The following is a 72089-nucleotide window of genomic DNA, read 5'->3' as shown; positions in this document are numbered from 1 at the left end:
GTTGATAGCCCAAATATTTACCACACCCATCTTAAGGGTAAAGTGAGGTTTTTGTGTTGTTGGGAAGTATTGGAAGAAACCATTTGTTTGGTGGATGCAATCAGGCTGAATTGTGTGATCTGGAGAGCTAGAGAAGATAAGGCTTGGCGAAGTCAGTTGGTAGTAGGAGCTTGGAGGGCTCGAGTACATTGGGTAGACTAAGCTTGGAGGGTCTTTTGTTATTAGTGTACTTCAACTTATTCTCTAGTGGATCGATTTACCGCTTGGAGGGTGACGGAGAGGTTTTTTGCCAAGTACTTCGGTTTCCTCTTCGATAACACATCGGCGTGTTATCTTGTGTTTGCATTATTCTTTCCTACTCTTTTAGCTTTCATTTTACTACTGTAATTTGATGAATATAGCATAGAGTAGTTATATTGTTTATCCGCTCGCATTTACTCTATTCTACACTTAGTTTAAATTAGAGTAAAATCAACTGAGCCGTAATTTTTAATTTGGAGGTCTAAATAGCTCTTATGTTTTCACACATTTTCGAGCTTTCAAAGACTATTAAATATTGTAATGTTAATTGCAAATTGAGTTTTCATCATGCAAAGTTTTAATGTACTAAATTGCCAATGATGTTGATAACTTTTTTTTTTTTTTTTAAAGAAAATTTTGACTTATGACGTCTGTTTATGGTGATAGTTCTTTTATCATCAAACGAAAACACTAGTTAAACCTCAGATCTCTTATTCAACCATTAAAGACTTTACCGGTTGAGTTAACTAAAACCCATATGTTGATGACTTAGTGTGCCTAAATGCACATTAGAAAAAATGAGACTACCAAGGCCTACTCAAACCAAGATGCGTAAAAAAAATAATAAATAATAATAATAATAAAACAAACAAACAAACTTACCAAGATTTGGCACAAAGCATGAAGTTAATGTCAACCAATGCAAGAGTGAGATATTTTGTCAAACATATAATTAGCATGTTCTAAAGAACGAAAAAATTCTTTTGTAACATGAATCCACTCAAATATTACACCAAAGACAAACTAAGTACATTACAATTGAACAAATGATCAATGATCCCAAGTTGGCAAGAGCAAAGAAAAATGTTCAAAATGATCAAATTTCAAATTTCAACATTAAATGGGTGGCATATGAAGTACTCAAGCAAAAACCAAAACCAACAACGTATATAAGAAATGCAAAACAGAATGTTTTGTGATTTCTAAAAGCCAAATTTACGACCTGGACATTATCATTAAGCTGGAAATTTTTATTTTTATTTTTATAATTTTATTTTATAAAAGAACTCAAAAATCTCGTTAATGAGAACAAATTGAATACATCCAAAGACAGTTGATTGGTTCTATTTTGGTCTGCCTCAACCTGTTTTTGTGTTGTTTGATCTGGGAAGTAGTTATTTGGTGAATGAATCTGAGGGTTTATAGGGTTTGTTAAGAGATGGGTTAAGAAAAACAAAACATGCAATAAAAGTTAGATTCACTGATAACTCATTGAACAATAACTTTATAATCAACATCGTATAAGTGGGTGTCAGACCTAGAAATATTGAAAGTATCATAGAAAAATCCTTCAAATCTTACTATTGACAAAAATACAAACACTCTATGATTAATCCCTCGTACAAACATGTGAGTATGGCAAAGAAATATAAGACTTAAATTAACATTGAAGGAAGGAAAATAAAAACAAAAAATATTTGATAAGCAACTGATAGATAGGGGTGTCAGTGAACCGGCTTGTGCTTAGCTTGAGAAAAAAAAATGTTTAAAATAATTTATTTAGCAAATGAATCAAACACAAGCCTAATTTTAGACTTGATAATTAAACAAGTTAAACTCAAATATAATAAACTGTTTATAAATAAACTCATTAATACGAGACTCAATTTAAGCATACAAAATATTATATATTATATTTATATACGTTGAAAAAATGGTGTACACAAGTCGCAACGATATCTCATATTTTTCTCTTTTTGAACTCACAGGTTCAATATGTAGAAGCCGTGATTTTCTCTTTGAATACCTTGACCCTGTTTGGTTATCAATGGGGGTGGATTCATTTTCTGAACTAATTTTTTATTTCTCAAATCTTGTATTCAGTTTCTCCACCCAACCCATTTCATGTTTGGCATTATATTCTGGTCTAGTTTATATTTTTATTTTTTCACTTTATGTTTTTCAATTAAAAATTCAACATAGTTGAAGAGAGTATGTGTTTTTTGATGGGACAAGTCAATGTTAGTGGGACCCACATATTTGGTTTTTTATAAAAGTGCTACTTTATTCATTTTCAAGAAAATGAAAATATCAAAAAATTATATTCAGTTTTTGTATTCAAATCCTATTTTTTTGGACACTGAAAATGAAAACAGAATACAAATACGTACAAAACTAAACAAGCTTTTTTTTTTGAGAAACACTAAACAAGCTTTTTAGTGATGACTCTCACGAACAACTGAAAATAAATACATAATACACCCATTTTTAACTCAAACCAAACAAACTCTTGGGGTCCGGCTCCCCTCCCATTTGGAATCCTCACGTTTTTGTCTAGATGAGTGACACGTGGCAAATGATACATCCAAAGGTTAAAACCCACCCACATCAACTATGGTTTTTCTCTCAATTTTTTGGGTCTTTCTTTCCACTCTCTCTATCTGCCTCTTTCTAGCTATCTCTCCAACATTATCACCGCCACCTGAAAATCAAAGGCATCAAGATCAGAACTTGAGTAAAAGTGAATTCTGAATGCTAAGAGAAAACCCAAGATTTTTTTTTTTTTTTTTTTTTTTTGACAAAACCCAAGTTTGCTTTATTTGCAATCTCAATATACAACTGAACTTGAGAAAAGCAAAGCGTGGAGGAATAAAAATCAACTGAAGTATTTGACATTGAATAGATTTAGCCATTCGGTGATAACGTGTTGGGTCTTCCATAGCCCAAATCAACAAGAAATATACAATAAATTATGCGGTCAAACAATTACTCAAAACAATAGGAAAAAAAAATGATAAAACAAAATTAAAGAAAATTAAAACAAGAATGGAGATAGAAGTATAGAACAAATGATGGTTTTACAAGCAAAATGAAAATGGCTTTACAAATAGGGGACAATAATTTGCACACCCACCTTGCACAATAGAGCTTTCTTGGCTTTTGGCAGAAAGATATTTTATTCTTCTTTGATTTTCTCATCTATTGTCCTACTTTTACCTCTTTTTTTCCAAAAAGTAATGATCTTGGCACCTTTGATTCTCAGGTGAGTGTGACGATGTTTGAGAGATAGGGGCAAAAACTTAAGAGAAAGGGGCAAAGAGAGAAATAGAAAGAACGAGAGAAAGAAAGACCCAAAAAATTGAGAGAAAATCATAGTTGACGTGGGTGGTTTTTAACCTTTGGATGTGTCATTTGCCACGTGTCACTCATCTAGATAAAAACAGAGGAAACATGAGGATTCCAAACGGGAGGGGAGCCGGACCCTATTTCTTGCCTCTAAAAGTTGTGCAATAAGTAGTTTATAAAAGCACACAAAATATGGTTAAAACTTCGCAAAAATACTTTTCCCATAACAATTTGGAACCAAATCCCGTAATTTTCATGCCCTTCCAGGATACAACATTCAGGGTTAACTTTAAATTATAATTTCTCAACTATCCAATGAAACAAGTGTCGCTGAGAAATTCGTTTGGACCTAACATTCACTTAATTAATTCTTGCATGTGCTATAGTACTTAAAAATAAATGTGTCGTTTGTCACCAAAGAAGAAAACAAGATGATTTCTGTGAACAAGGACTAACGATCACAGACTTGTTTGCTTCGTTCCCTATATATAGTATCTTCTTCTGTACCCAGATCAGTGATTTCAGACTGCTATATCGGTGACATTACATTTTTTCACCAAATGTAAAATCACAAAACTTAAAAGTTATTGATTCCAGGAAGTAACTGCAAGAGGACGAAGATGTCAAGTGCGTTTCAGATCCTTAAATTCTGGAACCAAGCCTAGACAAAGCAACTAAAGCTGAAAATTGTTCTATTCCTCGTACTTTACGTAAATAAATTTTGCAGAAGACTGTTAAAGTTATTATTAGTTTTTATACAAACTCATGTAATAGTAATAATAAATGTAATCACCGCACACTTTTGGTACAATAGTTACTTCATAAATATAATTGTTTGTGAGGTATGGAGGGCAAGAGTTAAGATTCAAGTCTTTAGGAGGGAGTTTTCACATACATATACATTTAAATTAAGTCAGAATAAAATTTCTATTTTGTATAAAAAATAATAAATGTGATTAATACCTAATAAAAATTAGGAGTGATATTAGAAATTATACAAATTTTATTACATAAATTTTACAAATTAATATATTACTAATCACCAAAAAAATTAATTAAAATATTCATTTATTATATTGTTGAAATAAAAATAATCATATTTATTGCTACAATAATTTTTCAAAGTTTTTTACTATGGTAGTCTGTTTAACCATTTCAATTTTGAAAACATTGTGATAATTCTCTTAGTTGTTTTTTGTGTTACGATTTAACCAAAAAAGAAAAAAAAAAAAAGAAAAAGAAAAGAGAGAGAGAGAGAGAGGTTGAAACATGAATTTGTAAACTTGTATAGGAAGAATTTTTTTTTTTTTTTTTTAAATCTAGTGACATTAAGATTTTTTTTGGGGGGGGGGGGGGGGGGGTGCGCTTAAAAGTCTTCAACATATGGGTAGTACTTTGCAACAGTTGAAGACTCATAATCTTTTATTTTTTAAATTTTATTTTTTATTTTTTATGATTCATTTCAAGTGGGCTAAGAGGAGTCAAACTCAGAACGTAATTCTTGAAAAGTGGAAACACCGGGAAAGGTTGAACTAAGAGTCAATGGCGAGCCCATCCTATATTTAATCAAGCTTTCTAACATATGCTCCACTTTCCTCGATCTTTCACAATCGTAAACAGGACCATCAATTTAGACATAGTCCTAGTTTCTGGAAGTATGCCAAAAATAATCGTCATCTATACATGAACCACCAAACAAAATATTGTCTTGCATATGTCCATCTTATACACGAGGATAAATAAATAAAAATTCTGGCGTCGATTAATATTTTTTTTCTTCTAGTTTGTCAATTATTTTTCAAGAGTGCTGAGCGAAAAAGACCCCTTTTTTTTTTTTTTTTGAGAAGCTAGAGTGAGTAATTAATTCCTAGTTCATTTGTTATTGACAAATTTTTCTTAATTTTATAATCTACTAGTGGCTAACCTGTGTAATGCAGGGGAAAATTATTAAAAATAAATCTAAAAAAAAATTGGATTATTATTATTATTATTTAATATTGAATATATCATTCTTCATGTCAAGATCTAAGGAAATATAATTATAAAATATTTTACTGGTGTTGCATATCAGTTTGATATTTTAATCCCTTGGTTTAATGGGTCTTGAAAAACACTAAGTTTGTTGCACCTAGCCAAAATGTCAACTTTTCAAAATTTGCCTAACGTGATTGTTTGTTTTCGCTAGTGGCCACACAATTGCAGTATCATATTTTAATCACAAATAAGTTGTAGAATATGCTATATAGATAATCTCAATCATTGCAAATTTAAACTTGTATCTAATTAGTTATATACATATATTAAAAAAAATTATAACATATTTCTATTTAGGAAGACTATTAAATACTGTAATGTTGCAAATTGAGTTTTCATTATGCAAAGTTTTAATGTACTGTATTGTCAATGATGTTGATGACTTTTTTTTTTTTTTTTTTGGAGAGAATTTCAATTTATGACGTCCACTTCTAATAATAGTTTTTTTATCATCAAACCAAGACAATAGTCAATTTTTGGTGTAGCCAGTGATTAAATCTTAGATCTCTTATTCAATAATCAGAGACTTTACCAGTTGATTTAACTGGAACCCACATGTTGATGACTTAGTATGCCTAAATGCACATTAGAAAAAATGAGACTATCAAGGCCTACTCAAACCAAGAGGCATAAAAGGAAAAATAATAATAAAACAAACAAACTTGCCAAGGTTTGGCACAAACCATGAAGCTAATGTAAACTGATGCAAGAGTGGGATATTTTGTCAAACACATAATTGGCATGTTCTAAAATGGGAATGAATTTTTTTTTTTTTTTTTGGTAACATAAATCCACTCAAATGTTACATCAAAGACAAACTAAGTATATTACAATTGAACAAATGATCAATGATCCCAAGTTGGCAAGAGCTAGCAAAGAAAAATGTTCAAAATGATCAAATTTCAAATTTCAATATTAAATGGGTGGCATATATATATGAAGTACTCAAGCAAAAACCAAAACCAATAACGTATATAAGAAATGCAAAACAGAATGTTATGTGATTTCTAAAAGCAAAATTTACGACCTGGACGTTATCACTGAGCTGGAAATTTTTATTTTACTTTTTTATAATTTTATTTTATAAAAGAACTCAAAGATCTCATTAATGAGAACAAATTGAATACATCCAAAGACAGTTGATTGGTTATATTTTGGTCTGTCTCAACCTGTTTTTGTGTTGTTTGATTTTGGAAGTAGTTTTTTTGGTGAATGAATCTGAGGGTTTATAGGGTTTGTTAAGAGCTGGGTTAAGAAAAACAAAACATGGCACCAAGAGAAATCATATTGTTTCTATGAAGAAGAAAAAAGTAATTACGAAATCATAGAATTAAGCAACCTAGATTCCCAAATTTCTACTTGTCCTGAATGTTATTTAACTTTCCTTTGGTGTTTGGATCAAATTGTAGAGCATAAAGTGAAATATACAGTAAGAAATTTAAAAGACAGAGAACTATATGTATGTAGAACATAATCATATCACATGCGTAAGGAAGAAGAAGGGTAGTATTGTTTTTTAATGTTAAAAAATAAACCTTATACGTCCTTCCAGACTCTTTGACTCTCTCATCATGAACCCATCCATAGAGCAGCCAACCAAAGCCATGGGAATTGTTGTCATACACTTTGTCCCTTTGTGGATTGCCCCGCCTTGGATTTTGCATAATTTTGGATATAGTGGACCATCTCAATTGTAACAAACTGACAGTGATGAATGAGTTTCGGTGTTCTTAGAATTTATTTAAGCCAACATAGTTGGCTTCTTTAATCGCATATTTTGTTTAGACATTGAAGCTCTCTGAAGTCTGAACAGAGGTAAAGAAAAAGAAAGAGTTTATTGGGAGGAAAGAGGTAGTGATCGGGTGGGAAGTAAAAAAATTAAGCAAAATATTAATTGTATGTAATTAAAAAATAACAAAGGTGTTTAAAATTGTGAAACTTACAAAGTTTATGTGTCACAATATAAAGAAGTCAACTATGAGTAAAACGTATTCGATAATATAGTATTTATAGATGATACCTCATGCCCCATAAAGTCTTTACCGGTCTTTTATTTTGAAACTTCTCAAAACTGTGCTATTTTCCTTTTGATATTCTCATTTTACCAGGATATTCATTCACAAAGATTCTAAAATAATAAAAAAATAAAAACAAACAAACATGACCCATCAGTGTACCACTATGATGCGAGGGAGGTTAGTAAAGTAGAGCTTACGTTTTTGGTAAAGACTAGCTAAGAGAGCATTTGTAAACTAGGTTTTCTGGCAATTAAGGATATATATGCTTATTTTAACTGGGAAAAAAATGGTCAATCTATTTCCATTCAGTTTATAGCTTTATATATAGTAGTTTTGAAAGTCTCACTTTAAATCTAGTACGGCTGAAAAAAAAAAAAAAAAAAAAAAACTTTGTACAAAACTATTTTTTAAAGAAAAATAAACTAATAAAAATATAATTTTATTAACATATGCCCTAAAAGTATATATTAATAAACCATTTTAAGAAATTTTTTATAAAAAAATGTCTAGTTTTTTTACAGTTTCTTTTTTTATACAACATAAAAATTCAACTCTAATATAATCTAAATATATATGTGTGTGATACTCTCTCTTAAAATAGATGATTAATGTTCATCCATTAATAAACTCATCCAAACAATTAATATATGTTCACCCATTAAGTTTCCTGTAAAAATAAGCTCATCCAAACACTTTTTAAGAAGGGTAAAGCTGAGAGAATAGAGCTCTAGGCCCACACATATATAGTGCCAAACCCCCCCCCCCCCCCCTCCCCCCCCCAATTTTCTTTGTTTGCATGCATGCGAATAGCACACAAATAGACCCCCCCCCCCCCCCCACAAAAAAAAAAAAATTAATGACACGAGCTCTCTTGCTCCATATGTTTAAAATGAGCAAATAACCTATCAAAAGATTATCCTAAATTTGTCAAAACAAAACTCCCTATGTTAAATTTCCTACCTGTATAATTGTTTTGGTTCCAACTGGGCTGACTTGTGCTTCAACAGAGCTTTGATAATAATCACCACAAAGTGTCTTTCCTTACAATTTGATATGAATCATGCCTTGGCTTAAGTCGACGAGACAATATCGTACATCGAACTCGAGTCAAACTTGCAGCATCAACTTAGAAAAATTTCATTAATCAAACAAATGGAAATACAAAATTAAATGTAAATTTAAAATAAAAAGTAACTCATAAACCCTTTATCCAAGTATAGGGTTATGACTAATTCTTATATCGTATAAAAAGCAATAATTATTTTCTGAAACAGATTATGCTTATTTGTTTGTCATATTCATGTGAACCTATTAAATTTTTTTTTTTTTTTCATAGTTCAATATGCAACATAAACAGTATTGCATTCTTTTTTGGTAATACTAAAGGTTTATATATATATATATATATATATATGAGAGAGAGAGAGAGAGAGGGGGGGTGATTTGTATCAAAGTATGCTTTATGGATCAGTTGCTCACAAAAGGTAAAATAAAACAAACAAAGATATAAAAATGAAAAATGTGGATTTACTGACCTGCAGCCACATTCACTACAGCCAAGGAAATAGTAGCCATGAGAAGTTGAACCAACGTCCTTTCTCTTTGACGTTGGTAACTTCGCCAATTATTAGTGAATAAAAAGCAGTGTCATGACTCATGACTCATGGTGATAGGCTTTTTTGTTTATAAATATTACTACCAAATGATATGAGTGACCGTAACTTTTTTGTTTGTACATAAAGATGGCCAGTTACGATAAATCATTTGAAGTACTTTAGTTTTGACTCAGGATAGTTACAGTACTACGACGTGTCACAATTCTGTTGTGTTTTACTCATTTGTTTTTGTACGTATACTCTATACACATCATATTCAAAATTGTATGCTTGAGGTTCGTAATATTTATACAGATAATCATAATAAAATATAAACGGTCATATTGTATATCATATATGGATAATGTAAACTAATGAGTATGTGATAATTACTTCTTAAATAAAATAATTAATGTGTTTAATTAAAATGATAGGAGAAGGGAATGTTTAAAAAATGTTAAGAGTTCTGAATTGTTATAACAAATTTTCTTTTTGTAATTTTTCGATGTAGTCAGCATATGAAACATTATCCGCATTAGGCTTGCATTTTTTGGCCTTTAAGAAAAAGATTAACATATAACAATTATATAGATGGAGCTGAAAAAAGTTCGATTTTGTTGATATTGTTTGACTCACCTCAACGAGAATCCCACGGCAATTTGCATAATATAAAAAGGTCCTCTTGGTACGTAAATATTTCAAATTTAAGTCCACGCATGAGATTTGATACATAATAATTAACAAAACATCGACTCTAACCTAATCCTTAAGATAATAAGCAGCAACCAAATTATGTAAGCTTCAAAGAAAACGATGCATTCACACTTCATCGTTATAAATATATTATCTTGAGTATTGTTAAGGAAAAAAATATTTTTCACAATTTTTTGTCACAAAAGTTAACATGACTTCTTGTCCTCGTAACAATATATATAAACTAGTTTTTTTTTTTTTTTTTTTTTTGGTACTTGTAATTATTGTATTAAAAAACATATAGGAGACACAAGGAAAACAACATGCAAGAGCATGAACAAAACAAAGACAAAAAGTTTACATCTCAATTGATCTCATGGACCAGGCTGCAATATTCATCAAATGTTTGTCGCATGATGGCACAATTACTAGGGTATGGATACCACTGCATACACGGGGTATTGTACATATTGGCTATAACATATAGTTGGGTCTTTTATCTCGGCACTTTCTGCTTTCACTTCTTGCACACCCTCAATGGTGACAGAGCCAAGCTTCTTACTTAGTGAGCCGGCCAAGCTAACCGAATCAACTCCATCTCCTATCACTACCACTAGACTTTTTTCTTAGGGAGATAGGGTTTGAACCCTGAATACCAAGCACCACAGTGTTGGCATCGTTGGCTAATGCTCAAACCCTATGAGTACCTTATTATTATTCTTTTCTCTTCTACAGTAAGAAAAAAGGCTTACCTTCATGTTTGATACTATGAAACAAATGGAAAGTGTGATTAGTGTGAGTTTGGATGTTGCTGAAAATTGAAAGTTTAGTGCGTTTGGTATTTTTCTGTGGATCCTGTGTACTATTCACGGAATCTACAAGTACAGAATTCAGAAAATTTTAAATTAAAACTGAGTCTTACGGCATTATTTATACATTTAAAAATTATTTTACTATAGTATTTTCAATTTTCAGTTTTCAGGAATAAGTGATATCTAAACAGACCTTTATAATGAGAAAGCAATTAAATGATAGTGTCTATTTATATTAGTGAGCTTTGTGGTAGAAATCTGTTGACTAACTTATACACGGTCAGCCCCGTCACGAACAATTAGTTGAAAAACCCACGGTTTCCACAGACTGAGTCAATATGCGTGCATTGCAGTTTCGAAGCCATTTCCTCTCTTAATCTACTTGAATGCGTATATAGAAATGTATGTTATTCTAGAATCCTTAATTTCTAACTATGTTCAAAATTAATAAAAGTCAATCTTTGCTTGTGGATTACTTTGATTTTGCATTCAACTTGTCATCCTTCCGAAAGTATATCGTAGTAGCCGGCTTATTATCATCAAAAGATGTACATTAACTCATTAAGTAGAATGTTGATAGATTCTCTACTTTTTGGGGGTGGGGGACATGATATTGATTTCTCAATATTCTAACAGAGAAAGCCTTTAGTACAAGGCTTTAGAAAAAGTACTTCATATGTTTAAAAATAGCAAATAACCTATCAAAATATTATCCTAAATTTGTGCAAAACAGTTTCTCAAAAAAAAAAAAAAAATTGTGCAAAACAAAACTCCCTATATTAAATTAAAACTGAGTCTTACGGCATTATTTACACATTTAAAAATTATTTTACTACAGTATTTTTAATTTTCAATTTTCAGAAATAAGTGATATCTAAACATACCTTTATAATGAGAAAGCAATGAAATGATAGTGTCTATTTATATTAGTGAGCTTTGTGGTAGAAATCTGTTGACTGACTTATACACGGTCAGCCCCGTCACGAACAATTAGTTGAAAAACCCACAGTTTCCACAGACTGAGTCAATATGCGTGCATTGCAGTTTCGAAGCCATTTCCTCTCTTAATCTACTTGTATGCGTATATAGAAATGTATGTTAGTCTAGAATCCTTAATATCTAACCATGTTCAAACTTAATAAAAGTCAATCTTTGCTTGTGGATTACTTTGATTTTGCATTCAACTTGTCATCCTTCCGAAAGTATATCGTAGTAGCCGGCTTATTATCATCAAAAGATGTACATTAACTCATTAAGTAGAATGTTGATAGATTCTCTACTTTTTGGGGGTGGGGGACATGATATTGATTTCTCAATATTCTGACAGAGAAAGCCTTTAGTACAAGGCTTTAGAAAAAGTACTTCATATGTTTAAAAATAGCAAATAACCTATCTTAAATTTCCTACCTGTATAACTGTTTTGGCTCCAACTGGGCTGACTTGTGCTTCAACAGAGCTTGGATAATAATTACCACAGAGTGTTTTTCCTTAACAATTTGATAAGAATCATGCCTTGGCTTAAGTCGACGCCACATTGTACATCGACCTTTGAGTCAAACTTGCAGCATCGACCTAGAACAATTTCATTGATCAAACAAATCGTAATACAAAATTAAATCTAAATTTAAAATAAAAAGAAACTCATAAACTCTTTATTCAAATATAGGGTTATAAGTAATTCTAATACCATACAAAAAGCAACAGTTATGTTTTATAATAGATTGTGATTAGTTATCTGTCACTTTCACGTGAATTCATTTTTTATATTCACAATTCAGTCCACAACATAAACAATTGTGCCTTTTTTTTTTGTAATAAAAATTTATTTTTATTTTTATTTTTAATATAGAGTAAGGGGTGGTTTGCATCAAAGTATGCTTTATGGATCAACTGCTCACTGTTAGAGATATATTAGCCCATTAACATAAGCCCAAGCCTAATTCTACTTTGTGTGTAAGCCAAGTCTCCTACTTGTACTAGAAGTCTATTAGTTTAGGGTTTAGTCTACTATATATACACATGTTATGATTCATTGTAACAGAAAGAGGTGTACTACACTATAATATATTATTGATGTAGCCCTTTAGGGTTTCCTCCATGAATTTAGGCCGTTAGGCTGAATCACGTAACCTTTGTGTGTTATTGTGTTCTATACTTTATGCTTTTGCTTCTGCATCCATATTAGTATATTCAACATGATGTATCAATGCTAATATTTAATATGATATCAGAGTCATCTTTTTGTGGCCATGATTTTCTGTCCTTACGGTATATTTAAGAGCAATCTTTGTCTTTCTCGGTGTTTTTTTCACTGCATTCATCTTCTTTGGCTTCCTACTGTCGTCGTCAAAACTCTTCGGTATAGTCAAGCCACCGTTAGAAGTCACATCAACAGTACAAGACCATTGTCTTCCTCAAACTACCGTCATAGAGCCAAATTTCATTCAAGAGATCTTATCAACTTTATCAAATCTCAAGATTTCATCAAACTTCCATCTTGAGTTTAAGAAGGGGTGTTAGAGATATATTAGTCGATTAACATAGGCCCAAGCCTAATTATACTTTGTGTGCAAGCCAAGTCTCCTACTTGTATTAAAAGTCTATTAGTTTAGGGTTTAGTTTACTATATATACACATATTATGATTCATTGTAACACAGAGAGTTGTACTACACTATAATATATTATTGATGTAGTCCTTTAAGGTTTTCTCCGTGGATGTAGGCCGTTAGGCTAAACCACATAACCCTCGTGTGTTATTGTGTTCTATACTTTATGTTTTTTCTTCCACATCCATACTAGTATATTCAACATGGTATATCAATGCTAATATTTAACACTCACAAAAAGTAAAATAAAACAAACAAAAATATAAAAAAGAAAAATGTGGATTTTCTGACCTGCAGCCACATTTCAATACAGCCAAGGAACTAGTTGCCATGAGCAGTTGAACCAACGCCCTTTCTCTTTGACCTCGGTAACTTAGCCAATTATTGGCGAATATAAAGCAGTGTTATGATGAATGACGATAGGCCTTTCTGTTTATTAATTTACTACCAAATGATATGAGTGACCGTAACTTATTTGTTTGTACATAAAGATGGCCGGTTACGATAAATCATTTGAAGTACTTTAGTTTTGACTCATGATAGTTACTTACAGTACCGCGTGTCAGAACGTGATATGTTTCTCATTGTAATGGTACATTCTATACACATTATATTTAAAATTGCATATTTAATGTTTACAATATCCGCATAAGAGCATTAGCATTGAAGAATGCTAATGTCATATCTAGGGTCTTTTTGACATTTTATAGCTAAAAACTATTTGCATCAAAAAATGTTATACCTCACTATTGCAAAATTTTTTGCAATAGTGCTACAGTACAATTCTAAACTTAGAATTGTACTGTAGCACTATGCTAATATATATATATATATATATATATTTTATTCCACCCCTTAGTTGAAAAAAAGTGATGATGTGAAAGAAATAATAAAGAAAGATTAAAAAAATAATATTTTAATGAAAAAGTAAAATAATAGTTTTTTGATGTAGGGTGTATTGTAAAATGGTATGGTATAATTGATAAAGTAACTTTTTATGATGGTAAAATAGGATAGAGTAGCATTCTTCAATGTTGATGCTCTAAGGAGTGATATTTTGGCCACTAAGCAAAAGATTAACATATAAGAGAAATTACATCAGTCTGTGCAAAAGATTCCGTCTATTTTACACAAAAAAATTACTTTTTCTATTTTACAATATCATTTTTACAAAATACCTACATTAGTTTATCTATTATACACACTTTCTTATTAAAATAATATTTTCTCTCACTTTTTCTATTATTTCCCTCTTACCCCCACCTAACCCCCTCTTTTTTCTCTTAATAACCCCTTCTTCTTTTTCACACCCACCTTATCTCTATCTCCTCTCTATCTGCGCCTCTCTTTCTTCCTTTTTTTTTTTTTTTTTTTTTTTTTTTTTTGAGAATCTTTTTCTTCCCTCTTCTCTGTCAACCCATTACAAGCACTCCATCAATACTAATCTCCATCAACACCGATCCAACGATTTTGTTCTAGTGGTTATTTTTTTTGTTGATTTTTTTATTTTTGTGGTTGATTTTTGATTTTGTGTCTGTGGGAGTGTGTGGTATCAGAGGAAGAAAGAACATGAGAGGGAAGTTTAGTTTTGTAGATGAAGAAGAGAGAGAAAAAAAAAAGAGTAAATCAGAAATTATTAAAATATTAAATGCACATGCTACAGTAACGGTGCATATATGCACGGTTATTGTAGTAATGCACAATTTTGCACCCACTGATGTGGGTGTTTTTTTACTCAAAATGTGTAAAATCAGTTAATTTTTTCATTTTGCACAATTTTACACAGACTGATGTAATTGCTCTAACAATTATATAATGGAGTTGAAAAAAGTTCGATTTTGTTGGTATTGTTTGACTTACCTAGCTACGAGAATCCCACAGCAGTTTGCATAATATACAAAGGTCCTATTGATAGTTAAGGAAATATTTCAAATTTAAGACCATGTAAGGGATTAGGGACATAATAATTAATAAAACACCGACTCTAACCTAATCCTTAAGATAATAAGCAGCAACCTAATTACGTAAGCGCCAAAGAAAATGAAGCATTCACACTTCATCGTACAATATATATATTTTTATTTTGAGTATTCCTAAGGACAAAAATATTTTTCATAATTTTTTTCTCACAAAAGTTAACATGACTTCTTGTCCTTATAACAAAATATATCAACTAGCTAGTTTTTAAAAAAAAAATAACCAAAGCTTTATTTTTATTTTTAATTGTGTCCCTGTTATTATTGTATTAAGAAACGTATAGGAGACACAAGGAAAACAGCATGCAAGAGCATGAACAAAACAAAGAAAAAAAAAAATTACATCTCAATTGATCCCATGGATCAGCTTGCAATACTCATCACATGATGGCGCAATTGCTAGGGTATTGATCAGAAACCACTGCATACGTGGGGTATTGTGGATATTGGCTATACCATATAATTGGGTCTTTTTTCTCAGCACTTTCTGCTTTCACTTCTTGCACACTCTCAATGTTGGCAGAGCCAAGCTTCTTCCTTAGTGAGCCGGCCAAGCTAACCGAATCAACTCCGTCTCCTACCACGACCACCAGACTTTTTTCTCTTTCAATCGCCACTGAGATCACACCTGTTTGATATTCAGGAAAAAAAAAAATTGTTACATATACATAAAAAAGCCATTAGTCCCTTGTCTCTAGTTCTCAAAAGCAAAATTTGATGCACACCTTCTGCCACAGCAGCAATCTTCATGGCCTTGGTTCTGCATTTCTCGCAATTCATTTGTACCTTCATTATTATCTTTTGCTGCACCATATATATACCATATAATCATTAGTATCTTTCAACAGAATTAATAAAAAAAATTTAAAAAAAAAAAAATTGTTTATATATGTTTTTGGTGTTTGCTACTCAAAAAGTACAGCGACACATTCATTTCATGCATGTGCATTTTTTTCTTGGTAAACCAACAGTCAAAATCTCGTATGCCCTCTTATAATCTGTGGACCTCATAGGTACATGGAAGCCACAAGATCTGATCATAGTGGCCTTTATCATAAATAGGCCGAGGCTAAAAGGGAGATAGGGTTTGAACCCTAAATACCAAGCACCACAGTGTTGGTATAATTGGCTAATGCTCAAACACTACAAATACCTTTTTTTTTTCCTCTTCTATAGTAAGAAAAAGGGCTTACCTTCATGTTCGATACTATGAAGCAAATGGAGAGTGATTATTATGAGAAAGCAATGAAATGATAGTGCCTATTTATATTAGAGAGCTTTGTGGTAGAAATCTGTTGATTGACTTATACACGGTCAGCCCCGTCACTAAAAATTAGTTGGAAAACCCATGGTTTCCACAGACCGAGTCAATATGCATGCATTGCAGTTTCGAAACCATTTCCTCTCTTAATAAACGTCAATCTTTGCCTGTGTATTACTTTGATTTTGCACTCAACTTGTCATCCCTCCGAAAGTATATGACCATGGTAGTAGATGGCTTGTTATTATCAAAACAAGTACATTAACTCATTTTAAGTAGAATGATATTGATTTCTCAACATCCTAGCAGAGAATTCCTTGCACTAAAAGACTTTTAGTACAAGGTTTTAGAAAAAGTCTTCCAATCTTATTAATTTGGACTACCCCAGCCGTAAGGAAATTAGCCTGGGTGCATTTATGATGGATTGTGAATGTTCGCAAGTCTAAGTACTAAATGTTGTTTTAACACCCCCCCCCCCCCCCCAACTTTTTTATTACGATTTAATCAAATTTAAAATAATTACAATTACTGCAGAATTTACATGATTAATCAATTAATCTAGCATGCTACTATCAATTTGCATGGATAATCAATAATTGAGCAATGCACTAATGTTAGTTTGTTTAGACCCCTTAAAATAGATTATTTAACCTAATTAATTAGCCAAGTGTTGTCAAAGGCCTTGTAGCTGAATTGGCACCTCCCCATGCACAAAGTGCTTGGGGGTCTAGGAGGGAAAGGATTCGAACTGCGGGGTTAGCAGCATGTTGTAATTATTTCTCAAAAAAAAAAAAAAAAAATTAGCCAAGTGTTTGCTTAGGTTAATTATGAGATTTATGTTAAACAGTAATAGATCATATCATGTACAACAGCAGAAAAGTAAAGAACACACCAATATGATCACTCAGAAAAACCAATGAAATGAATTGTTTTAAGGTAAAACCTATGGAGGATTTGACTTAACTATTTTTAAGGTAAAAAAAAAAAAAAAAAAAATCAACTAATATAGAATTGAAGTTTTTACAAAAGATTTAACCATAAATCTATTGCTACCTCCAATAGTAACTGTAAGAACCAAGTACAAGAACTCTGGGCCTTAGATCCCTTGGGCTCACAATTTATTTGTAATGGGTTTAAGGATTTCCTACAATAGGTCGTTCTCGGCAGAGAGACTCAAAGCAACACTCAGCTGAAAAGCTCTCTCTTTGACTCCTTTCTCCCAATTTTTTCTGAACCCCTTCTTCTCCCAACTTTCCTCTATTTATAGCCAAGGTTAGTGGGGAGACCATGATTATGTTCATCGTTAGTGCTATTGAAGGTCCAGTATTATCTGGTTAAAGTGGCTGTTTTAGGTGAGAGGGCGGTGCAACATTTATGATCTTGGAACTTGGCTCCATTTTCACCGATTGTGTTCGGCGACTCACGTTCCCGTGCATATCATGACCTTCCCGAGTATTGACTCATGCGCTCTACCGGGAAATGTTAACCGGTCAACCCCGGGAGCTTAATAACCAAAACTTGTTTTTGGCCCTAAGGCAGTTTTAAGAAGGGCATAAGGTAACGGGAACTATCTGCTGGGCCTGCGCCCAAGGCTGGTATGGGCTTGGGCCCGGGGCCTAGATGGGTCTGGGCCCAAGGCCTGTATGGACTTTGGGAGCTCGGTGCCGTACAATAGCCCCCCCTTGATTCATACTCGGTTGCCGAGGAGAATCAAGGAGCTGCCTGGGCTTCTTGACCTCGGGTATCTTTTAGTCTGGGACTTCTGGCTGTCATTTCTCATTAATAGTCATCTCAAAAGACGCGCCGTTTCGCGGCGCCAGGCGCAGACGTCATTATTGCCTGACGGTTCGTGAACCGAAGCGGTGCGCAAATCGGTTACGCTTGGCATTTGCTGGGTCGCTCGTTCGCTGTGCCCATTTATTGTTTGATCAAGCGTTTCTTCTTTCCCCATTTCTTCTGGCTCTATAAATAGTTCTTCTCCAAACGTCACTCCATTTTTCCTTTGCCTCTGATTTTTAGCGCCTACTCTCTGCCGACCACATTTCTGTGTGCTTGCTTGCTCAGCGTTCTTTTCCTCCTTAGAACCCAACGTAAGTCTCTTTTTCCCTTCCTGTTCCTTCAGCTTTGTTTCTTTGATTTTATTCTTGTAGTTTTAGGCTTTATAGATGGGTTATTCTTACCTTCTAGATACCCCGGCTGCTTTGGCCAACTTTAGGAGTAAATTTAGTATCCCCAGTGACGTGGACGTGGCTTACTGCCATGAGAGTGATATGGAACTCCACCGAGGGCATGGTACGGCCTTCTTTCCTTTGATGTCCATCTTAGAAGGTGGGGTTAGGTTCCCGGTAGATCCCCTCCTGATAAGCACTCTTACCTACTATGGGCTGTGCCCCGACCAGCTTCCCCCCAATTTTTACCGGGTAGTTAGTTGTGTCGGCCAGTTGAACCATACCTTTAACTTACAACTAGATCACCATGATATTAACCAAATGTACAGCCTTTGTGGGAGCAAATCCACAAATTACTACTTAAAGACAAGGGATGCTCGGGTACGGCTGATATCGTGCCTACCCGATTCGAACAGGAACTCCGCCGGGGAGTTTGTCAGGGTGCGCGGCAATTGGTTTGCCGGGGAGATCCCTTGCCCCCTCACACGGCGTGAAGTGGGTTCGTACCTTCCCCTTCTTATAGTTGTTTGAGTAAAAGAAAATCTTTTATTGTTAAAAGCTAACGTGTTATTTGTTCTTCTGCAGACGGCAAAGTGTTTACTCAGGACCTCAGAGCCGTCCACGTCAAGGACTTAAACTTCGTCCTTCGTTCCGAGATCTACGTGCACTGGGACGGGCAACTCCGGGCCTCACACCTGATCCTCGGCGTGGAACCGGTTTACTCTACTTGGCAATCATTCAAGCAGGCGTTGATAGTTGACAGCCCCCTGCTCTCGTATATAGACGTCCGGTACGTGAACTTCTTGCCGCCGAAGCTTACAACCGGGGAAGCGAGGGAATTTGGTAGGCGGTTCACTGCCGCGGACGAACTAGTTCCCCTTCGAGACGATTCCGCGGAGCAAGTATCCCGGCGCCTTAGAGAGAGAGCCCACGAAGCTATACAACAAGGGGACCAAGCCCAAGAGCAGACCCATCCCGAGGATCCACCCGCCGAGCATCAACAGCAAGTGACAGACGCGGCTAACCTGCTAGCTGAAGCGATCCAGCCCGGTGCAAGCATGGTGGCAAGGCGAATAATGACCCTAGACAGGTTCGTGCCTGGTGCCCGGCCGACCAACCAGCCCCCGCCTACCCAGGGTCGGGGTCCAGTTTCTCAACCTCCTCCAACCTCGCAGGCCGGACGTGCCCGGAAAAAACAGAAAGTGGCCGAGCCACATTCCACGGCCCCGGGGGACGCCGCTGTCCGGACTCCTCCCCGACCAACAGGGGGGATTGTCATCCGCGAGCCGCAGACCGAAGCCGGCACGGGGGGCGCATCCTCCTCCCAAGTGGCTCCGGCGTGGGAGCCAAAGTTCCTTCTGGATGGCAAACCATTGCCATCAACGGCCTCTGTTCGGATATGGGATAAGGGCGAGGGCGGCCGCATTGCCCAAACCTTGGCCGGAGCTCTCCAACTTCCCGAGGACGTGCACGCCTTTGAGGATGGGTCCGAGGAGTCCGTGGGGCGCCGGTTAGAGTGGCACGCCATTGCGGTAATTCTTTTGTCTATTTGCTCCATGTAAATTTCCTTTTGCCACTTTGCTAACCTTCACGCTTGCTAGGCCGCTCAACTAGCTCACATTGTGGCTGCCCGGGCACGGGAGCTTGACGAGGAAAATGAGCGCGAGAAGGTGGCGCGGGAGGCAGCAGTAAAAACGGCTAAGGAAAAGGCCAAGATTGCTGAGTCTGCCGAGAATAAGGCTGCTGCCGCGGAGAAGTTCCGAGCATCTGCCGAACAGAGGTGTGCTGACCTCCTGGCCAGGCAAAATGAGACGGAACTTAAACTGGCCCAAGCCCTCAGTCTCAACACTTCTCATGCCGAGGAGATAGCTGATCTCAAGGCGGGCTTGGCGGCCGCGGAGCAGAAGTGGTACGACGTGGGCTTCGCCGACGCCGAGAACTCCGCAGAGCCGGTGGTGGCTCGGGCTCGGCATATGGGTTTCGAGGCCGGATGGTTTGCTGCTCTTCAAGCAATGGGAGTTCCTGAAGACTCGCCGCTGAGAGACCCCGGCCAGATTCCATTTCCGAGTCCTGTACCTGCCGTCCAGAATGCCCCGGCTGCTCTAGATGAGGAGGAGACGACCAGTATGAGGGAGTTGGTTGAGCAAATAGACTCTCATGCTGAGCCCGAGGAACTGGAGGCTACGAGCACACCGACCGTGCAGGAACTTCTTGACGAGGCCCAGCCTTTCTCCCTGATCGTCCAACAGGAAGTGCCACCACCGACTCAACCCCCTAGTTGATTTTATTTTAGCTTATTTTTATTTCGTTTTTATTTGCCTATGTCACCGGGATGTGGTGATTGAACCGTTGTTTTAATTTATTGGTTTTATTTGCCCATGTCACCGGGCTGTGGTGACTGAACAATTGCTTTTACTCTTTTAATTGGAAGTCCGTTTTCTTTTCCTGTTTCATTTTTGTTGAATGAAATTATATCCGTTTGTGCTCTGCTTGAATCACACCAATGCTATGGCCGCTTAATAGAATGTACCCTCGAGAACCTGTTGTGCGAAGCTGTGAGTAGTTTTGAGAGCGCTATTTGGACTTAGTTTTTGTAAAAAGGGTTAGGTTCTTATCAGGTTTTGGTTTAACCGAGAATTGAGTTTCCGTCCTTCGAGCATTTGTTTGCAAAGTTTCCGTTTGTCCGGATCTTTGATTTTAGCCGAGAATCAATTTTTTTGCCCTCATAGATTTAATTGCAGGGTTCATACATGCTCGGTGATTGTGACCGAGCCGAAAGTCAGGTTTCCGCCCTTAGGGTTCTTGTTTGTAAGGTTTTCACCTGCTCGGCGATATTGATCGAGCCAAGGGTCAGGTTTCTGTCCTTAGGATTTTGTTTGTAAGGTTTTCACCTGCTCGGCGATATTGATCGAGCCGAGGGTCAGGTTTCTATCCTTAGGATTTTGTTTGTAAGGTTTTCACCTGCTCGGCGATATTGATCGAGCCGAGGGTCAGGTTTCTGTCCTTAGGATTTTGTTTGTAAGGTTTTCACCTGCTCGGCGATATTGATCGAGCCGAGGGTCAGGTTTCTGTCCTTAGGTTTTTGTTTGTAAGGTTTTCACCTGCTCGGCGATATTGATCGAGCCGAGGGTCAGGTTTCTGTCCTTAGGTTTTTGTTTGTAAGGTTTTCACCTGCTCGGCGATATTGATCGAGCCGAGGGTCAGGTTTCTGTCCTTAGGATTTTGTTTGTAAGGTTTTCACCTGCTCGGCGATATTGATCGAGCCGAGGGTCAGGTTTCTGTCCTTAGGTTCTGCTGGCGATTCTCTTGGTGTGCGGCTACAGGGTAAAAAACAGCAAAGACAAAAAAGTTCATCATACTCTTAATCTTCATAGAATACAAGTTTCGGCTTACATCGATGGTTACGCGTAGAACTTCTTCAGGTTGTTGGCGTTCCATGGTCGGGGGAGCGGCCTCTCGTCCAGGTCCTCCAAGTAGTAAGCCCCTGCCCCTGCGACGGCTGTGACTCTGTATGGTCCCTCCCAACTCTGAGCAAGCTTCCCTGTAGCCACGTCCCGCATGTTCCCTACTACCCTTCTTAACACCAATTCCCCGGCACTGAATTCCCTGGTCCTTACATTTCGGTTGTACCTTTGCGCTAGCTTCTGCTGATACTCGGCAAGACGTACGGTCGCAGCCTCCCTGCATTCTTCTAGCCAATCCAACTGCTCCATCATAAGGTCGGCGTTTTGTACAGGGTCAAACCCAACGACCCGCGCACTGCATAAGCTCACCTCGGTCAGAATCACTGCTTCTGCTCCGTATGCCAGAGAAAATGGGGTTTCCCCCGTGGATCTCCTGGGGGTCGTGCGGTAGGCCCACAAGACACTGGATAGTTCTTCTGCCCACCTTCCTTTCGCTCCATCCAACCTTCTCTTGAGCCCGTTCAAAATAGTCTTGTTTACTGCTTCAGCTTGGCCGTTACTCTGGGGGTATGCCGGGGTTGAATACTTGTTCTTGATGCCGAGCTCGCCGCAAAAGGTCCGAAAAGCGTTGCTGTCGAACTGTAGCCCGTTGTCTGTCACTAGTGAATTCGGCACCCCAAACCTTGTAACTATGTTTTTCCACACAAACTTTTTCACGTCGATATCCCGGATATTGGCCAAGGCTTCAGCTTCAGCCCACTTTGTGAAGTAATCCACGGCCACCACTACAAAACGGCGGTTCCCCGTTGCTCGGGGGAATGGCCCGAGGATGTCAAGCCCCCATTGTGCAAATGGCCACGGGCTGCTGACAGGATTTAGATGTCCGGCAGGCTGATGGATCATTGGGGCGTGCCTTTGACATTGTTCGCAACTCCGAACGTATTCGGCGGCGTCCTTCTGCATCTGTGGCCACCAAAACCCCTGCGTCATTGCTCTGTGTGCTAGAGATCGTCCCCCGGCATGCCCGCCGCATACTCCTTCATGCAGCTCGGTTAGAAGCTCCTTAACTTTTTCAGGATGCAGGCACAAGAGGTAAGGGCCCGCGAAGGACCTTCTGTACAACTTTCGGTCCGAAGACAACCAGTACCTGGGAGCCATTCGTCGAATCTTATTGGCCTCGGCCTCATCCTCTGGAACTTTATCTTCAGAAAGAAAGTCTATGATTGGGCTCATCCAGCATGGTCCGGCCACCGCCACCTGCGCGACTTCTACTCCGGCCCGGTCAAGGGCAGTCTGCACACAGATGCTTGGTTCCCTTACAAGTTCAATCGTGATAAGCCTCGGGGTGTCCTCGGTAGCCGATGAGGCTAACGTAGCAAGAGAGTCAGCATGCTTGTTCTGCGACCGGGACACCTGGGATATCTTTACCTTTCCAAACTGACCGATAATCTGCTTTGCCGTACTCAGATAAGCTTTCATTCGAGGATCCCGAGCCTCGAAGTCCCCAGTGATCTGATAAACGACCAGCCGAGAGTCTGAGTAGATTTCTACGTCCCTGGCGCCCAGCTGCAATACTGCCCTTAGTCCGGCCAACAGGGCCTCATATTCGGCTTCATTGTTCGAGGCTTTGAACCCCAATCTGAAGGAATGTTCCAGTCGCATACCCTCAGGGGTGATTATGACAATACCAGCCCCGGCCCCCATAGCGATTGATGCGCTGTCCACAAATAACCTCCACGGGCGAATCTCCGCACTACAGATTACCTGGCCTTCATTCTTAGGTGTGAATTCCGCGATGAAATCAGCGAGAATCTGCCCTTTCACCGAGCTTCTAGGTCGGTATCTTATGTCAAACGATCCCAACCGAGTCCCCTATTTAGCAATCCGTCCTGTGAAATCGGATCTCTTCAACAGTGATTGTAATGGATACTCGGTGAGGACGAACACTGTGTGTGCCTGGAAGTAGTGTGGTAACTTCCTCGTGGCGTGTACCAAGGCCAAAACCAACTTTTCAAGAGGCAGGTACCTTGTCTCGACATCGACCAAGGTCTTGCTTACGTAATACACCGGTATTTGCACTCCCCGGTCCCTTAGTAATACAGCACTTACGACATGATTGGTCACTGCAAGGTACATAAACAGATCCTCCCCGGGCTCCGGGGCCGTCAACCTCGGCGCCTTTGCCAAATACTCCTTTAGTTCTCGAAAAGCTTCATCGCAGCTCTCGTCCCACTGAAACCCCTTCCACTTCTTCAGAAGTTGATAAAATGGCCGGCAGCGATCGGCAAACTTGGAGATGAACCGGTTCAAGGCGGCCAACATCCCGGTGAGCACCTGCACCTCCTTAGGGTTGCTCGGTGGTTTTAGGCGATTGATTGCCTTTATTTGGTCGGGGTTAGCCTCTATTCCCCGAGTGGAGATCATATAACCCAGGAACTTGCCAGCCCCCACTCCGAAAGTGCACTTTTCGGCATTGAGGCGCAGCCTGTGTCGCCGTAGTATCTCGAACACTCCCCGAAGGTCTTCAGTATGCAGCGACTCTTTTCTGCTCTTTACTACCATGTCGTCGATGTAAACCTCAACCGTGCAACCAATTTTCTCCCGGAACATCCTTGTCATCATACGCTGGTAGGTAGCTCCGGCATTCTTCAATCCAAACGGCATGACCTCGTAGTGGTAGTTTGCGTTCGGGGATATGAATGCTGTCTTCTCTCGGTCCTCGGGTGCTAAGGCAATCTGGTGGTAGCCTTGGAAGGCGTCCAGGAAACTCATTCTCGGGTGCCCGTACGTGGCATCCACCAACTGATCAATCTTGGGCATCGGGAACGGATCCTTAGGACACGCTCTGTTTAAATCGGTGAAGTCCACGCAAACTCTCCATTTACCGCTCTTCTTCTTTACTACGACAGTGTTTGCTAGCCATCTCGGGAAGAATATTTCTTTTATGGCCCCGGCCTCCTTCAGCCGCTGGACCTCCATGTTTACTGCATCGACGTGCTCCTTTGACGCTCTTCTCGGCTTCTGCTTTTTCGGAGGAAATGATGGGTCCACATTGAGTTTGTGAACAATGAACTCGGGGTCTACGCCGGGCACTTCATACGGGTTCCACGCGAAGACATCTATGTTCTGCAACAGGAACAACAACATCTCTACCCTTTCCCGGTCATTCATGCTTGTACCTATCTGGAAGTATTTGTCACTATCTGGGAGAATTCTTACCTTCAGTACCTCCTCGGCAACGTCCGCCCCCTTTTCCTGGGGTATCTGTAATTGCTATGCAGTCTCTTTCTCGGCGTGCTCAGCTTGGCCGAGCTGTTCCTTTTCCCACTGGACCGCGGCTATGAGGCATTGCTTCGCCACCTGCTGATTCCCCCTTACCTCTACAACTCCGTACTCAGTAGGAAACTTTACTTTCACGTGAAGGGTGGACGGAACAGCCCCCATGGCGTGAATCCATGGCCTCCCCAGGATTGCGGTGTAAGGTGCGAACGATCAGACTACTATGAACGTAACTACAACTTCCTTGCCCTCCATGTCCACTGGGAGTGAGATTTGCCCCTCGGGAATCACAATTCTCCCGTCAAACGAGACCAATGGCGTGTTATACTTCGCCAAATCCTGGGTTCTTAACCCGAGCCCTTCGAAGAGGTCCGGGTACATGACGTCAGCCCCACTACCCTGATCAATCATCACCCTCTTCACCAGGAATCCGCCTATCCGGGCTGTCACCACCAAAGCGTCGTCGTGGGGTTGGATGGTTCCTTCGAAATCATCTTCTCCGAACGAGATGTCTAGCCGTCCAGCCCTCTTTTGCTTCTTGGATGATTCTCCCTCCGCGCAAGCCACTGTCATCACCATTCTAGCCGCCGCTGCCCCTCTCAGTGCGGCATGAATGACGTTGATTACTCCCCGGGGTGGTGGAAGGGGATTCCTTCTCTGTGGTGCGCCCTGCTCGGTCTCCCGATCAGTGGAATCTGCTACAAACTCTTTCAGGTGCCCTGCCTTCACTAACTGCCCGAGATGATCTTTCAATACCCTACACTGCTCGGTGGTGTGCCCCTTGTCTCTGTGATAAGTGCAGTATAGGCTTTGGTTCCTCCGAGATGGGTCGCCCCCCATTTTGTTCGGCCATCTGAAGAATGGCTCGTTCCTTATTCGTTCCAGTATCTTATGCACGGGCTCTTTAAACAACACATTAACCCCTTCGATCTGCACCTCCGGTTCCTGCATTCTGAAGTCCCTTTTCGGCTTAGGCGGCAAGAAGCTTTGCCGAACTCTCCCTGAAAAAGGGGCTTTCCCCCTGCTTTGCAGCCGGTCATCCTCCAGGCGTTTGTACTCCTCTATGCATCTCATCAGTTGCCTCATGTCCTCCGGGGGTCTTCTTGTCAGCGACTCCCGTAGTTCAGAATCCTCGGGGAGCCCCATCCTGAAGGTGCTAGCCGCAATTTTCTCGTTTCCCCCACCAATCTCATTGTAGAGTTCCCAGTATCGGCTGGCATAACTCCGAAAGGTTTCCCCGACCCTCATTTTCATGGAAAGCAACGTGTCGACCGGTTGTTGCACTCGGCTGCATGTTACGAACCTGCTGCCGAACTCCTGAATCAGCTCGGCGAAGCTGTGTATAGAACCTTTCCGCAACCCATTGAACCATCTTAGTGCGGTAGAGCCGAGACTAGAGGGGAATACTTTACACATCAATGCATCGTTGTGCGCATGCAACGACATCATGTGGATGTAATGACTGACATGCTCCACGGGGTCTGTCCTCCCCTCATAGGAATTGAATGGTGGACGCGTGAATCTGCTCGGCATGGGTGCCCGTTCAATCTCATCCGAGAATGGAGACCGGGCCGCCATCCGCAAGGCCCTGCTCATGGCATCCATCGCGGCGTTGTGGTGCTGCCGCTCCTCTGGCGACTCTGATCCGTGGTTATCATATCCATGTGACCGGGAACGGTCCCGTCTACGACGAATATCCCGGGAGTGACGACGTGACTCTTGAGAATGGGATCGGTCTCGGTGTTGTTGCGTAACAGGTCGGCTGGAACCTTCCTCGCCACGGTTCCTTCTGGGTTGGGGGTTGTGGTCCCTTTCGTGGCGCCGACCCCTTGCCTCCAGCTCCAAGTCCATTACCAATCTGCGCAACCGCTCCAGCTCCCGGTCTCTATCATCAGGTTGCCGATGTGCTGAGACTTCTGAAATCGTCCGGTGCGTTTGGTCCGATCCTTCTCCCAATCCGGACCCTTCCTCTCCTCTTGAATGCTCCCTATCCTCCAGCCGCTTCTGCCTTCTCTCCCTCCACGTCGATCCCCGGGAAGATCCTACGGAATTGCTCGGAACGTGCCCTCTAGAACGCTCCTCAGACATCTTCTTTGCTTGAGTCTCACTCGAACCACAGCTTCGTAGGATGGCCCCACGGTGGGCGCCAGTTGTAAGAACCAAGTACAAGAACTCTGGGCCTTAGATCCCTTGGGCTCACAATTTATTTGTAGTGGGTTTAAGGATTTCCTACAATGGGTCGTTCTCGGCAGAGAGACTCAAAGCAACACTCAGCTGAAAAGCTCTCTCTTTGACTCCTTTCTCCCAATTTTTTCTGAACCCCTTCTTCTCCCAACTTTCCTCTATTTATAGCCAAGGTTAGTGGGGAGACCATGATTATGTTCATCGTTAGTGCTATTGAAGGTCCAGTATTATCTGGTTAAAGTGGTTGTTTTAGGTGAGAGGGCGGTGCAGCATTTATGATCTTGGAACTTGGCTCCATTTTCACCGATTGTGTTCGGCGACTCACGTTCCCGTGCATATCATGACCTTCTCGGGTATTGACTCATGCGCTCTACCGGGAAATGTTAACCGGTCAACCCCGGGAGCTTAATAACCAAAACTTGTTTTTGGCCCTAAGGCAGTTTTAAGAAGGGCATAAGGTAACGGGAACTATCTGCTGGGCCTGCGCCCAAGGCTGGTATGGGCTTGGGCCCGGGGCCTAGATGGGTCTGGGCCCAAGGCCTGTATGGGCTTTGGGAGCTCGGTGCCGTACAGTAACTTACTAACACGACCACGTGCAAGCTCTAAATTCATGGACTCTTCTCTCTTGGATTTTGAATGCACAAACTCCCACGCTTATGACTTTGAGATCCCACTCAAATATTTCAGATCACCAGTTATTGATCTTGTAGCAGCAACTTCTACAATACTAGATCTTCAATTTCTTCAAAAAATATTGTCGGTAGAAGACTAATTTAGAGAGTTTTGGGTACAAAAACATTAGATCTACAATTAGAGGCACAAGATGCACTTTTTTCTCTCTCAAAACCCCTTTTAGGGTTAGCTTATAATGTCCTTTAAATATCTGGGGGAAAAAAAAGGATCGTGATTTGGGCTTCAAACGGACAAGTTATGAGCTTTTTACATTTGCTGATTTTTGTTGATTTGCGATTTTTGATCAATCGAAAATTCTCCTGATCAATCAAACTAGTCTGATTTTGACTTTCCAAACCTGTAGCTTGTATGTTCTTTGAATTTTGACTTGTAGCACTTTGAGTATTGTCTAATATGACTTCATAGACTCTAAGATCTATATTCAGACAAGTTTGTGTTCAAGGTTTGTCAATTGTTCTAAACTTTTAGAGCCTAACAATCTCCCCTTTGGCAATCTATGACAAAACTTACATACAATATGAAATGCTCAAATATAAGAATATTCCTATTACAATAACATGCCCAATTACATCACAAATCTCAATCTAATACTTCAAACCTAAAAGTTGCTTGAAGAGGCAGAAGGCCTTGATCAGAATGTACCAGTCTTTCCTGAAACACTGAAAAGAGCACATCACCACATGTATGGAAATAAAGACAGATAAACAAAATGAACAACAAATATGCAATAATAGCAAATAACAAACATGTAAACTAACTCTCCCCTTAAATTAGATATATAAAAATTAAAAAAAAAAAAAAAAAAAACATTTACTTTCTTCCATTTTCAAAAACAATTTCAACTCCCATTAAATAAAAAGAGTTAGAAACCTTTTAACTAGGACTCCCAAATTTCATCTATTTCTCCCCCTTTTTGTCACGTATTAATAAAGGCAATCCAATTAGAAGGTAAACAGAAAACATACACAATAGAGGATAAGAGAAAATAGAGAACCAAGGAAACACAAAAAAATTCAACTCTATAGAAAATAGAGACAACTCTCCGTATGAAGAGCAACAACTCCCTTTATAAACAGCATAGGTTTTAAAAACATCTTTCTCCCCCTATAAAAAATAGGAAAAACACAACAAGTTTTGGGAAAAACAGTTTTGAGAAAAATTTAAGGGGTGCGAAAACCTTAATATATGCAAATTTGACACTATGTGACTCATAAACAGATGCATGCAAACACTCCAGGCATAATCAATTAAGATTATACAAAATAGATCTCAGTGATATAAAAATTTAGCATGCAAAGTGTTTTCATGTAACAAGGTATTTTAAAAACTCAAATCAACCTCAAGAGTAGGGAAAATATTTGCACATTTATTATCCACCATATGTCTTAAACATATTTCAATTTTCAGCACTTCACACATCAACAAAGATAGCATATACTAAAATGTATGTAACTCAAAAATTAATCAAACAATTTTTAGATCAAGTTGAATACCCAATTTAACAAAGTGTATGCATGTTGTGTGTGAAAAACAATCTATGAGAGACATGACTACAAAAAAGCAAGATGGACAAAGAAAATAATGAAATGCATGTCCTAATCTATATGTGCAATGCATGAAAAGATTGATCAGTTAAAAGCTTCAAAAACTGAAAATTTTCTAGTTTCGATTGATCAAACATCAATCAAGTAGTGATCGAGTAAGGCAGAGAGTTTTGAATGCAAAAACTCACAGTTTGATCGGTCAAGGGAGATTTTCGATTGATCGAACAATGTAAATTTTAAAACAAAAAATCTGAAAATTTTATGCAAAAAAACAACTTAAAATGTAGTTTCTAAGACTCAATGCAGATGCACATGTTCTAGAAACATGATGCCTCAAAACCTCACTTTAAAACTAGTCCAGAAGTAAAAATCACAAAATTTAAACTTCTAAAAACTTTTTTTTTTTAATGACAAAAAAAAAAAAAAAAAAAATTGTATTTGCACATCAGTTCATATGCAATTAAAGATGGCCAAATTAGTCAACAAACAGTCATATGTACAGAATTTAGAAAAGATTTGCGTGTAGTGTATGGAACTAGTAAGTGTACAAAGTACAGAAAATGTGATATGTAGATAGTAATCAAACAAATTTTCTACAACATCAATCACATTGGTTTGAAAGTGAATATCACCTAAAGAGGTATATCATATAACTTTTACATCTCCTAGAAAACATACTTGTAATCATGTAAAAGAATTTTATACTATTTTTGCCTTTCTTTTTTTTTTTTTTTTTTTTTTTTGATTTTCTTATTCTTTTGAAATCAACACCTTATTTAATCTTTTTGTGCAAGTGCTACACCTTACCAAACACGGCTTTTATAATTTGCACATAGGTATTTATGATCGGCAAGTAACAGTAGTGAGATAGTTATTTATGCCGTTCTCCTAGGATTTTTTAGTCCTTACGATCAAAATATGTGACATTAGAATCAAGATCATTTGTTTAAAAACTCTAAACAACTCACACAATTAAGTACTACATATCACAAACTAGCAAAGTGCAAAAAATAGCTCATCAAAGCTAAACAAAGTACATAGTCATGAAATGCAAATTTTATAGGCCAAACTTAATTACACACTTGGTGGTATGCAATACAAAAAAACAAAAAAAAAATTTAGATTTTCAAAATTTTTATGACTAAAAACAAAAAGAACACATTATGCTAAATGAACAAAATGCAACAACAATGCATAACAATACTCAACTAAGCTCTAGAAGATACACAAACAATAAATATCAATTTATTAATTAACCTATAAGTATGTGTACAAACCAGTACATACTAATACAAAATCAGAAATAGCTTATGCACTTAGTTATGCAACACATACTTTCTATGTTTCTTCACACTACTAAGCATGTTCTAAATCAAGAGAGAAATATTATAATTCACGAAATCCTCAAGAAGAATAAAACTAGACACAAAATAAAATATTTTAGTCTTTTTTTAATTTTTCAATGTTTTAGAATTAAAAAAAAAAAATCAAAACAACCTAAGAAAGTAAAACAACCAAAAACCAAAAGAAAACATGTCCACAAATAATTGAAAGAATTAAACCAAGGGTAAATAAACAAAAATCACCTTAGCAAATCTTTTATCACCTATATTGTACGAGTCTTTGGTTTTGTAGGTGAACAACCATGAGAAGTAGAGTGTATTTGAGGCATTACATAATTCTTATGATCAAGACAGATCGAAATCCTGCAATTTTTTTTCACAAGCCAACAAAATTAAATTTTTCAAAAACATATGAAACAGAAAGAATAATTTAGTCTAATATGACCAACAATACCACAAAGGTAATAGGTAGGCACATAAACAAATTTCTTATGTACTCTAATAGAAGGTTAAACATAGGTTTAGAAACTTTAGCATCTACATCAGAACTTTTACCTTTGTCCAACCTAGCAAAATAAGCCTTTTTTTTTTTTTATTTTTTTTTTATGATTCCTCCTTAAAGGAGGAATATAAATTTTTTCAGCTTTAGGCTTAAGAGGAACAATAACAAAAACAGATCTATTATCAATATCAAGTTTGGTATTAGACAATTTTTCCAGTTTAACTTCAGACTCAGCTAACTTTTATTCCAAATTGTTCATCTTTTCATTTTGAGAGGAAAATTGATTTCTCAAAAAGTCATTCTTTTTATTTGATTCATTCAATCTCACAATCAATTCCTCTTTTTCAAGATTAGCCAAATTTAACTCTTCCTTGAATTTCTTAGCAATTTTCATAGATTTAAATAATTCCTTACGAATAGTTTCACAGGCATCAATAGGATCAATTGAAACAATAGTGTAATTTCTATTCAAAACATCACAAATATGAGTAGATAGATACTTAAAATTATCCATGATTGCAAGGATCAAGGATCTCACTCAGGACGTTAATCCAATCAAAGTGAAGCCGCTATGATATCAATTGTTAGTTTGTTTAGACCCCTTAAAACAGATTATTTAACCTAATTAATTAGCCAAATATTTAATTAGGTTAATTATGAGATCTAGCTTAAACAGTAATAGATCATATCATGCACAACAGTAGAAAAGTAAATAACACACTGACATGATCACCTAGGAAAACCAATGAAACCAACCGTTTTAAGGTAAAAATCTTGGGAGGATTTGACCTAGCTATTCTCAAGATAAACAAATCCACTAATAGATAATTGAAGTTCTTACAAAATATTTAATTCTAAATCTATTGCTACCTCTAATAGTAACTTATTGATATGAGCATGTGCAAGCTCCAAATCCATAGACTCTTCTCTCTTAGATTTGCAGCACACAAGCTCCCACGCTTATGACTTTGAGATCCCACTCAAAGATTTCAAATCACCAGTTGTTGATCTTATAGCAACAACTCTTGCAACACAAAACCTTGAGTTTCTTCAAAAAATATTTCCGGTAGAAAACTTTAGAGAGATTTGGGTACAAAAACCCAAGATCTATAATTAGAGGCATAAGATGCACTCTTCTCTCTCTCTCAAAACTCCTCCTAGTTTTAGTTTATAATGTCCTTTAAATATTAGAAAAAACAGATTGCGATTTGGGCTTCAAACGGACAAGTTACGGGCTTTTTACGTTTTTTGATTTTTGCTTATTTGCGACTTTCGATCGATCAAAACTTCTCCTGATCGATCAAGCCTGATCAATTGAAAATTCTCTTGATCAATCGAACTAGTCTAATTTTGACTTTTTGAACCTACAATTTGTACGTTCTTTGAATTTTGACTTGCAACACTTTGAGCATTCTCTAATATGACTTCATAAACTCTAAAATCTATATTTAGACAATTTTCTTTTTTATGGTTTGCCAATTATTCTAAACTTTTAGAACCTAACAACTAATGTAAAGGGCAGTAGGTATAGAGGATGCAAACTAACACCCAATGTGTTATCAAAAAGAAAAACCGAATAATTTTAATGTAAATAAGCTAGAGTACAATAATACAAGACACTCTAAACCTATGCTACCTAATGTATTTAATCCCTCTAAACTCCAGTTATCAATGGACTTTTAGAAATCTTCTTTTCACTAGCTTCCCAAATCTCACAACATCAACTGGTTGCACCACCAATCTTTACCGGCTAAAAATTGTTAAGCACCAATACTTTCCAATGCTCCAAAACACTCATATTATGTGAAATTTGTGTTTGGGTATATCTCTTCTCAAGGTGTGACCTCAGTGGTGATTGAAGGAGCATATGAAAGTCTGGTGGTAGTGATAGAAGATGGAGTTGACTCGGTTAGCTAGCTTGACCCGCTCACTAAGGAAGAAGCTTGGCTCTGCCACCATTCAGAGTGTGCAAGAACTGAAAGCAGAAAGTGCCACTACAAAAAACGTGCTTTAAGGCTGCGTTTTGGAGCTGCGTTTATAAAAAACGCAGCTTCAAAGCAATGTTTGAGCTGCGTTTTCATAAACGCAGCTCCAAAGCAATGTTTGAGCTGCGTTACCCTTGGACATATATTATGAGTCGTTTGAATTGAGCTTATTGTTGCTAAAACTGAAAACTGAAAATACTGTAGCAAAATAATTTTTAAATATGTAAATAATACCGTGGGACTCATTTTTAATATTTTTTAATACGTGAACAGTGTCAGCACAGTACGTATATTTTTTAAAGAAACGCAGCTCTACCATTGGACATATATTATGGATCGTTTGGATTGAGCTTATTGTTGCTAAAACTGAAAACACTGTAGCAAAATAATTTTTAAATGGGTAAATAGTACCGTGGGATTCATTTTTAATATTTTTTAATACATAGATAGGGTCAGTACAGTATATGAACAGTAAAATTACTGTTCATAACAGTAACATTTGTCTCCCAAAAGTCAACAAATGCAAAAAAAAAAAAAAAAAAAAAAAAAAAAAAAAAAAAAGAAGAGAAGACGTGAACTGAAGAAACGCGGACGCACAAAACGCGGCTATAGACCAGCCCTGAAGCTGCGTTTTGTGCTGCTGAGGCTGCGTTTTGCTGGTAAGGCTGAAGCCGCATTTTTAAGAGCACGACTATAGACCAGCCCTGGAGCTGCGTTTAAAAGATGCTTAGAGCTAATCAAACGCAGCTTAAAAATTTCTGGAGCTGCGTTTAATAAACGCAGCTTGAAACCCTCAAATTAAAAATAATTAAAAAAACCCTCAAAACCCTCAGATTTATCTCTCTCTGACCCGGTGTCTCACCTTCTCTCTCACTCTCTCCCACCCCTCACCCTCTCTTTGATCTAAACAAGGCACTCCTAGCTCCGTCGTGAAGCCCAGCTGCCACCACCATGATGGTGGTTCCCAACCTCTCATCCTTTCTCTCTCTAAACCTGAGCCAAACACTTCATATTTATCCGATCTCTCTCTCTCTAAAACCTAGAACTCAACTTCTTGATCTACTACCTAGGAGAGCCCCAAATGGCGTGTGGAACGTGAGTCGGTGTTGTGGAGGTTAAAGGCCTCATGGATCTACAATCACATCCTTCCTAAAACTCAGTCCCGAAGGAGCTCCGTCACGATCTCGAATGCAATTTTTTGACAAAACCTCCACAGGTATAAATTGATCTATCTATGTTGTCCTTTGCTCCGTTTATATACTCAGTGAAGTTGAATATAAAATAATTCTAATTTTTTAAATGACACAGGCTTTGGTTTTTTTTTTTTTTTTTTGAGAGAGAGGGAAATCTATTAATATATTATTAATATATTTATTATTCAGTCAATTAATTTTATAATAATAAATCATAATATTATTCCAATTCCAATAATAGATCCTGTATACCGCTAGAGAGTTCGAGGGTTTTGTACCCATAAAAATCTGAGAGGCATTTGGAGGAGGCCCCCACTTAATCAAGTATGTCATTATCTCTCTCTCTCTCTCATTCATGGAATTTGATTGAACTCAGCAATCAGATCTCTAGAAAATAGTTTTAGGATTTTTAATTTTTAATTTCTTATTGTTTTGCTATTTGAGATCAAATCATTAATCATGGTCCTTTAGGTTTTTCATTTTTTTTTTTTTTTTTTTTTTTTTTTTGGTGGTGATTTATGTTCTGCCAAGGCTCTAATGAAATTGACATTTATAGATTGCTCATGTGAAAAATTGATAAGTGGGAGTTGATGTAATATGGAGTGAAGAAACTTTTTTTTTTGATAAGCTATGGTTGAGGATGCGTGTGGTCAATTTTTGGTACTGTTGGTGTTGTATTTAATGGTCAATTTTTTTAAAAAAATATTTTTTGGATTGCATCGAGTTGTTATTTATCTGTTTTGGAAAGAAAAATGAGAAAGGGTTTTGGAATTTTTTGGCGGAAAAGGTTTTAGGAAGAATAAGGTTGTGAAATGAGAAGAATGTTGTTGTGTTACGGCGAATGTATTTGGGTATCAAAGGGGTTAGGTTAATATGTTGGGTGAGATTCTTAATAGATGCGAATTGACTGTACTAGCTAAGAGATTTTTAATATGTTGTTCTCTTCTTACAATTCCTCTAAGAAGAGCCAGAGCCAGAGCCAGAGCCATCTCTCTTTATTTAAGCCAAATGGGTCATCTTATTTTCACTCAAACTCACAGTTCAAAAAGAGTCGGAGCCATGGTTTCTGATTCAAACACTCCCACAAGAAGACAAGTAGAAGTGTTTTCTTTCATCACTATTGTTATCATGCTTTCATTCAAGTTATTTTTTTATTTTTATTTTTATTCATTTATTAAATTGTGGGTTAGTTGCTGGGGTAATTAGGTAGTATATAATCCCAAAGAAAGGATAAATAAGTTAGCAGATGAAGTGGACAAGGAAGCACCCCTTTCAAGGCTGACTCTCTTCTCACCTTGCAAGGTAATCACCTTCCATTGTTTGAATTCAACTTTTGAGGCATTTCGGTTTCAGGAAAACTTAGCTTCAGTTCTTTAGACGTTAAAACTTAGGTGCCCAATTAAACTCAATCATGAGGTTGTGTTATCCAATACAACAAAACCAGTGTAATCTTTTTCGAAGACAATTAAGTTCAACCATGGGTTCATTGGTCTATGCAACCACATGGTTGAATATGGTGGCCTATGTATGTTCTAAGGTACAACACCTAAGAAACTGTGCTAAGTTTTGTGCTTCTCAATTTATATGTTGAATTTAGTGGTCTATGTATGTGCTTCAGGTTAATGTTTTCCTAAGAATAACCAACAAGAGGGAAGATGGCTTTCATGATTTGGCATCTCTTTTTCATGTAAGTTAATTTTAAATTAAAGCTATTAGCTGCTCAAATGCTCTACTGCAAATAATAATAAGTTTATTTTAAACTCATTTTTATTGCAAATTTATGTTGATGGGTCCTGTCCTTTAAATTTTGGAAGATTAATACCTGGAAGTCTAGCTCTTCCTTGTGTTCATTGGGTATCAAGAAATCCTCTTTTAGAGGTTCTAGGATGGGTTGCTGTATAGAAATTAAACCCATGGAATACCAATTTTAGAGGGAGCACTGGTGGTATTACCGTAGCTTTAGTCAATTTGGTACCACACATTTGCAAGGTTTTTTTTTTTTTTTTTTTTTTTTTTTTTTCTTTTAAGTTATGTAATAAACACATGTTAATATTGTTTTAGCTGTTAAAGGCAAATTTTGTGCCTCACGAAAAACCTTTATCTAAATTGAATGTTCTTGTGATCAAGGCGTGTTTTTGTTTTCTTAATAATGTTTGACAAATAAAAAAAAGATAATCATCAATTACTTTTTTTTATAAAATATGCCAACAAGAAATACATATAACAGAAACAATTATATCTATATAAAAATACACTAAGACAAAAGATGAGAAAAAATCAACTATGCTAACAAGTGGGGTTTTTGAAGGGTCGCCCTTAAAGCGAAATGTTTTACCATCTAGTTGTCAATGTTTTGATCCAGTGAAGTAGATTGTTGTTATATGTATATATACATACTTTGAAGTTTATTCTCCTTATGATAACGTTACTTGTGATGCATGTTATCCATCAATGCTTGTTACAGCATCTTTTAATGACTCAAGGCAAATTTATATCTTCTGCTTTTCATTGTCATATTTACATACATTGACTTTTATATATTGTTTTAGTACATAAACATACATATATAGGTTATAGTCATAAACTTATATTGGTGATAGTGGTTTGATAATTTAGTTTGTTGATCTCAAGTGTTTGGTGTTGGATTGAAAGAAAAGTCACTGATTAGGGGTTTAAAATCTGGTGAGGGAGGGGTTCTAGTCATAGGGCTTGGTTTTTTCTGTTTTTAGTAATTTGCTTACTTTATGATTCTAGTACCTCTTGTGGCATGTGGACACTGGGTCTTAAAGCCCACCAATGAAATCACAATCTAAACTTGTATTTGGAATTTCTGGGAAGGTTTTTTTTATAAAAAAAAAGAAAAAAAAAAAGTGTTTCTTTAGCAGTTCTAAAGTGTGGTTCATGAGTAAATCATGAATTGCCTTTCATTTCTATGCTCTATGCTATCTTAAAATAAAGGGTCAATTTAATAATTGTTTGAGAATTTCAGTCATGCGAAAATCTCTTCTCAGAGTTGTTACCACTGTTGTTTGTTGCTAGGCAAACTATTTAGCTAGTGGCTTCTAGTTCTGGGGGTCAGATTAATATCTTCAATATCAAGGCAAGCTTTGTACTTTTGCAAATATTTACTTTTTCATTTAGCTAGTGAATTTTTTTTTTTTTTTTTAATAAGTAATCTAGCTAGTGATTTTGTGTCTCAGACTTGGATTATTGTGTTTGTAGGTGGAGAGAAATCTTTACGATGACTAATAGTGAAGAGACAGGTAGTCGGGGTTGGGGTGCTTCAATGTTGTGTCACTTTTACAACAAGGTTTATTTATTTAATTTATTTTCTCTACAGCACTTATTTCATGACATGGCAACATTTATGTGTTTTAATTATCACTGTTAGAGTCAATTGACTGGAGAATCACTAGCTGGATTTTGTGATTTGATTACTTACCTGATTTAGCAATTTTCTATTGAAAAATGTGTATGTCTTGGGATGATATGCTGTTTAGGTTTAAATCATATTTATTTATTGTGTTGTGTTTAGGTTTATTACTAAATTAATTGATGTTAATATGTTGTTCTAAAGCACTTGTTTGTTCTTTTTCTTATAGACTATATATTTTTGATTGTTGTGCGAGGTGCATTCCATGTCTACCAAAATAATTGTCTATTAGTTTTATGCAATAAATTGTATCTTCATTTTACCAACCCCTCACCCCCCAGGTGGGCGGGAATTTCATTTGCAAATCCAGAACTGTGTTCATTTTCTCTACTCTTTCCTTGCTATTCAAAAAATAAAATAAAATTCTCTACTCTTTCTTGTTTTTGATCAACCATGGAATTTTGGCCCATGCAGTTTGGGAGTTGATGAGCTTGAGAAGCGGTTGGTAGCTCTTAGAAATCCATGAGCTGAAGATTGGATATTTGTGAGTTACTGAATTTCTGCAAGGTAGTTTACTGTAGATATTCTATCTCTATAGGATGCTACTCATTTCAGCATGTATCTTGAGATGCTATTTCATTGTTTTGTTCTGCGTATTTTGTGGAATGCCATGGACAGTGATTCTCCATCACATTTGCAAAAAATGTAATTGTTGAACTAGTTTTGTTTGCTAGTAATTGGTTGGGAACTTGTTGGGTTTTGGCAATTGTTGAGTGCTTACAGAATTGTAATTACTTGGGCAGGAATTGTGTTTAGCCAAAAAAAAAAAAAAAAGGACCTATTAGCCGCGTTTTTAAAAATGCGGCTATAGACCAACAAATGCAGGGGACTTTAGCGGCGTTTCTAAATGTAGTCCAAAGATGGTCTATAGCCGTGTTTTAAAAAACACAGCTACAGGTCTGAGCTTACAGCCGCGTTTGAAACGCAGCCCAAACTGGGCATATAACTGCGTTTTCTATAAAACGCAGCTATAGGTCTCAAACTTATGGGTGAAAAACGCGGCTATAGAACTATCTAGAGCTGCGTTTTTAGAAACGTAGCTCTAGGTCCCCGCAAGGGCCTATAGCCTTGTCGCATAAGCCGTGTTTGGAAACGCAGCTATATCCTATAGCTGCGTTTTTATGGGCTATAGCTGCGTTTTTCACATATAATTCGGCATGCTGAGCAAACAAACCCAACAGACCCAACTCCAAGTCAATATCCAGTACCCTTGTACCATGCAAATACAGTGGCTTATCCTAATAAGTACCCCTTGTACCATGCACATGCAGTGGTTTCTGATCAATACCCTAGCAATTATGCCATAATGTGATAGACATATTTCATGAATAATTATATATTGCAACCTGATCTATATGTAAACATTTTGTCTTTTTTTTGTTCATGCTCTTGCATGTTTTTTATGTCTCCTACATGTTTCTGCTGAGCTGATATATAAAATAATATTTGTATAAAAGCAAGGTATTGTGATACGTTAATCCTTTTTTTAATGGCGAAAATAGCATGCCGAATTATGAGGATAATGCTTCATGTGCCGAATGAAACTAAAATTTTCAATAACTAGATTTGTCATAATAATGCACAACTCTTTGACATTTTTGATGCAGTGTTGAGATTCGATCTCTTCTCCGATCATACTCATTATCTCATTCTTTTGTTTTTTTTTTTTTTTGCTGTGTTACACATTATTTTATTCACACATTAGAATTGTGTCCCGATGTGCAGTAAGTGATTATCGTGAATCAAAATCAAAGTACTTCCGACCATATAATATATTATATATAAAATTATAAATTATATCTTCAACCATATAATATATATATATATATATATAATGTTAATAATTTTTTATATTTACCATTTACTTTAAGGTGAAAATACCATTTTGGTCCCTATATTATGGGGTTACAATCAATTTGGTCCCTACATTTTGGTAGCAGTCAATTTAGTCCCTGTTATTTTCAAACTGCAGTCAATTTGGTCCCTACTGTTAATTTACTAACGGAAAATACCTACGTGACAAACAGTTTGCACTGTTGGCATATTTAAAGCTTACGTGGCATATAAAATAATATTAAAAAGTACCAAATCAGCATTTTTATAATTAATAAAAAGCCACGTAGAAAAAACAAAACCTACAATTCTAAACTGATTTTTTTTTTAACGGAAAAATTAAAAATGAATTAAAAAAAAAAAAACAAAAAAACAAAAAAACTCAATATTGAACGCATCAAGATCTGACAAAGACTCGGCAAACTTTGTTTGTGTCTGGATCTAAAGAAATGCAAAGGATCTAGATTACCAACAACCCAACAGAGAGAATTAAACCAATTTAACCTTTGATATACTTATACATCACTAAAACGTTTGGATGCAAATGGATATGGGTTCTTTACTGCAAATATGAGGAGGAGATGAAGTCTGTAGCAGATTTCGTGGAACCCAAGCCATGGCCAAGCTTTACACAGCCAAACCCCATGGCTGTCCCCAACGACCAACACAAGCCACAAACGGATGGCTAGCGCTCACTCTCTCTCCCCTCGCAGTCGCAGGGGTTTCTCTCTCCTAAGCTCGATTCTCTCTCTTTTGATTTTCCTTTGATGTGTGCACTGTTGAGATTGTTTGTGACTTTGTATGTTTGGAATGGGGTTTTGATTTAGCTTTCAACATGGGTTTGGAACTGAGGTGGTCTTTGTGGTGGCAGTTTGTTGAAGAGAGTTGGGTTTTGGAATAGATTAGTGTAAGAAAGGCGAAGACATGTTGGGTCTTTTAATTGAATTTTTTTTATAGTTGCCGAAAATGGGAAGGGGAGAAATCTCTAATTAACCGGTCAAGAAAAAGAGAATGAAGAAGGAGAATGAACAACAACAAAGATTAACACTTAATAAACCCATTTTGAAAACCTCCAAGCAAGATCAAGACTGATCAATCTCCAAATCAAAACAAATCACGCTGGGAAAATTTCTGATTCACTTTCACTTCCTGGGTCTTTTGCAAACCTTCGATGTTTGTGTGTTTGGATTGCAAGAAAATGAAAGAAAATCATAATTTATTTTTATTTCATTTTTATTTTTTCCATTAAAAAAATCAATTTAGAATTGTGGGTTTTTTTAGTTTTTTCTGACATGGCTTTTTATTAATTATAAAAATGCTGATTTGGTACTTTTTAATATTATTTTATATGCCACGTAAGCTTTAAATATGTCGACAGTGCAAACCGTTTGCCACGTAGTCATTTTCCATTAGTAAATTAACAGTAGGGACCAAATTGACTACAGTTTGAAAATAACAGGGACTAAATTGATTGTTACCAAAATGTAGGGACCAAATTGATTGTGACCCCAAAATGTAGGGACCAAAATGGTGTTTTCGCCTTACTTTAAATGTTGGTTAATTTACAATATGGGTTTAATTAGTTCTAAATCACTTGAAATCGAATAAAATATTAGGGTTTGAATTCAACTTATATAAAAAGACTAAGGATTCAAATTTGGTTTATATCAAAAATTAATTTGTGTTTGAACTTGATAAAGAACAATCATTATCAAGCATATCTATAAGTTAAAACTCTATCAAATTTATAAACATTAACTTACAATATTTTTTTTAAAGAAATTTATTATACTAACCATAAATCCATTTAGTTATACGTTTTGAAAAATTAAATTTTTTGTTCTAAAACTCAAAACTCTATATTGCGACCACTACAGTTTTTCACCAGCATCACATAAAATTCATTACAAGATATATACTCTTTGTTTCTCCCAAAAAAAAAAAAAAATAAATAAATAAAAAAGAAGAAGAAGAAGAAGGAGAAGAAGGAGAAGGAGAAGGAGAAAGACATGTACTCTTTAAATATATTTACATTGATGCTACCGCCTCCTGTACTTATGGATGGTGTTAAACTGATAGTTACTAATGCAAGTGCTAGCTGGAAAATTAACCAAAGTATTGACGAAGAAAATGGAGTGCAATACGAGCGATTGGGTTGGAGTTGATTGACAATTTCAACTTAATTGTTAGGTGGGCAGAAATTTTCCTTTGGACGGTTTTGGAGGAAAAGTTTGTCCTTGTTAAACTTTGTTTCTTTGAGAGTTGGCCTACTTTCAAAGCACACCCTCTTAAAAAGTAACACAACACATTCCTTTGATTTGAAATCTCTGAGACTCAAATACTTTAGAAAAAGAAAGGCTTTGCTGGAAAATTCTAATCAAAATTCAGCTTTCAAATGTTTTGACCAGAAGGAAAAATCTCATTCCAAAAAGAAAGTGAAGATGCTTACAAATTAACATTCCCTAATGAAATTTGACCAGGGAAAATTAAGGATGGTACATGAAAATTTTCATCAGAAGAAAGACCTTCTAGACAATTTTTTTTTTTAATAGAAAAATTACAATAAGGATGGACTATTTCACAGCCCTTTTTTTTTTTTTTTTTTTTTTTTTTTTTTTTCTATAAGCCATTTTAATTTTTAACCCCCACCTAAGCATTACGGCATAGCATTCATTTCCACAAACATCTATTCCGCAGAATACCACAGTTCAACTTTAAAACGCAAAATTCCCCAAAACCCTTGCCTTGGGGGTTTTCATTCACTATTCTCTATTGGACTGTGTAATTCCACACCTTCAAAATGCAAACTTTGAACTTAAAGAAACAAAAAGATAGCAATTTGGTGTAGGAACAACTTCTTCAAGCTCAAGCACCTTCCAATAAATCAAATTGTTCAAAGACAATAACTTGCCATACCAAGTGCTTCTTCTATCAATTCAAATGCTCCACACCACACACCAACCCATGTGTTGTAGAAAAGTCTTGCTTGGTAATTCACAGTGGACCCATTAGTTTTTGCAACAATGTCTGGTCAGGTCAGGTCAGGTCAGTAATGACTTGGATTTTGTAGTTCACTGATTATTTGGGTATTGTATCAATTTATTTATTTTTGTCTAATTGGGTATTTTGTATTTTTCTTTTCTTGGTTCGATTCAATTATTTGTGCTATGGTGTAGTTTGTGGATCACTTGGCTTTTTTTGAGAATGCCTCATTGTATTTCTTTTCTTGGAGGTGGTACTAATGGGTAGTAATTCAATTCAGGTTATAAGAGTGAAGTGGTGTTAGGTAATAGATGCAGATCTAGAGTGAATGGTAACGATATGAGGGTGTGAATTGATAGTTATCTTGGGCATAAAAAAAAATAAAAAAAAATAAAAAAAATTTGGGTTTGGGGGGGGGGGGGGGGGGGGGGGGGGGGGGATGTTATATTCAGATTTGGATGATATATATGATGAATTCTTGAAATTTCAGAAAGCAAAGGACTCAAGTGGATCACATTTGAATTGACAAATCCAAGCCCTTGTTGATATATATGCTTATGGCAGAGGAAGGTATATCACTTGGGAGTGTTTTGTAATACGTTTTTTTGGGAAAAATTTGCTAAATAGTATAATTATAGGAAAATTTTGTTAAATAACATATGACTAAAGTTATTTAGTTATATAGCGTCTTTTTGGAACTCGAGTTCCAAGCATTATGTTTGATCAAATTGCCATAATTTTTGAAACTTGAGTTTGGTAAACTCCAGTTTAACAAACTCAAGTTCCAAAAAGATGCTACATAAAAAATAATTTTGGGCCGATATTTTGTTCTTAAATTATTCTTAAAATTATGCTATTTGTCAAAAAATGCAAGGATTTTTGTATATGTCCATGTTATAACGTCTGTTGATGGTTTTGAGATTGATGTTTAGTTCAAAAAGTGTCGGCATTCTTATACTTGCCATGCATGTAAAATAAAATGGTGACTACATTGTAAAATGTAGAAAATTCAAATAGGGTGGAGATGCTTTTTATCGTCACAAGAGAAGGAATGTTAGTGTTCAGCCTACCGTGACTGTTTATTTTTTCTCAGTAGGGCAATGCAAATACAGACTACGATATCCATTATAGAAAAGGGGGAGGGGAGGGGCCGGGGGAAGAAGACAATGCTTTTACAAACTACACAATGTATCTTACTAGGAAATAATCACAAGAAGCTACCATCAGTCTCGTGACTCCGTGAATTTTAGGTGTCTACCCATTAGGAGAGATAGGTTCTAAGACTTTAAGTCATCATATAACAGATTGAATGCTATGGTGCTATTGAGCCAGGTTTACCGTTTACTGCCTTAGGTGTAGATGACCAATGTGAAAATGAAAAGGAGGACAGAAATGAGTTAAATCTAAGGTGTCGTATTTCAATGAAATATTGAGCTATATGTCACGTTTAACTAACTGATAAACTGTACTTGAGGAAGATCAGAATTCTGTGTATTTTGGGCAATCTAAGAGTATAGTAGACTTTTGTTAAAAGATGCAAGAATTAGGGGGAGTAAATTACAATTATGTACTTCATAAGATATGATATATCATATATGTATATAAGGTTGTTTATAGATGTAGCTTGAGTGACACATTTCCTAGCAACTTTGCAACTCACAGTTGTCACCTAATCGAACCTTGGTAATTCGACTATCAAGTTCGAAGTTCATAAATAATTGGGAAGATATACAAATTATTCTGGAAGTGATAAATAGTTTTTGGATGGAAATATTGATGCTTAACTTTGACTGAAAGGAGAATTCCTTTTTTATTTTCGTTTTCTTGTGCTTTTGTTCATGCATATGTATGGTTCTGGTTTTGGGGTTCATGACTTGAAAACTTGATCATAGAAATCACATGATTGTAAAGTTCCAATTTTTTTTTTGGGGGGTGGGGGTAGTAAATTTTCATTTATGAAGCAAGGAGAAAAGGAAAATAGAAAAAGTTCAATTAGATTGGACCTTGTGTACAAGATTTTCAGACCTAGACCGTTCATTGAACTGTAAAAATGAGAGGTTCAAGGTTTTTAAGGTCGAACCGAGATTGAACCGAGTTCAAACCGTGATGACATCATAATTAATTTAATAATTATTTAAATATAAATAAATATATTAAATTAGTATAAATAGAAAAATTAAATTAAATTACCCAATTAAATATAGAAATCTATCTTTCAAATATATATATATATATATATATATTTTTTATATCATAACTTTCATAGGACAAACAAGAAATATCATATCCTAAGCATACATAGATATAATATTTCTTTATTTGTTTATATGTTGATTAGTTAAACTCATAATAGTAATATCCTAATAATATAGGAATTAGAAGGACACTTTGCTAGTAATATAGTAATAATATAGGAATTGTACATAGATAGTAATTTTAAATTAAAATAATTATTTGATAATTATTATATACTTAATTGTATCCATTGACTCACTATTTTTCCTCTACCATTCAAACTTTGCTACATTATAGTTGTGATAAAAAAGTTGTGAGATATTTTGTAACACTATATTTTTTCATTTAAAAGAAAAAAAAATTGTAAATATCAACTAGAAGTACTTATAATATTTTATTTGTAACTTATCAATCCATCAATAGTCACATCACGGGCTCAAAGCTGCAAATCTAATGGCTGAAACATTTTACCAATTTCAAAAAAAGTTTTCTTCTTTCCCAATGCCAAGTCACATGAAGGGGCTTTGGAAACATAAAAAAGACTTCAAAACAAACCCAAACAAAGAGAAGGTGAGAAACCACAACAGTGGAGACGGAAAGAAGAAAGAGAAGGAGAAAAAGAAGAAAGAAGAAGAAATAGAAGCAGAAGACGAAGATGAAGGTTTTGACCAGTGATTTGTGCTAGGTTGTTAACTTGCTGTTTCAACTTTGCACAGCCCCTACTTTGTCATCTTCTTCTTCTCAATTTGTTTTTTTTCCCCCTCACAAATCTTTTGGTTCTACTTTTTTTTTTCTTTTTTTTTTTAGGTTCAGATTCAAAGGAAAGTAGGGAGTTGTGAGAAGCGGTCTGATCACGGTTCTCAGAACCGTGAGGTTCGACCACGGTTCACACAGTTCCTTGCTTTTTTCCCATAAAGCGGTTTTTGAAGCTAAAAAAACCGCAAAAATGAGTGGTTTGAGGTTTTCCCGGTCATACCGTATGGTCCGGCCTTGGTTTCAAAACCTTGTGTACTACACAATAATCAAAGAAGATTATCAACTTCTCAGCATAGTCAAGTTATTTGATTGTGTGATGCAGATAATATATATTGTCTTATATATTGTTTATGCACCAAAGCTCCTAAGGGTTAGTATTAAAACTGTATTAATTGGGAAATTATAGATTTTATTCACCAATTATATATTGATGTTGAATTTTGATTGCAAAATAGGTCGTTAATGAAAAAATTATTATTTAAAAAATGATTTTGTTTAATTTTTTTTTTAAATCAACCTATTGCAACGATATTTTCAAAATAAGTTGTTGCAATATGTGGAATTTATTGCAATGAAAATTTAATGTTGCATAAACCTATTGCCTTAAAGTTTATTACAATAGCTTACATCGACTTTTTGGTCGTTGCAATAACACCTATTACAACGACATTAGTTTTATTACAACGACTTTTTTTATTGTATTAAGTTTTTTTTTTCTTGTAATAGTATGAGTGATAACAATCCGTGATTCTTGTAATGGTAGTGTTGGCTCCAGTGTAAGTATTAATTTCACCACTTTCAACTCATAAATTTAGTATTGTTGAACAAAAAATCAGCATTGAAATTTAATGTATAAAAAATTACATTGCAGGTCAACATTTTATCAAATTATTAAGAAGAAATCAGCCCAAGGTTTCCAATCGAAACCTTACATGATGGCTTTATTCAATTCCTCGCTTTAGCTATACTACGCAATAATCAAAGAAGATTATCTGCTTCTCAGCATAGTCAAGTTATTTGATTGTGTGATGCAGATAATATATATTGTCTAATATATTGTTTATGCACCAAAGCCCCTAAGGGTTAGTATTAAAACTATATTAATTGGGAAATTATAGATTTTATTCACCCAATTATATATTAATGTTGAATTTTGATTGCAGAACTTGACTCTCAAAGCATTTGCTTCTTTGAACACAGGGTTGTTCACCTTAGTCTTTCTTGTCACATATTTTCACAGAACTGTTCATATTGGCTTTGGCCACAAACTGACTCGAGTTTTGATAAACAACCAACTCTCTACGACACCCATGAACATGAATTAGCCCAAAAAAAAAAAAATCACTTAATATTTATTTTTTATGGATAAATTATATTTTTTTCACCTTAAACTTTGAACTCATTTTTAATGTCTCCTCTCCAATTTATCAATTTACTTCATTGATACCTTATTTTAAGAGATTTGAATCAATGTACCTTGCCATCTAAACCAAGTGTTAGATGAGATATAAATGGTGGTTTTTCATCACAATTAATTTAATTTGGAAAGATATTATAAATGGGGCGAAAGCTAAGCATGAGAAGTATAATTTTCTTTTAATTACACACCTAAAGGAATAGTATTTATTAGGTACATGAAAAACTCTAGGTACCTTCGTTTGAAAAAAAAATAATAATAAATAAATAAATAAATTGATAAATTATTAGTGTTCTCAAAACTTAATAAAAAAATAGTAAATTTAATTATTTATAATATATTCTAATACTTTTGGAAATTACTTCTCTAATATATTATAATTACGACAGACTGAGGCTTAAACTGTGTATGTTAATTAGTCAGTCAGCTTTGTTGCTGTTCAGGAGAGAAGATTCTGAGGGGTCCACTAACCTTCCATTGATATACATATTGGACATCATATTAACTCAAAAGCTTCATCCAAAAGGTTTGTGCCCACCTATATATATTGGGTTACCACTCCAACCAAAAGGTTAAAACTGAAGGATTTAGACCCAACTATGTTCATCAACTACTCACTTTCCTTAACTATTTTCTCTCAGTGTGGAACTCAACCCACACACGTGCACTAAGAAGTACACTTGCTGTCTTTGGTATGCTTTGTCTTTCCTCTTCTTGTCGTGTATGAGAAAGCCAATAGTACTGCCTAGACAGCCTAGTCCTATTTGGTTGGGTAGTCTCCACAAGAAGTCACCAAACCGACTTCGAAGCCGTAATCTTTGCAACACAACTGCCAATATCAGTGACATTGAGAGAATGCCTCCAAAACATCCCTTTTAGCATGACCTTTTTGTGCCCATATAAATATACTTCTACAAAATATTGATTCCACGAAATTCAGATCCAGGTGCTGATTTCCTGAATGCAAAAGGACAAGCAATTAGACCCGTTTCCCCTTCTTTTTTTTTTTTTTGTTTGTGGGGGTAGTTGATCAAATTTGATACTGAGACGTAGAAAGGCTTTACTTTCCCTGAAAAAAACCTTCCTCATACCCCAATGGGAAAGGGATTGCTTGACCTTGAAAAGCACTTTGCTTTCTATGGTGGTTATCATAGCAACCGAATAAAACATAGCCATCCATATGGTGTTTGTTTGGCCAATCTTTTTCACTGCTCTTCTTATGCTTTATTTCACGCCCTCCCTGTTCAACCTCCCCACTTGGAGTTTTTTCTATTTGGGAATCATTTTGTTCTGGTTTTGAATTTTGGGTTCTTGTTAGCTTTTATCTATTCTGTGTTTTACGTCTGTTTGGATGTGAAGGCTGGGTCCTTGGTTGCTCTACTCTGTGCTATTTGTTGGATTGCTAACTCCTAGCAGTTTTATTGCAAGTAGACTCGGGTTTTGTTCATAAATCTACTTTGGCTTCCCTTTTGTATTGAAATTGAAAGGGTCTTCTGTTTATATGATTATTAATAGTTTTGTTATTGGAGAGTTATGAGTTTGTTAATGCTTGGAGTCATTGGAAATCATTTGTGGTTGCCGCAGTAGGTAGCTTATATGTGGTTTGGAATTTGGATAATCTATGGTGTTTTGCATAAGTGAATCCTTTTTGTTTTGGGACAATTTTTAGTAATTTTCAGGATTCTGAATGAAGAACATTTTTGTATGTTATAGCACTAACATAAGAACTAAGAAGAACAAGACACTCCAAAATTCCTGAGTGACCTTGTTGAACAAAGACACGCCAGGGAAACTCTACATGCGTGTCCTTGCTGGGCCAAGAAGAAAAAATTAACTTTTTCTTATAAAAATTCCTTCGATTTTCGTTATGTTTTTAATGATTCTCTTAGTTGTTCTTTATTTTGAGAACTTAGAATAAACATAAAATATTCTTAAAAATAAATAGTATGCACATAACAATATATTGATTAATGCCGTATTGTCCTAATTTTTCAAGAATTGTAGTGTCACCATGTCCCAAGTAGTGTTGTATCCACGTCCATGTCCATGCTTCTTACACACTAACTTGCTTGTTTAAATATTTTGCAATTGAGCCAGTGTTTACTGTTGTCATTTGGCCAGTAAAAAACCATTGTTTTGTTTCCCATTACTGTGCTGAATTAGTATTCAGTTTTGTTTATTACTGAATTTGGTTGGGAATTAATAGAGTTTAGGATCATTTATATTTTCTGAAGGAATATGTATTAGTGGATGAATGCTTTTTGGTTCTTTGTTGTGCTAGGAATGTACTAACTATATTTTGATTAAAGAAAAAGCGATTTAGCATCTTATTTTGTTTGCTGCTTCATTGTTTTCTTGGCAGCCTTATTCTATGCTGAGATGAATGCTATTCTGTTCTACCGTCATATTCACATTAGACTAGTAATCAAGATTATGTAATACTAGAATTGCTAGAGCAGTTCTGCTTCGCATTCTTGGTGCATATTAGGATATAATTCCTTATTCTGTCTTTTCTTAGTTGTTTCTTTGGGGCATATATTGTCTTCCATTTTGTTTCGTTTTATTTTACAAGAATAGTTAAGGAGAAGAATTTTTATCAAGTGAGGATGGCTTGTCATGCATTATACATAATTTGTCAAAATAAGCCCATTCATAACTAGCAAATAAATTTTTTTGTTTAAAAAGTCTTTTGGTTTTAAAGTTTTTCTCATATACCTATTCTTAGGTGTGCAACATCAAGGTCATGCTTTGTGAATTGTAACGGATCCTGCTTGAGGTTGTTTTACATTTTTGAGCTATTGCCAGTTCAGTTGTAATTTAACTATATGAGGAAGGAACAAAATCTCTGCTTGTTACAAGGTACCCCATTAAAAAAAAATTCATTGAAAGTTTTCTGTAATAGGTCTTTTAATTGTTATATGAAAACATTGCAAGATGAATGAGCCAAAAATGTGGGCGTACTTCATATTTAGATTTATTGACCCCTTTGACTTTATCAATTTATAAGTTTATAGCTCCAAAAACACCTCCTTGGAATCATCTCCTTCTATTTCCATCCGTTGACAGTGACACACTGCACTATTACAGCATGGCTTCGATACGTTTGTTCACAACATGAAAGGAACTCATTAGTGCATTGACAAATAAAAGCCTGTCACATTTTACATCTTGATGCAGTTTGGGAAGAAAACTAATACACTATGGGCAATAGACAATATTAGGAATGCGAGCATTATAAGGTTAAAGCATCAGAATTTTGTACTTGAATTAACGTTAAAGGTGCCCTTGGTCTCTGGTTTATCTAGGAGAGTGAAAGTGATGCTATAGTTCTATAGTTCTAATTTCCAATGTCTAATGATCAACGCATGAGTAGTACTTTGCAACAGTTGGAGTCCCGTAATTTTTTATTTATTTTATATGATTCATTTCAAGTGGTCTAAGGGGAGTCAAACACAGAACGTAGTTATTGAAAAGTGGAAAGTACTATGGTTCGAGGAACGTAGTTACCAGGATATTCATTCACAAAGAATTTTTTTTTTAAAAAAAAACATGACCCATATCAGTGTACCACTATGGTACGAGGAAGGTTTGTAAAGTAGAGCTTAGGTTTTTGGTAAAGACTAAGAGAGCATTTGTAAACTAGGTTTGCTAGCAATTAAGAATATGCTTATTTTAACTGAAAAAAGGGTCAATTTATTTCCATTCAATTTATAACTTTATATATAGTAGTTTTGAAAGTCTCACTTATATTTAAGTACGGATGAAAATAAAAAAACAAAAAATACTTATACAAAACTATTTTTAAATAAAATAAACTAATAAAAATAAGGTTTTACTATTTTATATGGTAAGGGTATATGTAGGGTCACGTTTTTCAGCCCAAGTCCAAAATGTATAAGACCTTTGGTCAGTGAGCCCGGTACAATAAATTTGTAGAGAGTGGATCCAAGAGCTAGGCTTTAGTGTATGAACAACAGTTAACACGGTGTTTTTCACGATCAAGTTGAGGTGAACTGGGTTTATCAAAGAGGGTTGGTCCTTGGCACGGTCCGAGGAGCCCTTTCTGGCGCCTCTTGTTTGATAGGGGTTTCAGTACCCCCTTCCTGTAACACCCCGACCTAATTTCATAATTAATTTTATGGGTTTATATGTATGACATTATTTTAATTACTTTTAAGTGCATGAAGTTTTGATATTGTGATATTATAGACATATATGCCCTTTTAATGTGATGGTTATAACTTTATAAAGGTAAGGATATATATATATGTGTGTGTGTGTGTGTGTGTGTGTGTGTGTAAAATAATATTATTCTTTATAGAAAAGTGTGAATGCAAAGAAAAAAAAAAAAGTGTGAATGCAAAGAATATGTAAATATATATATAAATATATATATATATATATATAAGTGTGAATGCAAAGGAAAAAAAAAAAAAGTTGAAAAGAGGGTGGGATATTTTCTTTCCTAGCATCCCACGTACCCTATCCCTAAAGTCAAATTCCCTTATCTTCTTTGCTGCACTAGAAAACACTCCTTGCTCATCTTCCTTTACTTTTTCTTTTCTTCTTCCTTTGCTCTACCTGGCAACACCTCTCTTTCACCCTCTCACTAAAAATCATAGACAACTCTCTTTAAGAAGCAATTAAGAGCCTAACACTAAGGTTTCGTCTTCAAAGTGTGTGGGTAAGTAAATTAAATCTCATTTGATTTTGGGTATGTTAATAATATAATTGTTTTTTGTGTTTCTACTTCTTTATCCTCTATTCTGATTTTAGAAGCTAAACTTGTGATTATGTTTTAGTTACTTGAAATATTGATGATATTGTGGTCTACTGAATGCTTATTAGGGTATTTTAATATGTATAATATAGGTATAAAAATACCCAAATGAAATTAAGACTTATTGCTATTTGTTGATGATTTTGTAAGAATATGTACTGAAACTGTCTCTGTGATAGATTTAATGTTTACAACAAGAAAAATATGTATTAAATCATATTCTGTGAATTAGAATGCTAGGAGTAGTTTTTCTAAGATACACATGGTTGTTATAGAAGTGGTCTCACAGCATTTGGATGAACATAAAAATAATGGTTTAATTTGTAAGTTGCAAGAAATTCTGTCAGGACAGATTTGAGTATACTGTCTTGTGTGATTTTTAATAAATCATGAGTTAATTCTTTGACTCTGAAATTTTTGTGGTATATATTGGACATATAGAGGAGTAATTCTGCAAAATTTCATGACAATTGGAGGTATTTGGACAGCCTGTTTGTATTTTACAAATGGAGCATATGCTGCTAGAATGAGCAGTGAACAACATACACTACACCCGACTTTATAGATTTAATTCTCAAGTTAGGGTATATGTTTTGAGCTATAATTTAATACACTCATCCTTTGGTATGTTTGAAGCATATATGAATTTTATGGATTGGTTTCTCTATGGTTTGGCTGCAAAATGTGTTTGATAATTGTATCATATGTTTTGGGGAACTTTATATGATGGGAATTAAGATTTTCTTGAGTTTGAGAGTTAGGTTGTGATTGAGGTATAAGTTTATATATTAGGAAGAGCTTGTCTGTAATAAGTTTTGTTTTTTTTCATTTAGGTGGCGAGAACGAGAACACGAACACTTGAGCTCCTCGTGTACAATCTCTCGCGCCTTCTGTTATCAGGTAAGGGACTTATGACGTGTGCTTTTAATAAGTATAAAAATTATCTCGAAAACTATTATGCATTAAAACTTGTTGATTAGAGATATTACATATAAGCATGATTTAAGTAAAATATATGTTCGCAAGCTTTTCAAACTTATATATATGATAATATTAGCATATTAATGCTAGTACCTATATCACGAACATAATATTTCAGAATGAAGTGGATATGCTACTATTATGAATTAATTATATAAAAGCATTGCTATCAGAAAAATATAGCGTTCGGGTTATTCCATTGTTATGATCTGAACTCAGCCAGTAAGGGTTATAGTACTGGCATTTCCATGGAAATTCTGATTGGCCATTAAAAGTGAGACTGGCTCTACTGTACCCGCCCTTATTGCTAACAGCCAACTTGTGGAGGATGTCAACCTACCCCCATGGTTGAAAGTATATATTATGATATGATTCTGGAATTACCTGGCATTGTGGGGAATGTTGGATGCCTAGCACTCTATGTTGGAAGCCTCCTAAAGTAGTGACAGACTTACAATTGAATTAACTAATATGTATTATAAATAAGGTATAAAGCTATTTGGAAATTATAAGAAAAGTATATGGAATGTGTTATAAATCTGATGAGAAGTTATGATAAAGTATTTGATAATCTGTTCAAAGATAAGATTACTGAACTTATATTTAAGCTCCCTATTACGTCACTTTATTTATTATATGAAAAGAAAATGAAGTATTCTCATCTAAAGCTCTTAAATTATTTTTAAGAACAATATGAATAGTATGAAGGCTATTTTATCAAATCTGACATATCCATAAACTATTTGATTTACATGCATTCTTATTAAAGGCCCATGGAGTTTTAAAACCTTACTGGACTTCGCAGCTCACCATATTATATTTCAGTGTACAGGTTCTTCGTGAAAGTAGTAAGAGTATTAGAGGTGGCAAGGATTCTGTGTTTTCTCATTTGTTAGAATGTAGAGTTTTGTTGTATAACAATTAGCTTTTTTGTTGTATAGAAGGAATCAAGATGTACTTGATCCTTTGAACACAGATGTAATTCAGTGCCTTAGTTGTTCTGAACTCCAGTTGTATGTCTTTGGGGTTAGGTTTGTAATAAGAGTTTTGCTAAACTTTTAGCTATGTAATATTTACATGAATACCTTAAGTTTCAGCCAGATGGTATTTTTCCAAGTTCGAAGGAAATGAAATTTCAGGGTTGCCATCATTTTTGTATACAATGGCTTTTATGAAAGAAATTAAGCAGGAATTCAAGAAACAATTCTTGATAAGTACACTCAGTTAGGGTTGGTTTGTGTTAATATTGAGGTAAACTTGAAATTAATATGTCGTTCATGCTCTAAACTCTGAAGTACAGGTTTGGGTCGTGACACTTTCTGTCTCCCTCCGCCCTCTTTTATAGTAGTTTCCTTCCTCCTAAATTGGGTTCCTAGTGCTGATATTTGTCCTATCAGCCCTTCCCTCCAGTTGTTGGGAGTGATTGTAAAGGTAGAAAAGTATGGCTAAGTCAGGTTCAAGGCACTGAATGCAATAATAGCATCCTTTCCCTTAGACATTTCTATTTTCTTTGTTGTCCTTTTTGGTTTTAGTACTTTTCCTATTACGTGGAATGACCCGAAGTGTCACTACCAGTAGCAAGTTGCTCCCTTTGTCCTCAGCTACATCCATGACCGAAAAGGGTTCTTCCCATGACCGAGGAGGGGTTTTTCCTTGGACTGGGCCCTTGGCCCGACGTAGACATTGACATGGGCTTTCCGGTCTTGTACCCCCACAATAGCCCCTCGAGATTCTTCTTTTCTTCCCCATGGGAGGGAAGGAGGATCTCGATATGATGTTTGCCTTTTCGCGCCCATTTTGCACTATTCCTGGCTGTGAGACATTCTTTTAGTTTATCCAAGCCGCGTTCCTGCCATTTCGGTACACGAGGTGCACAAAACCCTCCTCTCCGTCCGAGGAGCCGGACAACAGGATTTTGAGGGGCTATTATGGGGTCAAAGAATTTGACGATCCCGGCCCACTTTATAATAAGCTCAAGGCCCGCGCCGAGAAGGGAAAAAGTCCGAGGACGTACAAAGAAAACCCAAATGGCCTAGAGATGTTGCTGAGGACGATCCTATCCTCGGCATTCCATATCCTAGAAGGAAAGAACAGCACGCAGTCAAAGGCAGCCTCCCAGAGTGCCAGCAGAAGAAAGGACGAGTACAGTAGGACACCCATGGGGGTATAGTGTAGGAGCAGTTCAAGGAGAAGCTGTTACCTCCGCATTAAATGTACCCAACTAACGTTCTAGCCACATTAATGATGAAATGACCCCTGAACACTGCAACCTTGGTTGCCGTAACTCACAGAGAGTTTAAGAAGGTGGTTGCTGGGACAAGCACTTGAGTAGTGACCTGCATGATCAACAGATGGAGGGTCAAGATCAACTGAAAGGGGGTATATAATGTAAGAAATCCTCCATGAAAAGAGGATGGGGAATTAGAGATAGAGAAGGCGACAGCAATTTGTATGAGCTCTGGAACCTTTGTAACCAAGCACTGAAGAACTAGTAAGAACAACTAGCTATTCGGACAAGGGTTGAGGACAGATTTTCACACATTAGTCCACGTCTTTGTTGTTCAAACCCCTCATAACCATGTCTGGTTGTTGTAATTCTTGCTAAGACCTAGTTCTTAAACCCATTCTCTACAAATTTATTGTATTGGGCTAGTTGGGCTTGAGTCCATTTATCCAATAGGAGAAGTGCTCGAACCCAGTCCCTACAATTGGCGTTGTCTGTAGGAAGAGCTTGTGCGTTGGCGAATGCAACGGTTAATCATGGTGAGATCAAGCTCCTATCAGCGAGATCCTTCGGGAAGACCATTTTAGCGGTGGTGCAAGCTACACGAATGCCTCCCTATTATTTCCAAGAACACACCATCATTGTCATAACTCAGCTTCCGCTTAGGCCTACACTTCGAAGTGTTGATTATACGAGAAGGATTACTAAGCAGAAAGCGATTCTAAGGGCTTCTGACGTCAAGTGTGTGCCCTATGCATTTGTCAAGGGGCTAATTCTCGCGGGCCTAGTAGTCCTGTTCACTGAATTCCCTTCGGAGAAAGAAGCCAAGGGTCAAGCTAGAATCTTTTGAAGCGATTAAACAGAACCTTAGCTATCAGGTCCTCAGGCCTCCGGCTTTGGGGAAATTAACGCGCACTGTCAACTTTCTAAAATCCAAGTACTAGACAGAATCAAGGTCTTGCATGGTTCTCGGACTCAAACCTATGGGGAAATTAGTTACTCCAAAAAAAACCTAAGTACTAGACAGAACCAAGGTCTTGCATAGTCCTCGGACTCAAACCTATGAGAAAACTAGCTACTCCGAGAAAAATCTAAGTACTAGACAGAACTAAGGTCTTGCATGGTCCTTGGACTTAAACCTATGGAAAAATTAGTTACTCTAAGAAAAACCTAAGCACTAGACAAAACCAAGATTTTGCATGGTCTTTGGACTCAAACCTATAGGGAAATTAGCTAGTTCAACAAGGTCCAAGTACTAGATAGAACCAAGGTCTTGCATGGTCCTCGAACTCAAACCTTTGGGGAAACTAGCTACTCCACGAAAAACCTAAGTACTAGACAGAACCAAGGTCTTGCATGGTCTTCGGACTCAAACTTATGGGGAAACTAGCTACTCCAAGAAAAATCCAAGTACTAGATAGAACCAAGGTCTTGGATGGTCCTAAAACTCAAATCTATGGGGAAACTAATTACTCCAAGAAAAACCTAAGTACTAGACAGAACCAAGCATGGTCCTCGGACTCAAACTTATGGGAAAACTAGCTACTCCAAGAAAAACCTAAGTACGAGACAGAACCAAGATCTTGCATGTTCCTCGGACTCAAACCTATAGAGAAACTAGCTACTCAAAGAAAAACCCAAGTACTAGACAGAACCAAGGTCTTGTATAGTCCTCGGACTCAAACCTTTGGGGAAACTAGCTACTCCAAGAAAAACCTAAGTACTAGACAGAACCAAAGTCTTGCATGGTCCTCGGACTTAAACCTATAGGAAAACCAGCTACTCCAAGAAAAACCTAAGTACTAGACAGAACCAAGGTCTTGCATGGTTCTCGGACTCAAACCTATAGGGAAACCAACTACTCCAAGAAAAACCCAAGTACTAGACAGAACCAAGGTCTTGCATGGTCCTCGGACTCAAACCTATGAGAAAACTAGCTACTCCAAGAAAAACCCAAGTACTAGACGGAATCAAGGTCTTGCATGGTCCTTGGACTCAAACCTATGAGGAAGCTAGTTACTCTGAGAAAAATCCAAGTACTAGACAAAACCAAGGTCCTGTATGGTTCTCGGACTCAAACCTATGGGGAAACTAGCTACTCCAAGAAAAATCCAAGTGCTAGACAAAACTAAGATCTTGCATGGTCCTCGGACTCAAACTTATGGGGAAACTAGCTACTTCAAGAAAAACCTAAGTATTAGACAGAATCAAGGTCTTGCATGGTCTTCATACTTAAACTTATGGGGAAACTAGCTACTTCAAGAAAAACCTAAGTATTAGACATAACCAAGGTATTGCATGGTCCTTGGACTCAAACCTATGAGGAAACTAGCTACTTCAAGAAGGTCCAAGTACTAGACAGAACCAAGGTCTTGCATGGTCTTCAGACTCAAACTTATGAGGAAATTAGCTATTTCAAGAAAAACTTAAGTACTAGACAGAACTAAAGTTTTGCATGGTTCTCGGACTCAAACCTATAGGGAAACTAGCTACTTTGAGAGAAAAACCTAAATACTAAATAGAACCAAAGTCTTGTATGGTCTTCGGACTCAAACCTATAGGGAAACTAGCTACTTCAAGAAGGTCCAAGTACTAGACAGAACCAAGGTCTTGCATGATCCTCGGACCCAAACCTATGGGGAAACTAGCTACTCTAAGAAAAAAAACCTATGTCCTAGACAGAATAAAGGTCTTGCATGGTCCTCGGAGCTCCTGCGTTGTGGAAACTAACACACACTGGCACCTTTCTAAGCGTTTAAGCTAAATTCAATCATGCCTCAGTCCTCAGACTAAACGCCTAAAGCAAATTGAAACTGTAAACATCATCGTAAATGTGGAAAAGAACCTTAGTACCCGGCGATCCCCTCGGAATGTTTACTTTAGGTTACACGTCCTTGGGCGGTTACACTATTCGCAATGCAGAATATGCGGTTGTTTTCCTGATTAGTCTTATATAGTTAACTTACTTAAAGTTGGCAGTAGTGTGCCCGTCAGTTTTGATAAGTTCAGGGTGACAACTCTTTACCATCAACGGTGTTAGTTCTAAATACTATTCAAAAGAAAAGATACCAGCACACCAATTCATAAAATAATTATTGAAGAAAAGAAAAGGTACGCAAAATGAAATAAAATCGTCTTTTTATTAGATAAAGAAGAAGCACAGTGTACATAAAAGGGCTTAGACAAGCCTATATCAGAAGCTAACTATAAAAAGCAGTTCACGGGAATGATAAATCCTCAATCTTGCTTCAGCAGCAATCAAGCAAGTATGGATGACATCGGTGATGGAAGAGAAGAAGAAGCAAAAATGCCAAATCCACATACTTGCTCTAGCAGCAATCGAGCAAGTATTGCTCTAGCAACAATCGAGCAAGTATGGATGGTACCGGCAATGAGAAATCCAAATCCGCTCACGCGTGACATACGGCGCCGGATGAAATCCAAATTTTGTCGCACCAAAAATCTGATGCGACCTACACCTGCTTTGGATTTTGGCTGAAGGAAGAAAGACTTCTTTCTTGTCCAATCGAAGGGGAGAAATATCTTTAGCCTTTGCCTCCCTTGCCTTAATTGTGTCATTCTGAATCTCGAAGTCACCCGTGGCTTCTGAAAAGGGTTTGGTTCCTTCACCTTTACCCTTATCCTTAACCATTTCATTCTCTAAATCTCAATCACTACCTTGATGGGGTCCTTAGGAACATTTGGAGAGTTAAAAGCCTGAAACTCCCGCAGAACTCAAGGGTCTGTGAATAAAGGAGAATGATCTCCCCCCATGTGTCTTATATAGGGGGCAAACCCGATGGCAATCAATTCACCCAAATCTCCAAGAAGGAATTACAAGCGAGATAAATCTCGCTCAATTTCTAGAGCAGTCTCCAACCATTGGATTTGCGTCACCTCGTAAAGAGACCTTAATGAAAGCACACCTCATGTACCAAAACGGCAGGAACGCAGTTTGGATAAACTAAAAGAATGTCTCATAGCCAGGAATAGTGCAAAATGGGCGCGAAAAGGCAATCATCACATCGAGATCCTCTTTCCCTCCCATGGGGAAGAAAAGAAGAATCTCGAGGGGCTATTGTGGGGGGTACAAGACCGGGAATCCCATGTCAATGTCTACGTCGGGCCAAGGGCCTAGTCCAAGGAAAAACCCCTCCTCGGCCATGGGAAGAACCCTCTCAGCCATGGATGTAGCCGAGGACAAAGGGAGCAACCTGCTACTAGTAGTGACACTCCAGGTCATTTCACGAAATACGAAAAGTATTAAAATAGAAAAGGACAACAGAGAAAATAGAAATGTCTAAGGGAAAAGCTGTCATTATTGCATTTAGTGTCTTGGACTTGAATAGCCATGCTTTTCTGCCTTTACAACCACTCCCAAAAACTGGAGTGAAGGGCTGATGGGACAAGTATCAGCACTATGAACTCAATTCAGGAGGAAGGAAACTACTATAAAAGAGGGTAGAGGGAGACAAAAAGGGGGGCTGAAACCCCTATCAAACAAGAGGCACCAGAAAAGGCTCCTCAGACCGTGCCGAGGACCAACCCTCTTTGATAAACCTAGTTCACCTCAGCTTGATCATGAAAAACACCATGTCAACTGTTGTTCATACACTAAATCCTAACTCTTTGACCCACTCTCTACAAATTCATTGTACCAGACTCACTGGCCAAAGGTCTCATACATTTGGGCTTGGGCTGAAAAACGTGAACCTACAATATATATTAATAAACTATTTTAGAAACTTTTTATGAAAATTTTTTAAAAAAAAAAATGTCTAACTTTTATACAATTTTTTTAATTTTTCATAAAATGTTTCCTAAAATAGATGATTAATGATAAACTCATCCAAACAATTAATGTTCACCAATTAAGTTTTCCTATAAAAATAAGCTCATCCAAACACTTTTTAAGCTAGAGGCCCACTTATAGTTCAAGGGTTAAAGCTGAGAGAACAGAGCTCTATCTCTAGGCCTCCACATATAGTGTAAAAATCCCATTTTCCTTATCTGCATGCATGCGAATTGCACACAAATAGACTTAAAAAAAAAAAAAAAAAATCAGTGACATGAGTTGCTCTTGCTCCATATGTTTAAAAAGAGCAAATAGCCTATCAAAAGATTATCCTAAATTTGTGCAAAATAAAACTCCCTATGTTAAATTTCCTACCTGTATAATTGTTTTGGTCCCAACTGGGCTGACTTGTGCTTCAACAGAGCTTTGATGATAATTACCAAAAAGTGTCTTTCCTTACAATTTGATATGAATCTTGCCTTGGCTCAAGTCGACGACACATTGTGCATCGAACTTGAGTCAAACTTGCAGCATCGACATAGAACAGTTTCATTAATCAAACAAATGGTAATACAAAATTAAGTTTAAATTTAAAATAAAAAGTAACTCATAAACTCTTTATCCAAATATAGGGTTATGAGTAATTCTAGTACCCTATAAAAAGCAACAATTATCTTTTATAATAGATTGTGATCAGTGGCGGCTCCAGAAAGTTTTTTAAGGGTAGTCATTAAAAACACTTAATTTAAAAAAATTTATTAATAATAAAACTTCAATATATTAACATCACAAAATAAAAACATATTCAAATATATAAAGTTTTAAAATTTTCTTTCACAAGTTTTCATATTTTAAAATTGTTGTGTGATATGATAGTTTCATTATTAGTATCATCAACTACATCTTTTTCAATATACACAACCAAGCTATTATTAAATTACTGATTTCCTATTCAATTATTAACACATTGCTTAAATAAGTACTAATATATATAAACAAAATACATTATCTTTTTGAAAAAATATACCACATAAATCTAACAAATTCAACTAAAGACTAAAGCAAATACTAACAGACTAGCTATTTGAAAAGTGTGCATTTTTTTATATAAAAAAATTTTAATTTTAAAATATGCCAGATGAAACACAATTTAAAAAATCACAATTAAATGTTTGATTTGAGATTTTAGGCTAATATGTTTGTTTAAGTGAATTTTGAGAAATGTTATGTTCACAACATATTTGTAACACTTTCACAACAAAACTTAGGTTATAAGTTTTTATTAGTTCTAATTTGAACTTACTACTGAAATTATTTTCTATTCATCAATAACAACCTGTTATTTAGGATTTTTTACAAAAATATTGCGAAAATGTTGTGAACATAGCATTTCTTGTCATTTTTTTTATCAACATTCAACTGACAAAAATTTTGGAAAGGTTGAATTTTATTTTTAATGTGCTTAATTGTTATAAAGGGTGTTCAAGCATTTTTTTAGTGTGGTCAAATTTTTTTTTTTTTTCTAGAGTGGTCAATTTAAAACTCAAAATCTTTTAAGTTAAATAAATAAATAAATATATATATATATATATATATATATTAGGGTGGTATTGTAGTATTGTAACTACCCTGATTAACACTTGGCGCCGCCAGTGATTGTGATTAGTTATTTGTTACTTTTAGATGAACCCATCATTTTTTCTTTACAACTTAATCTGCAACATAAATAGTTGTGGATTTTTTTTTTTTTTTGGGTAATCCTAAAGTTATATATATAAAGTATGCTTTATGGATCAGCTGCTCACAGAAAGTAAAATAAAATAAACAAAAATATAAGGAGGAAAAAATGGGCTTTACTGACCTGCAGCCACATTCACAACAGTCATGGAACTAGTATCCTTGAACAGTTGTACCAACGTCCTTTCTCTTTGACAGTTGTTAACGTCGCCAATTATTGGTGAATAAAAAGCTGTGTCATGATGAATGATGATAGGCCTTTTTGTTTATTAATATTACTAACAAATGATATGAGTGACTGTAATTTTTTTGTTTGTATAGAAAGATGGCCAATTACGATAAATCATATCGAAGTACTTTAATTTTGACTCTTGATAGTTACTCACGGTACTACGACGTGTCACAATTGTGTTGTGTTTTACTCATTTGTTGTTGTACACTATACACATCATATTCAAAATTATATGTTTGTTAGTGTACACTCATTTGTTATTGTGCACTCTTTACTTCACCATGTCTTAAGGACCTATAGATGCTTAAATAATTGTGTTTAAAATGAAAAGAGAAGAGAATCACAGCATTGCTTAAAAAAATGTTTAACAAATTGTTATAACAAATTTACTTTTTGTAATTTTCCGATATACTCAACACATGAAACATTTATCCGCATATGGCCTGCTATTTTGGCCATTAAGCAAAAGATTAACATATAACAATTACACAGATGGAGTTGTAAAAAGTTCGATTTTGTTGATATTGTTTGACTTACCTAGAATCCCACGGCAATTTGCATAATATAAAAAGGTCCTCTTGGAACGGAAATATTTCAAATTTAAGGCCATGCATGGGATTTGAGACATAATAATTAATAAATCACCGACTCTAACCTAATCCTTAAGATAATAAGCAGCAACCTAATTATGTACGCGTCAAAGAAAATGAAGCATTCACACTTCGTCATACAATATATATATATTATTTTGAGTATTGCTAAGGACAAAAATATTTTTCATAATTTTTTCTCACAAAAGTTAACAGGACTTCGTGTCGTTATAACAAAATATATCAACTAGGTTTTTTTCTTTTTCTTTTTTTTTTTTAAAATATTGTGTCCTTGTAATTATTGTATTAAAAAACATATAGGAGACACAAGGAAAACAACATGCAAGAGCATGAACAAAACAAAGACAAAAAGTTTTACATCTCAATTGATCTCATGGATCAGGTTGCAATACTCATCACATGATGGCGCAATTGCTTGAGTATTGATCAGAAACCACTGCATATATACATGGGGTATTGTGGATATTGGCTATAACATATAATTGGGTCTTTTTTCTTAGCACTTTCTGCCTTCACTTCTTGCACGCTCTCAATGGTGGCAGAGCCAAGCTTCTTCCTTAGTGAGCCGGCCAAGCTAACCAAATCAACTCCGTCTCCTATCACGACCACCAGACTTTTTTCTCTTTCAATCGCCACTGAGATTACACCTGTTTGATATTCAGGAAAAAAAAAACTGTTACATATATATATAAAAGTAATTAGTCCCTTGACTCTAGTTCTCAAAAGCAAATTTGATGCACACCTTCTGCCACAGCAGCAATCTTCATGGCCTTGGTTCTGCCTTTCTCGCAATTCATTTGCACCTTCATTACTATCTTTTGCTGCACCATATATATACCATATAATCATTAGTATCTTTCAACAGAATAGAAAAGAAAACAATTTGTTTATATATGTTTTTGGTGTTTGCTACTCAAAAAGTACAGTGACAAATTCATTTCATGCATGTGCATTTTTTTTCTAGATAAACCAACAGTAGAAATCTCTTGTGCCCTCTTATAATCTGTGAACCTCATAGGTACATGGGAGCCACAAGATGTGATCATAGTGACCTTTTTCATAAATAGGCCGAGGCTAGAAGGGAGATAGGGTTTGAAACCTAAATACCAAGCACCACAGTGTTGGTATAGTTGGCTAATGCTCAAACCCTATGAATACCTTCTTCTTCTTCTTTTCTCTTCTATATAGTAAGAAAAAGGGCTTACCTTCATGTTTGATACTATGAAACAAATGGAAAGTGTGATTATTATGAGAAAGCAATGAAATGATAGTCTATTTATATTAGAGAACTTTGTGGTAGAAATCTGTTGACTGACTTATACACGGTCAGCCCCGTCACGAACAATTAGTTGAAAAACCCACGGTTTCCACAGACCGAGTCAATATCCATTCATTGCAGTTTCGAAGCCATTTCCTGGAACAAAAAACAAAAAGGCAGTTTCCTCTAAAGCAAGTAAAAAAGTTGATAAAAAAACAAAATAAAGTGTGAACAAAACTTTATATACTAGCTACTAGGAACTCACTCTTTTCTTTTCCTAGTAAATTACTTGCATATTTTGTAGGGTGGTTATTGTTGACCAAAATTTAATAAAAAGATAACTTCATATATTGACCAAAATACACACATGTATGTACAGTTTGAAATTTTTCTTATAGGAATTTTTTTTGGAAATTTTTGCATGATAGTCTCATTATTAATGTTATAGTTACATATCTTTCAAAAATTTAGTTAAAAAAAATTTATTAGAATTTTTCTTTTTCTTTGTAAAGATCTAATATATTGTTAAAGGGGTCAAAATTTAAAGATAACGTTTGGCTACAAACTTAGTTGTACCTTAAGACTACAACTCTTGCTAAACAAATTAATGTGGCTATATATTTTGAAAATTTAACTGTTAATTGCGTGTTCTTTATGTTCTTAAGACACATGTCAAATTTTATGGTAATAAGATGTTATTTATTATTTAATCTATAAACTTAAATTTTTATATAATTTTAGACTATAAAAATTCAAAATTTAAAGATTTGATTGATGACATAATTATTGATCTTTGATCTTCTTGAAATTTTGCAAGTATAGAGGATATAAGAAAAAAAATATAATCTAATGGTGAATTTTTCACAATTCATATCCAATAAAAATATATATATATATTGAGTAAAGTTATAGTTTTAGTTTACAATCAAGTTTGTTGCCAAATCTTGTCCAAAAATTAATTATGTTGGGCCTAATACGTGAAGGCTTAATTGAAAGAGCTAGATAAAGCACACGTACGTTAGGACCACGATTTTTTTTTTTTTTTTTTTTTAAGGAAAGAGATAATTGTATATATAGGGAAAGAATCATACTTAAGCAAAAAGCAAAAGAAGAAAACAAAAAGAAGAAAAACTTGCACATCTTCTAACCATATTCGACAATGGCTTAAATGTTGAGCTGATTGAGTCAAGAAAATGGGTAAAGAAAAGTGTGCGAAACCAATGAAAAATTGAAAATACCAACTTTAATCGTATTTGTCGTAAGATTGAAGAAGTTTAATATTGACCAAGAGCAAATCAACCTCAGCAATAACATCAAATTAAAGGACTTTGTGTAGTGTTCAAAATTAAATTGACTTAATTCTTGCTTCTGCTAAAGTAGTCAGGTATAAATTAATGTGCCGTTTGTCTCCATAGAAGAAAACAAGAATGATGGTCAAAGACTTGCTTTCTTTGTTCTCTGACATCTTCTTCTAGATAAGGATCAACATTTAACCTCTTTTTTTTTTTTTTTTTTTTTTTTGCTAAACATCAATATTTAACTTCTATTTTGACACTCCTAGGTGACATTAAACAACATGTTGTAATTTAATAGCCAAAAAAAAAATTTGCAAATTGACATAGACCTATTATAATTGAGAGTTTAATAACTATGATTATAATAGATCTCTTATAATGTGACATGACAACTTAAAAAAAAAAAAAAAAAAGTTATCATGTCAATTTAATTGCATTTTTTATTACTAAAAATTATCATATTGTTTAGTTTATAAGGTGTAATTTGTATAATACTTAATTAATTAGCATTGCTTTATCTTTCTTTCTTTTCTTTTTTCTCTTTATATAAAAAGCGTCTATGTTGCTACAGTGCTTTGGTTTCGTGAGTCTTTTTTTTTTTTTTTTGTGCTTTTCGTATTTTTGTCTTTTCTTTTTTCTTTATATACAGTGCTTTTGGTTTAGTTAACCAGCACTGGAACTACAGTCCCTAAAGTTTTTTTTAAAAATATTTATGTAAGCTAGTATATATATTGTTATACTGACGCAACAAATTTCATAATATTTTCACAATTATTGACCAGTACTATAGCTATAGTGCCTAAAGTTTTTTTTTTTCTTTTCAATAATCGGTTTGTGTTTTTTTTCTTTTAAATATTTATGTACGCTGATATATATATTGTTATACTGACATAACAAATTTCACAATATTTTCACAATTATTGACGTGTCAATTTCTTACAAGTCAAAATAAAATAATAAAATAATAAAATATAAGAATGTGACCAACCACAATTAAAAATAAATGTTTTGAGAAAATGTTACAATACTTAATGTGTAGTGTTTTTGCTTTATCGCGAATGCGTGTATGCACAGTAGCTACAGTGCTTTTGGTTTAGTTAACTGGCACTGTAACTACAGTACCTAAAGTTTTTTTTTTTTCCAATAATTGGTTTGTGTTTTAAAAAAAAAAAAAAATTATGTAAGTTGGTATATATATTGTTATACTGACACAACAAATTTCACAATATTTTTACAATTATTGACGTGTCAATTTCTTACAAGTCGAAATAAAATAATAAAATATGAGACTGTGACCAACCATAACAAAAAATAAATGTTTTGAGAAAATGTTACAACACTTATTGTGCAGTACTTTTGCTTTATTCAACTGGCACTGTAGTTATAGTGTCTAAAGTTTTTATTTTTTTTTCAGTAATCGGTTTGTGTTTTTTTTTTTTTTCCGTTAAATATTTATGTAAGCTGGTATATATATTGTTATATTGAAACAACAAATTTCACAATATTTTCACAATTATTGACGTGTCAATTTCTTACAAGTCGAAATAAAATAATAAAATATGAGACTGTGACCAGCCACAACTAAAAATAAATGTTTTGAGAATATGTTACAACACTTATTGTGCAGTGCTTTTGGTTTATTCAACTGACACGGTAGATACAGTGCCTAAAGTTTTTTTTTTTTTTTTTTTTTTTTCAGTAATCAATTTTTTTTTCTTCTTTTAAATATTTATGTAAGCTAGTATATATATATATATATATATATATTGTTATTGTTATGTTGACACAACAAATTTCACAATATTTTCACAATTATTGACATATCAATTTCTTACAAGTCAAAATAAAATAATAAAATATGAGACCGTGACCAACCACAACTAAAAATAAATGTTTCGAGAAAATGTTACAATACTTATTGTTATCACAATATTTTCACAATTGTTGAAAATTCAGTTTTTTATAGATCAAATAAAAAAAATGCTAAGTCTATAACATTTTAACATTAATTTCTACAGTGCTTAAAGTTTTTTTTTTTTTTTTTTTTTGCTAGTTATCGGTTTGTGTTTTTTTTTTTTTTCCTTTTAAATATTTATGTAAGCTGGCATATCTATTAACTATATAAAAGGAGCCAAAGGCTCATGAATAGTGTTTTATTGGTTTATTCAATTAATGAGATGCACTTTTTGTTTTGTTTTCTTTTTTTTTCTTCAAGTATGCCAGTTGGTTTGAGCTTTGTTTTTTTTTTTTGTTTTTTTAAGATCTTTATATGTCTACTTTGTACTTGCAATGCAAGTTTACATTGTAAATACACAAAAGTGGTTAATATTATACATATTTGCACAAAAAATGGTAAATATTGTACAAATTTTGTAAATGTGTACAAAATTTGACAATTTTTTTTTTGTGTCTACAATATAAATTTACATTGTAATTAAGTACAATGTATACATAGAGATATTGTGAAAATGTTGTGACGCATGTGTCAATTCCTTATGGGTCAAAATAAATTATAATAAAATATCATACTGAGATCTGGCACAACTAAAAATATCGTAACATATTAATGTTATTAAAATATATTCACAACTAATGAGGTGTAAGTTATAGATCAAAATAAAATAATAAAATATTGAACTGGGATCCGTCATGGTCTTATACGAATAAGATTAACTTTTTATGACATAATTATCAAAATTCTTAAAATTAATGCCTCTTTTGATTAATGTAAATATCTATGTATTTTAAAAATCAAATGATTTATATCTTTATTTTGTGATACAAATAAAATTTAAAATGGATCCTAATCACTACTTTTTTTTCCATGGCTAGCACGTGCCTTGCACATGCTGCCCTAACTAGTTTTAAAGAAACAATCCTTAGCACCGCTTAACTTTACATGTTAACTACCTTGCAAGGCATCCTAATCAAGTGAGCTAATTTCGTACTGGAGGCTGTTTCGGTTTAGCCCGGGAAATGAAATATTTCGGTACCCGTTGATACCGATGTACCGTTTCAAGATTACCGCTATTTATATATATATATATATATATATTTGTATTATATATGTAAGTATAAATGTATTTATTTTTATGTTTATCAACATAAAATTTAAAATCCACATATTTTATAAGCCTACATATTAGCTTAAGTACATTAACCAAAATATTAGATTAAATAAAATCTTTTTTAATAAATCTTTTTCAATTTTTCATTTTTTTTTTTATATTGTACTGGCCGAAAACCCAATACTGGCTGGTATAGGCCAATATAGCCAAAATAGGGTGGTACAACCCGACATTTTTTCATATACTTTTTGAAAGAATACTAATACCAGTTTAATGGCCATACCGGTAGATGCATGAGTTTTATTTCTTTACAATTAAGAAGTTACTAGGAACTCATATTACTACATAGCCACTACTTGCTTCTTGATAGCGTTGGTCAACTTCAAGACTCGTTGGCAAATCATAGTTTCGCATTGGTCAACCCGTTTTTTATTAGTTGACGGACATGCATGGTTTGGGTGGTCCCGCAATGGAGTTTCCTAAGGAGGTGGTCCCGATAGCAAGGATACCAGTGGTTAGTAATAGTTCCGCCAGTAATTATTAATTGCTTGGAAATAGAATAAATACATTTATCACCTCATCATTTGTTTGCTTGTTCACACTTGGGCTAGACACACACTAATAAGAAACATTGACTATGATGATATAGATTATGATGAAGGTTATAGCATGAGAGATATAGACAATAATTGGTTAAATAGTAATATGGATTATGATGAAATAGATTCTGATTCTGACAATGATATTAATAATTATAACTATAATAGTAACACAAATAATTGGAGCACATTAACAAGAGATAAAATCAACCAATAGACTGATAAACACAATAATAGTTTGTTAAACATAATTAATAAGAAGTTAAAATCTTTAGAAACTGTTGAAAGATCCATCACATACACTAAAGTAGAAAGAAAAAATGATAGTTTTTTGGACCTCCTTGAAAGAATGAAAGCTTTAAATTCAGAAAGAGAATTTGAACCCCTTCATAGAACACCTTTAACAAAACCCATGATAAATAATTGGCATGATAGACCAAAAAAAAAATAATAATAAAATAAAATAAAAAATAAAAAATAAACTTCATAAGTACCGACAAACTTATAAACATGATAGGTAGAACAAGTGATGAAAGAAATGACTTAAAGAATAATAAAGATAGCCTAATAGAGACAAGTGATGAAAAAAGTATGGAAAAGCAAAGCAATAAAGAAACTAGTTCAATGCAAAATATGCGTAAGAAGATGGATGAGAAAGAGAACAAAAATCAAGACTTGAAAGACTTAAAGCCAACTTTTAGGGGGAAAAAAATTGAAAGAAGTCATAAAACAATAGTACAAGACAAACTAAACATGGTTGATGAAGACAAAGCAAAAGGACAAAGCAAAAAGAATGATAAAGAAGAGATAGAAATGATTGAAAGACAAAATAATGAAAAAATACGTAGGAAGCTAGAGCTAAAAGAAAAGATAGAAAAAGATGGACTAAAATCAAGAGAAATTGTCAACAAAAGGATGGAAAAATAATAATGATAATTTAAAAGAAAAAATTGATGAAAGACTAAAATCAATTGAACGATCTATCACATATACCCAAAATGATAGTTTGGTAGAATTAATTAAAAAGATAGAAAATTTAAATTCACCCTTAGAGAAAAAAGAAATTGAAAAGGAGGTAGCAGTTTTAGATATTACTAAGACATCAGATAATGAGAAAACAGACAGACATGTTCGAAATACTATTTGTCATAAATGTAAACAATATGGACATACTAAGAAACAATGTGATAGACATAATAAAATTGTTAAACAAATCAATAAATTAGAATTTGAGAAAAAGGTAATAGATGAATTAATGGGAATATTTAAGGTTCATCAAAAAGAGATAGATCAAGTAAAGAAAAAGGAAGAACTAAAATCAACCAACCCACTTAAAGTCAATAAAAGAAAAAGGAAACAAAAAGACATAATAATAAAATTTATAGATAATATACCCAATCACCTAAAAGATAAAAAAAGGCTATATACTAAAATTGAAAGATTCTATAAACATACCTATTGCTTGTATTAAGTGTAGAAAATATGGACAACATGTTATGGATTGTGGAAAAGAAGAAAACAAAAAGAAAGAAAAAGATAAGAAAGAAAAGACAAAAAAGAAACAAGGAGTAAATATAAAACCTATAACTCTACAAGAATTAAAGACGGAAGCAAAAAGGGTAAAACAAGAAAGTAAAGAGGTTGACATAGAAAATATAAATGAACAAAATATTGCAGAAATAATAAATTTGAAAGAGCTTTCTAAACCCATGATAGACCCCCTTTCATCAAAAAAAGATATTTTAGATAATGATAACAATAAACAGAATTTCTTGAGTTTAATTGATAGAGTAATTTTTCGAAAGTGGCATACAGAAATCACTTTAGTAATTAATAAAGAGTTTTCGTTTATAGAAATTACTTTAATAGACTCAGGCGTTGATATGAACTGTATACAAGAAGGATTAATACCTTTAAAGTATTATAAAAAATCATCTGAAAGATTAACTCAAGCTAATGGAGAAAAGCTGATAATTAATTACAAAATACCTAATGTCCACATATGTAATGACAGGATATGCTTTGAAACAGTTTTTGTTTTAATTAAAGACCTCTCTACTAAAATTATTCTCGGAAATCCCTATATGGCTTTACTTTACCCCTTTCTAATGACAGATGAAGGAATTAAAACCAACGTGTTAGGAAAAGACATACTTTTTAAATTCATTCTACCACGCATCCCGAAAGAAATCTATTCACTCAATAACATTTCCATAATAAGCGATATTGATAAAGAAAGAATTGATAGGAAAAATAGACATTTGGAATCTTTAAAGTAAAAAATAATATATAAGAATTGTTGATCAATTAACACAAACCCCATACTAAATCATAAAATAAAATTATTCAGACAACAGATTAAGGAAGAAATTTGTTCTAATCTCCCTACTGCTTTTTGGCACAAGCACCAACACATAGTACAATTACCCTATGAAAAAGATTTTAATGAAAGACAGATACCTACTAAAGCTAGACCAATCTGTTAGGTTCTAAGAAATTAGAAACTAATGTATTAGAATTTCAATATGTATATGTTGGCAAACCATGATCAAAACGTTTATTCTAGATTTAGGCTACTCAAAGTATGTATATGTGTAAAGTTGGAGTCGAATAACTGCAAGAAATTACTATTCAATTTCTGCAAGACTCGATCAATCAAAAATTAGAATCGATCGATCAAAGCTCGTGCAGATTGTTTTTCTGCAGAATTTTCCAACTCAACCCAAGCCCATATGATGTGTAGGGTTTTTTGTTTTGCCTTAAGTATAAAAAGAAAAACCTTAGCCATGTTTTAGAGGTTGTTGATATATTGTATGTGTGAATCTCTTGTGAGATCTAAAGGTGTTTGCCTTCATACACACTTAGGGTTATCAAGATCAAAATTGATGTTGAGAGCTTGATGATGGATTCAGTTGTTGTTTCAAGAACTTAAAGAGAAACACAAGCGGGAGAACTTGTGGTTGCTGTGGATCAAGGAAAGAAGTAATCCGTGGACTCGGAGCTGTCACGTGGTTGTGGTAGTAAGTTTTCTACTCGAGGTAGCAATAGGATGTTAGTGGTCTAAGTCGCTATTGTAAAAACTTCAATTCTTTCATAGTGGATTTGTTTTACCTTGAGGATAGTTAGGTTAAATCCTCCCTAAGTTTTTTACCAATTTGGTTTTCTTGGGTTATCATATCGTTATGTTCTTTATTT

At 35.2% G+C, this 72089-nt stretch overlaps 3 protein-coding genes and 1 long non-coding RNA gene across 32 annotated transcripts; 2 read left to right on the top strand and 2 right to left on the bottom strand.

Annotated features, from left to right (window-relative positions):
* Positions 1-15266: 15266 nt before the first annotated feature.
* On the bottom strand, positions 15267-63894 carry LOC126694175 (heavy metal-associated isoprenylated plant protein 47-like). 2 transcript variants are annotated; one of them, XM_050390257.1, is made up of 3 exons: positions 63880-63894; positions 15828-15906; positions 15267-15730 (listed from the first exon to the last, which is right to left on the bottom strand). In XM_050390257.1, the coding sequence occupies exons 1-3, from the start codon at positions 63883-63885 to the stop codon at positions 15483-15485; spliced, it is 333 nt and encodes a 110-aa protein (XP_050246214.1). In that variant the 5' UTR covers positions 63886-63894; the 3' UTR covers positions 15267-15482. The 2 variants fall into 2 exon arrangements, with proteins under 2 accessions (XP_050246214.1, XP_050246215.1); XM_050390258.1 differs by lacking the exon at positions 63880-63894 and adding an exon at positions 16296-16323.
* On the top strand, positions 34212-38760 carry LOC126694172 (4-diphosphocytidyl-2-C-methyl-D-erythritol kinase, chloroplastic-like). 28 transcript variants are annotated; one of them, XR_007645634.1, is made up of 8 exons: positions 34217-34681; positions 34900-34982; positions 35624-35759; positions 35865-35960; positions 36050-36195; positions 36277-36345; positions 37881-37968; positions 38506-38760. XR_007645634.1 is itself a non-coding variant. In XM_050390254.1 (5 exons), the coding sequence occupies exons 1-4, from the start codon at positions 35532-35534 to the stop codon at positions 37905-37907; spliced, it is 420 nt and encodes a 139-aa protein (XP_050246211.1). In that variant the 5' UTR covers positions 34989-35531; the 3' UTR covers positions 37908-37921; positions 38506-38760. The 28 variants fall into 28 exon arrangements, 3 of the variants coding, with proteins under 3 accessions (XP_050246211.1, XP_050246212.1, XP_050246210.1); XR_007645632.1 differs by having other exon boundaries at positions 36036-36195; XR_007645640.1 differs by having other exon boundaries at positions 34214-34681; positions 35699-35759; positions 35849-36195.
* On the top strand, positions 51763-54225 carry LOC126694179 (uncharacterized). The gene is made up of 3 exons (XR_007645645.1): positions 51763-51998; positions 52928-52994; positions 53901-54225. It is a non-coding gene; the product is annotated as an uncharacterized LOC126694179 (long non-coding RNA).
* LOC126694177 (heavy metal-associated isoprenylated plant protein 41-like) lies at positions 63005-63871 on the bottom strand. The gene is made up of 2 exons (XM_050390261.1): positions 63417-63871; positions 63005-63321 (listed from the first exon to the last, which is right to left on the bottom strand). Exons 1-2 carry the CDS (start codon positions 63502-63504, stop codon positions 63101-63103), a joined length of 309 nt encoding a protein of 102 aa, XP_050246218.1. The 5' UTR covers positions 63505-63871; the 3' UTR covers positions 63005-63100.
* Positions 63895-72089: the final 8195 nt, after the last annotated feature.

Source organism: Quercus robur, chromosome 8 (assembly GCF_932294415.1).
Source record: "Quercus robur chromosome 8, dhQueRobu3.1, whole genome shotgun sequence".
In the NCBI taxonomy this organism is placed as follows: Eukaryota; Viridiplantae; Streptophyta; class Magnoliopsida; order Fagales; family Fagaceae; genus Quercus; species Quercus robur.
Note: the sequence above shows the minus strand (reverse complement) of the source record. Positions and strands in the feature narration are given on the sequence as shown.

Coding starts and splice junctions, on each gene's coding strand:
- LOC126694172 (XM_050390254.1), top strand. CDS start 35,532: ATGTTGGGTGAGATTCTTAATAGATGCGAATTGACTGTACTAGCTAAG. Junction 35,760..35,864: donor CCACAAGAAGACAAGTAGAA/GTGTTTTCTTTC, acceptor TGGGGTAATTAG/GTAGTATATAATCCCAAAGA. Junction 36,346..37,880: donor ATTTGGCATCTCTTTTTCAT/GTAAGTTAATTT, acceptor TTGTGTTTGTAG/GTGGAGAGAAATCTTTACGA.
- LOC126694177 (XM_050390261.1), bottom strand. CDS start 63,504: ATGGTGCAGCAAAAGATAGTAATGAAGGTGCAAATGAATTGCGAGAAA. Junction 63,322..63,416: donor GATTGCTGCTGTGGCAGAAG/GTGTGCATCAAA, acceptor AATATCAAACAG/GTGTAATCTCAGTGGCGATT.
- LOC126694175 (XM_050390257.1), bottom strand. Junction 15,731..15,827: donor GATTGCTGCTGTGGCAGAAG/GTGTGCATCAAA, acceptor AATATCAAACAG/GTGTGATCTCAGTGGCGATT.